The 72,089-nt window shown below is 38.7% G+C and overlaps 1 protein-coding gene across 1 annotated transcript; it reads right to left on the bottom strand.

Moving 5' to 3' along the window:
• Window positions 1–31,696: 31,696 nt before the first annotated feature.
• On the bottom strand, window positions 31,697–68,878 carry LOC103696385 (protein STRICTOSIDINE SYNTHASE-LIKE 3-like). Its single transcript, XM_026800871.2, has 4 exons — window positions 68,405–68,878; window positions 54,938–55,213; window positions 32,339–32,506; window positions 31,697–32,266 (listed from the first exon to the last, which is right to left on the bottom strand). The coding sequence occupies exons 1-4, from the start codon at window positions 68,734–68,736 to the stop codon at window positions 31,873–31,875; spliced, it is 1,170 nt and encodes a 389-aa protein (XP_026656672.1). The 5' UTR covers window positions 68,737–68,878; the 3' UTR covers window positions 31,697–31,872.
• Window positions 68,879–72,089: the final 3,211 nt, after the last annotated feature.

Raw genomic sequence — 72,089 nt, 5'->3', positions numbered from 1 at the left:
ATAGGATATTGCGGTATACTATGTACCTAAGGTCTTCCAGGTTGCTCCCCTTATTTGGAAAAGTAAGTTTGTCATTATCTGGGCCAATGTGGTATGCAATGATGGCTAGACCATGTCTAGTGGTATGGTTGTGGCATGGGTGCTAGTCCACATGGGTAGCAGAGTGCGCTAGTAGGGCGCAGGATGTGATGTCGCCGCGACTATGGACTACTATGGCCGTCAATTGTTGGGACTATCAACCCTTGTCGACGCATGCTGATTGTTCCCCATGGCTGGTGACTCCTCAATCAGAGGCGAAGTCATTCACCAAACCAAAGCTATTTGCCTCGATTTACATCAGGGTGTCCAGTATTTTCCTTATTAGACCCCAAAAGAGGGGCTCTCATAAGCTGAAGCTATCATAGCTAGGGGCTCTCGCAGCATAAATGTCTTATGGTAGGAGGCTCTCAACCTCTTGTCTTTCATTCTACCCTCTTCCCTTTTGGCAGGTTAGCAAGTCCATGAGCTATCCAAGGCTGAGGTGAAGTTCAAGGCCGAGGTAAAGCCAAGGCCCAGGTAAAGCCCAAGGCCGAGGTGAAGCCCAAGGCCGAGGTGAAGCCCAAGGGTGAGGTGAAGTCCATGGCCAAGGTGAAACCCAAGTCTGAGGAGAAGTCCACAACCAAGGCTAAGCCCATGACGCAAATGAGGATGGGTGTTTGCTAAAACTTGGAAGATGGCGGCTGATCTCTCTCTCTTTTTTTCTTTCAATGGCGGCTAGGGTTTCTTGTGGAAGGAAAAAGAAAGATGGAGATGAAGAGGATGACCAATTAGATCAATTGAGTTCAATGGTTGACGACTGAAATTGGAGATTGTGCTTAATTGGGTTAGGGGTGGATGGAGTTGGGTTGGGACCCTAACTTGATTGGGTTTGGGCTTAATTTGTTTGGAACCCAAAGAGTGATTGGGTTGGGGCGTGGGATATGGATGCCATCAGATAGGGATGAGGACTTTCAATGGGATTAGGACTCTAGGTTGGTGGCGAGATAAGAATTGGTTATTGCCATGGGAAGGGGAGGAGTTGTTGATGTGAGAACAAGGATAGGGCTAGGAAGGCATGAGAATGAAAGGAGGAGTCCTTCTTACTACGACTCTTAATTAAGAAGAGAATATGGCATGAGAAATCGGTTGTGGCATGAGAAAAAGAAGGGATATTGCTGAAAACGTGGGGGAAGGAAAGATAAATATAGATTTGGATGAGGGAGTCTCAACCTCACACAAATCCAAGGGATAATGTGAAGAAGGAGGAGTGTCACCTTCACTAATTCCTACCAAGGTTTGGCATCTCACCAAGAAAAGAAAAGGAAAGCGTCTCACTTCCTTCATGAGAGAGGCTCTCAATGCAAATTCTATTCTTTGTATTTTATTCTTCAACCTCTCCTTTATATAGAGCAAGAGGTTAGGATAAGTTGGACTCTAACAATCTGAAATTGTGGGCACTCCTTCTTTAACAAGGACTCCTAGTTGACATGGACTCTTTTAATTTAAATAATTGACTAAATCAACTAACAAGATAGGACTCCCACTCGACTTGGACTCTTCATGGCGTATGGAATGAGAGTCCAAGTCGGCCAGGACTCTTTCCAAACGTCATGAGGACTAAATGACTAGACTCGACACACATAAGGACTCTTCAATGCTTGGACTCAATATGATTTAGGTGTTGGACACTAACTCAAGGGGACTTGACATGCCCCAAAGAAAAGGACTTAATGTAACATTGGACACACCCATTATTAGACCCAAACTCCTTAACTCAAGACTCCTAATTAACTTAGACTTTTTAATTGACACATGACTAAGAGTCCAAATTAGCTAGGATTCTTTCACACGACATATGGACTTATTACAAAGACTCCAAATAAATTAGGACTCTTCAATGCCACTAGGACTCAATGTAATTGGGCGTTGAAACACTAGAACCTAATGTAACTAGGTGCTGAAAATCTCGGACCGAATGTGTTCTAGTGCTGAAACTCTTGGAACCCAATGTGATTTGGTGCATATCCAAGGAGGGAACTCAAATCTCCACACACGCCCCATGCTTGGGCTCATGTTCCTGCATCAGCCCAAGTCTGAGGAGAAGTTCAAGACTGAGGTGAAGCCTAAGGCCAAGGTGAAGTTGCAGGTTGAGATGAAGATCGAGGCCGAGTAAAAATGCCAAAGTTAGAAGGCCGACCAGAGGACTTTGATTAGAACAAGACAATATTCCACACTAATATTTTCCTTCATATTTTCTATTTTCTATTGCTATTCTAAATCCCTCTTTGACTTAGGCATCAGAGGGCCTGACCGGAGGCGACCTGATGATCCTTTCTCTTCTTCCTTTGGGTACAAATTGGCATCTCTCTATAGATTGATGGGCACCCTTCGAGCCTCCACAACCAGAACGGATATTGATGGCAATAGATTGGTGCTAGAAGGAGGGCCCAACACCTAGTTACATCAACATCGATTGAAGGAAGGACCAACTAGCATGAGATCATGAGGATCCCATGGTGCGCTGCATGCCAACGTCGTGCTCCAGCCTTGTACGAATCTCCATAAAGCACCTCGACAGCACTCCGATCCTGCAGACTCAGAACTCGGACAACCTCCGCATCTACTCTTAGTGAGATCCATTATAGCCTGAAGATATCTCTAATAAAAATTCTTCTCGTCATGTTTTTGTCTTCATATTGGACAATTACGACAAACATATTCGACTTGGGACACCTCGATGATGCCTGGGCCCCAATAAAAGAGACACCTCGAAGATGCCTGGGGCCTCCCTAAATTGATCTTGCGTGGGATCCCTCCGAGACCATTCTCCGAAAATGAAAGGAGGCACTGGCCTCCTCAACATCGAGCCCACTTAGATTTTCTTTTGGAGCCAACCCCAAGGTCAACCAAGAAGCCCAAGATAAGCCAAAGGCCCCTAAGGGGAAGAGCTCGGTGTGACAAACCAAGCTCAAATCGAGAAGTGGTCGAACACAAGTAAAGGCCAAAATCAGGACTTTGGAAATTCTTTTGCTTTCATTATCTTTTAGTATATATATTGAGCCCGAACAAAAGGAACTACCCAAAAGGTCAATGCTTGGGGCGATGACCTGAACTTAAGCAAAAGTAAACAGGAAGCATGAGAATTGAAGTCAGGTACTTCAAAATTTTTTTTTATTTTTATTGTTTTTCTACATATATGTTGATTAATTGTGTTTGATCTCCTATTTGATTTTGATAAGCCCAAAATACTTGAGTATATTTCTTATTGTATTAATGAATTTAAGTAAGTGTTTCAGGAGAAAATACATAAAAACTTAAGAAAAATTTATTAGAAAAAGGTTCAAAGAACCTTAAATTAAAAAGAACCTTAGTTGCAATTAGACAGTCCATGAGACGTCTCCTACTGTGGACGAGATGTCTCTGCCACTTAGAAAATAGACTAGCACATCCTCGAGTCGACTCATGACTAAGGCGAGTCGACTTTCATAGTAAAAACAGAAGACTGTCTCAAACGTGCCAGAACATGCGATGTCTCCAACTGAGCGCGAGCCGTCTCTAAGAACAGCACCTTTCAATGAAGCAGAATGCGAGTCGACTCCAGACTAGCATGAGCAATCTCTCTCAGTAAAGACAAAAGACCGTTTTTAATGAAGTAGAACGAGAGTCGACTCCAGACTAGCAAACGTGAGTCGACTCCAGACTAGCGCGAGCTGTCTCTCTCAATAAAGACAGAAGACTGTTTTCAATGAAGTAGAACGTGAGACATCTTCCACTGTGCGCGAGTCGTCTCTCTCAGAAAAGATAGAAAGTCGTTTTTATAGAGGCAGAATGCGAGCCGACCCTAGAGTTTCACGAGCCGTCTCCGGCAAAAATGACAGAGGGCAATTTTTGAAGAGCCCAATCGCGAGCCGACTCCCAACAGCTGTGAGACATCTCTTACCTCAGGTAAGCGATCTTTCAAATTGCCCGAGTCGACTCCAAATTTGCTGGAACTCAAACGGCTAGTTTGTCAGAAATTCAGAAATGGCAGAACAGCTAGATTTCAGTGTCTAACGGCTATTTCTCTAGAAGAAGGCTATATGAAGGTGTGTTTTATAGTTTTTCAGCAACAACTCAAAGTATTCAAAGGATCCTAAAAGAGTATTCAATACATACACATCATTAAAAGCATTCAAGGGTTATTCAAAGAAAAGAGAGAGAAGAAAAGCAAGTAGTTGAATTCAAAGCTTTCTCTCCAATCAAAGCTACCTCAGTGATCTCGGTAAAACAACGAGTTGGGTTGTGAACTCACAAAACAACCGGGCTATAATCTGAGGATTATAGTGAATTTTCGAGTGAAGCTTGGGGAGTGGACGTAGGAGTAAGAGTTAGCTCCGAACCACTATAAAACCTTATGTGTTTGTGTTATGATTTAATTGTCTTCCTTTCCTTACTGCATTTTCATTATTACTTCAGCTTAAAATCAGGAAAGCTTTCACTAAGTATAAATTGAATAGCATAATTTTTAAAGACCCAATTCATCCCTCCTCTCTTGGGTTGTCTTCTGGGCAACAATATACATTTGACCTCGATAGAAACTGAGCAAAAAGTGCTACAACAAAAGGTCAAAGTTTGGGGGTGACGACCTGAACTGAAACAAAAGGCAGTCAATAAGGACAAAAACTGAAGCAAGGTACTTAGAAAATTCTTTGTTTTCATTATGTTGTGAACCTTTACACTGACCTCCATAGAGGATGGGCAAAACAAATAGTACATTGAGCTTAGTTTACCCAAGCGAGAAGAAAAAGGACTTCATCCTTTGCTGCCATCTCCATCGCCGCCTTCGTCACCAATGCATTCAAGGCTTCCTGACTAAAGCTCCATCCTCGATTGAGATGACAACATGGCTTCTGCCACCCAAATTGAAATGTAGTTCGGCCTTGAAAGTGGGGGGCAAATGTTGCCCAGAGGTGCAGCCCAAGAGGGGGGGTGAATTGGGTCTCTTAAAAAAATTATTAATGTTGAAACGTATGGAGAGTATGAGTTACTAATATCTTATAGATTCAGCAACGAAAATGAGATTGCACAAATATGACAGTAAATAAAAGTTAGGAATGCAGTAAGAAATATGCAGAGGAAAGAAAGCGAAGAACCGCAATCACAAACACCAAGGTTTATGGTGGTTCGGTGCACTCCCAGCACCTACGTCCACTCCTCAAGCCTAGCTTGAGATTTTCACTATAACCCAGCAGATTACAACCTGATTGTTTTTCGGGCTCACAATCAAAAATCCAGTTAGTTTTTTCAGGCAACCAACCGAAAATATTTTGTTTTCCAGGATCACAAACAACCCAGTTGGTTTTCAGACAAACCAACCAAAACTTTACACCGTTTGTTTTTTCGAGCTCACAAACAACCCAGTTGGTTTTCAGATGAACCAACCAAAACTATCACCCTTGCTGAATACACCTGATTTAGCAACTTCCAATCAAGGCTTGGAAAAGCTTTTACAAGTTTCAAATCAATGAAACTGTTACAACAGCAATTAATCCAACTAAAAGAATGCTGTAACTTGAAAACTTAAAGCTTCAGAGCATATAAAAAATAAATCAATGAAAGCAAAAAGCTGAAGCTGATGAAGTAGTTTGCTGTGGAAGGATGTTCCAATGTCTGAACAGCAGTTCTTCACGATGCAGTGAGAAACTTTGACTGATCTCCTCACAAGAGAAAGTTTCTTATTACAGTGCTGGTGAGGAAGATGAACTGTTAAGCTTTTCTTCTCTTTTTCTCAGTGGAAACTTTTTGTTTTCAATGGAATCTTTTCCCTTTACTTGTTGTTTCCATTCTGAGGTTCCCTCGTATTTATAGACAAATTCTTCGGCGGAATTTGAATTCCTTTCTTCCCGTTCTGATGAGAATCTTTTTTTGTTACAGAAGAAGACAACAATCGTTCACAGCTTTCCGTTGTGGTCCCAGCAGTACAAGGGTCGACTCATGTATCTCAGGGGTCCTCATGTTCTTTCTGGATCGACACTTCAAATCGTGGAGAGAGCTTTTGCTGTGTCAACTTCAAAGGGTCGACTCTTAATTCTTAAGGATCGGCTCATCTTCATCAGGAGTCACCTCTTTAAACACAAGGGTCGGCTCACGCTTTAGTTTTTCGGCCGGCGCTGAGACTGAGCAGGGGTCGACTCTTCAAACGCAAGGGTCGACTCTTCAATTTCGGAGGTTGACTCATTTTGAACAAGGGTCGACTCTTCAAGCTTTTCTCAGGCGATAAAAAACTTTCTATTTATTACACAAGGGTCGACTCATGTTTTGCAGGGGTCGACTCTTTAACTGTGTTCCTTGAATAAAACTTATCAGAATCAACTTAAACTTGTCCTTTTTGCTTAGAAGTTGACTCAAGTCTTTCAAACAGAAAACTTTAGACTTCTTCTCTAATCTCCATGGACTAGATTAAGATCAATTCCTTTTAAAACATGTCCAATGAGATATTTGCGAAGAACTTAAGATTTTGCAGTGCTTCAATTCTTCTGATTTTTCTTGACTTATAAAACTTCATAATTAAGCCAATGTCATTAATACACAACATGATCTCAAGTGTTTTGTAATCATCAAAATTCATCCTTTAGGGTTGACAATCTTCCCCTTTTTGATGATGACAAAACCATTGAGTTAAAAAGAATTTTATAATAGCTTTCACAGCAATTATCAAAATTTTATAATGAAGTTTCGAGCAAATATGACATTCAGAAATATATGCATAATTTCATCAAATTAAGAAAAAAAAATCTCCCCCTAACAGTTATAACCATTTGAATTATGCAGAGTTCTTGTTCTTCAAATTTCTTAAGTTTTGTTTACCATCATAATTTAAATCTCCCCCTATATATTATACTTAATGTAGAGATTGCTCAGATTAGAATTCTTTTTCATATAATTCTTCCGATTTGTATTCTAAATTATTTTCACATTTCTTATCTCTATATATTTCTCCCCCTTTTTGTCATCAACAAAAGGAAGAAAATTAAACATAATTTCTGATACTAACATTAAGGATTAAGAGTTGATTCAATATGTATCAGAGCCGCATACAAACCAATAAAGACATTCACTGCATTTCAAGAAAGGTAAGCATTCATTACATTTGATAGATAAAGTATACTTGATAAATCGAAAAGATTACAATTAAGATCAATTTGTATCAGACAGCATACAAGTGTGCGAAAAAAAAAGTCATGAAACTCAGCTTAGTACAAGGTTATGTTTTGAAAACATGGGTTTCAGTCTAAGCTAAGGGTAGTTTCAGTCTAGGGTCAGTCTAGGTTCAATGTTTTGAAGATGAAGGTCCAGGCTGATCTTCCTTTGGCTCTTCCATCAGCTTGTCAATTTTACTGTTTAGTACAGTGATGGAGCTAGTGAGCTGACTGTGTTCTTCTTTCAGTTCTTGTACAGTGCCTTGAACAGAATTTTCTTGTGCTTGCAGCTGTTTTTCAATCTCAGTAATTCTTCTTTGCTGGTTAGCCGCTAATTAACTCAATCCTTGCAGTTCAGATTTTATTTCTTTAACCAAGTCAATGAGGTCAACAACCGAATTCCAGCATACTCCAGAATTGAACATTGCTTTTATAATATGGTCTCCAATAAATTTCAACTGCCATTTCTCAAGTCTGAGTGGAGGATCTGATGGCCTTTGTATTGGAGGAGGCTGACTGACTGGTGGTTCTGTTGGAGGTGCTTGTGTAGGGATTCTTTTGCTTTTTAGTGGTGTAGTAGTGTCTTGACCACTTTCATCTTGAGATCCTTTCCCTTTATGAGTCCATTTTCCCTCAGATTTGACAAATCCCATCCTCTTCAGTGATTTGTCATTGTAAACATCAGAAGATGATAATTCTTTCTTGGTTTTTCCTTCTAGATTTACATTGAAGTTACAGAGGACTTGAGTTAAGACCATACCATAAGGAAGTGAAGCTCCTTTTCTTTGACCTTGAGCTTCCATGTATCTAAGCATCAAGCAGGGTAGGTTCAGTGGGAGTCCTTGGATGATATGGTGCATTACTAGTATATCCCTTTCTGAAACATGATCAAATTTTCCTGTCTTTGGGAAAAACATCTTGTTGATCATGTGATGCAGCAGACGCATCTCTGCATTCAGTTGATTGGCACTGATCTCAGTCCAATCTCCTATGACTTCTCTATTTAAAATGGTACTAATCCCTTCATTCATATTTTCTATATGATCTCTATTTTCTCCATCATTTGGAATCCGAAGGGTATCTCTAAGAATCTCTTCAGTAAACTAAATAGGTACATCTTTTATCTTGGACGAGATCTGTCCTTCTCCATATCTGGCATTGTTGTAGAATTCTCGTACGAGGTCTGGGTAGGTTGGCACATTCAGAGAGCATAGGTATTCCCAACCCATATCCTTAAGATTCTGCCCTAAGAAAAAATTTTCTTTCTCCAGAAATTCAAAATCCACTCTCCTTCCTGTCGATACATTTCTTATGGAGAGAGATCCTTATCTGGATACTGAGGATGGAGGTGATAGAGAAGTCGTAATGGGTTAAGGCGGTGGTGTTACTTCCTTCTATGGATTCTCTGCCCTAGCCTTCGTTCTCCTCTCTGTATGTGGAGTGGTATTCTTTCTTTTTGGTCCAGATGTTACTTGCTTGATTCTCACCATTGGAAGATCAATCAGAACCTCGAAAGAATTTTTTAGGATTTTTGGGTGTTTCTGGTTCGAAGAAGAGTTTGAAGACCAAAAAGGCACTCTAAGGGTTATGAAACATTTCAGGTTCAACGTTTCCGAGAGAGAGAGAAAGCCTTTTAGAATCTGTTTCAAATAGTTTCCTCTTTAGTCGACTCATCTAACTCATGAGTCATCTCCGATGAACTAAGAGTCGACTCTTTTAACTTAAGAGTCGTCCCTTATGAGTTAGGGGTCGACTCTTTTAACTTAAGAGTCGTCCCTTACTTCATGAGTCGACTCCTCATTTACATGAGTCGTCTCCTCAGACTATTCAAGAGACAAAATCTTTTGAATAACATATAAAACTTAATTGCAAACCAAGGATCAAATTAATTAAAATTCAACCAATGATAGTCAATCAAAATACACAATTTATCAGTCATAATCAGTCATCAAAATGGATCACAAATGCATAATTCACCTCTAAATTTACAAAATACTTCTTCATTAAGAGATTTAGTGAAAATGTCTGCAATTTGTTTATCAGTATTTATAAATTCCATTTTTATATCCCCATTTTGAGCATGATCTCTTATGAAATGATGGATGATTTCTATATGTTTAGATATTGAGTGTTGTATGGGATTTTTAGTCAAATTTATGGCACTAGTGTTGTCACACCTTATAAAAATTTTATTTTGTTTTATGCCATAATCCTCAAGCTGTTGCTTGATCCATAGGATTTGGGCACAATAACTTCCTGCAGCAATATATTCAAGCTCAGCTGTAGATAGTGCTACGGAGTTTTATTTCTTGCTAAACCAAGAAATTAAGTTTGTTCCAAGGAATTGACAAGTTCCACTTGTACTTTTTCTGTCTAATCTACAACCAGCAAAATCAGCATCTGAATATCCTATCAAGTCAATTGTAGATGTCTTAGAATACCATAAACCTAGGTGTTGTGTTTCTTTTAAGTATCTTAATATCCTTTTAACAGCAATTAAGTGTGATTCTTTAGGATTTACTTGATATCTTGCACACATACAAACACTATGCATTATCAGGTCTACTTGTTGTAAGATAAAGTAAAGATCCAATCATTCCTCTATACAGCTTTGAATCAAAGGATTTACCATGCTCATCTTTTTCTAATTTACAAGAGAAGCTCATAGGAGTACCTATTGATTTTGAATCTTCCATACCAAACTTCTTTAAGATTTTCTTTGTGTATTTGCTTTGGCAGATGAAGATTCCATCTCTTGTTTGCTTGATTTGGAGTCCAAGAAAAAAGTTGAGTTCACCCATCAAACTCATCTCGAACTCACCTTGCATGAGCTTAGCAAATTCTTCACATAAACTTTCATTAGTAGCTCCAAATATAATATCATCAACATATATTTGAACAATCAATATATTAGAATTTTTCTTTTTAATAAAGAGAGTTTTATCAACATTTTCTCTTGAAAAATTGCTCCTTATTAAAAAGTTACTTAGTCTATCATACCAAGCTCTAGGAGCTTGCTTCAAGCCATAAAGTGTTTTGTTCAATTTAGAAACATGATCTGGAAGTTTATGATTTTTAAATCCAGGTGGCTGTTCTACATAAACTTCTTCAGTTATGAAACTATTTAGAAATGCACTTTTGACATCCATTTGAAATAATTTAAAATTCATGAAGCATGCAAATGCAAGTAATAATCTGATAGCTTCAAGTCTAGCTACAGGTGCAAAAGTTTCATCAAAATCAATTTCTTCTTTTTTATTATATCCTTTAGCAACTAATCTAGCCTTATTTCTAATTACAATTCCATCCTCAATTAATTTATTTCTGAAAACCTATTTTGTTCCAATTATAGAAGTATTTTCAGATCTTCTAACTAAATTCCAAACATTGTTTCTTTCAAATTGATTCAGTTCTTCTTGCATTGCCATTAACCAATTGTTATCTTTTTCAGCTTCTTCAAAAAATTTTGGTTCTATTTGAGAAATAAATGCAAGATGATTACAAATATCTCTAATGGAGGATCTAGTCCTAATTCCTTGTGAAGGATCACCTATTATTAGTTCTCTAGGATGACTATGTGCATACCTCCATTCTTTTGGTAGACTAGTTTTATCATTAAACATTTGATCTTCTTCTTTCTGATTTTGATTATGTTCTGAATTTTCAGATTCAGACACATCCTTTAGGGTCAATTCTTTGGCTTGCTTATTGAATTCTTCTGCATCATCATGGAGATCTAAATTCTTCCTTGATGAAGGGTCATTAGATTCATCAAAGATAACATGTATTGACTCTTCTACAACTAGAGTTCTCTTGTTAAATATTTTATATGCTTTGCTTGATGAAGAATATCCAAGAAAAATAGCTTCATCTGATTTTGAATCAAATTTTTCCAAGTTGTCCTTACCATTATTTAGAACAAAATAGATGCAACTAAAAACATGAAAGTATGAAAGATTTGGTTTCTTATTTTTCAAAAATTCATAAGGAGTTTTATTTAAAATTGACCTAATAGTAACTCTATTAAGAACATGACAAGCTGTATTTATGGATTCAGCCCAAAATTACTTAGGTAAGTCACTCTCACATGACATTGTCCTAGCCATTTCAGTAAATGTTCTATTCTTTCTCTCTATAACACCATTTTGTTGCGGTGTTCTTGGTGCAGAAAAATTATGATCAATACCATTTTCAGTGCAGAAATTTTCAAAATTATGATTCTCAAATTCAGTTCCATGATCACTTCTAATCTTAATAGTTTTCAGTCCATATTCATTTGAAATCTTTTTATACAGTTTAGTGAAAGCTGAAAATGCTTCACTTTTGTGTGCCAAGAATAAAATCCATGTATACCTAGAAAAATCATTCACAATAACAAAGCCATAAAGTTTTCCTCCTAGGCTTGCAGTTCTAGTTAGTTTAAATAAGTCCATATGCAGAAGCTCTAAAGGCCTATTAGTGGAAACAACATTTTTAGACTTGAAGGAGGTTCTGGTCTATTTTTCTAGTTGGCATGCAGAGCAGATTTTATCTTTTTCAAATGACAATTTGGGCAAGCCGAAAACAAGTTCTTTTCGGATAAGTTTTGAAATTAAGTCCATGCTTGCATGAGCTAATTTTCGATGCCATAACTAGCTGGCTTCACTATTTTTGGTCTTCATTGCTACTAGACAGTCCATGTTTTTCATGAGTATTTGATCTAAGTCAACTAAATATATATTTCCATGTCTATGTCCAGTAAATATTATACCACTGTCATTACTACTAGAAACTAAGCATAGTGATGATTCAAAAGTCACAACATATTCTTTATCACAGAATTGACTAATGCTTAGCAAATTATGTTTCAATTCATCTACCAATAAAACATTTTCAATAAAAGTAGTTGGTGAAATCCGAATGTTACCAATACCAATGATTTTGCCTTTTCCATTATCACCAAAGGTAACCATTTCTCCATCTTTCTTTTTGAGGGACATGAATTGGGATTCATCCCCTGTCATGTGTTTAGAGCACCCACTATCTAAGTACCATTTTCTGTTTGATGCTTAGGATGCTAGACACACCTGCAAAACAGAAATTCAATTCTTTATCTTTGGTACCCAAGCTTTCTTGGGTCCTTGAATGTTAGCAATAATGGTTCCCTTTGGAACCCATATCTTTTTAATTGAAACATTGTTCATATGATTCTGACTTATAGGATTGTAAGTGGCATATCTATGTTTCAGTTTGTCCAATTTGAATGGTACAAATTTCGGTTTAACATAAGCGGGTTTCACAAAAATATTTTTCAATGATTTCTGTTTCTTCCAAGAATTATATCCTAAACCAGCTTTATCATAAACAGCTTTCTGACTTTCTAGAATTAAATTCAATTTCTCAGAGCTTAGGATGAATTTATCAACTATAGGTTTCAGTTTTTCAATTTCATTAGCTAACTTCTGATTTTGTTAATGCAGTTTCTTCTTGTTATCCAGAAGCAGTGTATTTTCTTTTTCTAAAGATTGGTTCTTAGTCTTCAGTTCCTTGTTCTTTAAGCTAAGCTTTTTATATTCAATCATAAGCTCAAAAAAAGCATCTTGAAGCTCATCGAAAGTGAAATCATAATCAGTATTCAGATATGCCTCATTTTCGTGTCCCATTAGACACAGGTTTGCAGCTTCCTGTTGCTGTTCTTCTTCTCCAGAGCTGGATTCATCACTGTCACTCCAAGTAGCCATCATAGTTTTCTTCATTAACCTCTTCGGAGCCTTCTTTAATAGAGGACACTCTGTTCGAAAGTGTCCAAGCTTTTTGCATTCATAACAAACATATTGCTCCTTATTTTCTTTGCTTTGCTCCCCCTTGATCACAGGCCTTTTCTTAAAGTTTTCTCTATTTCTTCTAAAGAATTTTCTAAACTTTCTTGTAATCAGGGCCATTTCCTCACTATCATCAGGTTCAGAATCCTCACTTTCATCCTGATGCAGAGTAGATTTAAGAGCGATGGTTCTGCGCTTCTTAGGTTCATTCTCCTCAAGATTTTGTTTCATTGAGAGCTCATAAGTCATTAAGGAACCCAGCAGTTCTTTCAGTGGAAGAGAATTGAGATCTTTGGCTTCTTGAATAGCAGTGACCTTTGCTTCCCATGCTCTAGGAAGAGACCTAAAAATTTTTCGAACAAGATCACTGTTAGAGTAAGATCTACCAAGGCTTTTCAGGTCGTTTATAATATCAGTGAATCTAGTAAACATTTCAGTTATAGATTCACTATTTTCCATTCTAAATAGTTCATACTTATGCACTAGCATACTGATTTTAGATTCTTTGATCTGGTTAGTGCCTTCATATGTAACTTCCAGCCTATCCCAGATTTTTTAGCAGTCATGCAAATAGATATACGATTAAACTCATTTGCATCTAAAGAACAGTAAAGAACATTCATGGCTTTTGCATTTAGCTGAGCCATTCTTTTATCATGGTCATCCCATTCAATCTCAGGTTTGAATAAGGTGATGCCATCAACAATTTTAGTTGGTGTGTGAGGTCCATTAATAATAATAGTCCATAAGTCATAGTCAAGTGCTTGAATAAAAATTCTCATACGAGCTTTCCAATAAGTAAAATTTGTGCCATTGAAAAGAGGTGGTCTATTCGTAGATTGCCCTTCGGCAACAAAGGATCCCATAGTGGCTGCCATGACCTTAACTCTTAATTGTTAGATCAAAAAGTTTCTGGAGTACCAGGCTCTGATACCACTTGTTACCCAGAGGTGCAACCCAAGGAGGGGGGGTGAATTGGGTCTCTTAAAAAAATTATTAACGTTGAAACGTATGGAGAGAATGAGTTACTAATATGTTATAGATTCAGCAGCGGAAATGAGATTGTACAAATATGATAGTAAATAAAAGTTACGAATGCAGTAAGAAATATGCAGAGGAAAGAAAGAGAAGAACCGCAATCACAAATACCAAGGTTTATAGTGGTTCGATATACTCCCAGCACCTACGTCCACTCCTCAAGCCTAGCCTGAGATTTTCACTATAACCCAGCAGATTACAGCCTGATTGTTTTTCAGGCTCACAATCAAAAATCCAGTTGGTTTTCCCAGGCAACCGACCGAAAACCTTTTGTTTTCCGGGATCACAAACAACCCAATTGGTTTTCAGACAAACCAACCAAAAACTTTACACCGTTTGTTTTTCCGGGCCCACAAACAGCCCAGTTGGTTTTCAGATAAACCAACCAAAATTATCACCCTTGCTGAATATACCTGATTCAGCAACTTCCAATCAAGGCTTGGAAAAGCCTTTACAAGTTTCGAATCAATGAAACTGTTACAGCAGCAATTAATCCAACTAAAAGAATGATATAATTTGAAAACTTAAAGCTTCAGAGTATATAAAAATAAATCAATGAAAGCAAAAAGCTGAAGCCGATGAAATAGTTTGCTATGGAAGGATGTTCCAATGTCTGAACAACTGCTCTTCACGATGCAGTGAGAAACTTTGACTGATCTCCTCACAAGAGAAAGTTTCTTATTACAGTGCTGGTGAGGAAGATGAACTGTTAAGCTTTTCTTCTCTTTTTCTCAGTGAAAACTTTTTTGTTTTCAATGGAATCTTTTCCCTTTTCTTGTTGTTTTCCATTCTGAGGTTCCCTCGTATTTATAGACAAAATTCTTCGCAGAATTTGAATTCCTTTCTTTCCATTCTGATGAGAATCTTTTTCTGTTACAGAAGAAGACAAAAATCGTTCACAGCTTCCCGTTGTGGTCCCAGCAGTCACAAGTGTCGACTCATGTATCTCAGGGGTCCTCATGTTCTTTCTGGATCGGCACTTTCAAATCGTGGAGAGAGCTTTTGCTGTGTCAACTTCAAAAGGTCGACTCTTAATTCTTAAGGGTCGGCTCATCTTCATCAGGAGTCGCCACTTTAAACACAAGGGTCGGCTCACGCTTTAGTTTTTTGGCCGGTGCTGAGACTGAGCAGGGGTCCGACTCTTCAAACACAAGGGTCGACTCTTCAATTTCGGAGGTTGACTCATTTTGAACAAGGATCGAGTCTTCAAGCTTTTCTCAGACAATAAAAAACTTTTTGTTTATTACACAAGGGTCGACTCATGTTTTGCGGGGGTCCGACTCTTTTGACTGTGTTCCTTGAATAAAACTTATCAGAATCAATTTAAACTTGTCCTTGTTGCTTAGAAGTTGACTCAAGTCTTTCAAATAGAAAACTTTAGACTTCTTCTATTGATCTCCATAGATTAGATTAAGATCAATTTCTTTTAGAAAACTTAAACTTGTCCTTGTTGCTTAGAAGTTGACTCAAGTCTTTCAAATAGAAAACTTTAGACTTCTTCTATGATCTCCATAGATTAGATTAAGATCAATTCCTTTTAGAACATGTCCAATTGAGATATTTGCGAAGAACTTAAGATTTTGCAGTGCTTCAATTTTTTTGATTTTTCTTGACTTATAAAAACTTCACAATTAAGCCAATGTCATTAGGTACACAACGTGATCTCAAGTATTTTGTAATCATCAAAATTCATCCTTTAGGGTTGACAGAAGTTCAAGTACATAGAGCGGCGCTTTCACCTCATACGCGACTACGTCGAAAAGAAATACATCGAGGTGCAGAGAGTAGACTCCGCGGATATATTGGCGGACCCGTTCACTAAGCAGCTAAGTCAGCAGAAGACTGAAGCCCACCTTAAGAAGATGGGTCTTAGATATATGACTGATTGGCTTTAGTGCAAGTGGGAGATTGTTAGATGTATGCCCTAGAAGCCAATCTAGCTGACACATTATTAATTCTGGAACATAATTTTGTACTTGATTTTATCATTATTAAATAATAAATGACCATATTTTTCATTCATATTGTGTATGTGTCTATGAATCATTCAAGAAATTAATAAGATGATGCATATTCTCAAGTGTTGAGATTTTGAGCCATGTGTCATTGGTGATTTATTCTTAAATACTCCTGATCGATGGGATCATCATGAGAACGGTGATCGATTCAATGAGATCAGTGCACATATCGCTTTCCTTATTGATGGACGAGTCTCGAGTCCACGGTGTGGCGACACTGAAGTGATAGTGTAGGTGCTCGTTAGAGAACAAAGGTACTGAGCGTGACCCAAGACAAAAGTCACTTGAATGTCTATCCACTCATTAGTGACTTGCTTGATATTGCAGTAGTGGTGACTGGTCCTTTGACCTACGGTGTTTTGGCTGCTCACAGTGTGGCTTACTGTAGTTTGATTGCACGTATACATGGTCTCTAGTCAATATGGATCCTTGTGGTATAGATTGGCTGCAGTAGATTCACTGTAGGAGTAGGGTATGTACCTACAAGGAATTTATCAACCTTGGTAAATAAGAAAGAGATCCTATGTGATTTATAAGACTGAGTTCGTAAGACCTCGGCCGGGGCAGTACGTACAGTGGAGAAAGAGTTTTTTACTCTTGAACTTAAGTCGAATTAAATCTTAACATATGACAGATGATGGGGTTTGACGAGTTGTCCATAACCTCCGTCCTGTAGGAATCCATGATAGAAGGACTGTATCATACGATAACTGCACCTAAAAGTTCATCATTCCATTCTGCTGGATAGCTATTACATGCTGCCTAGGTGTCACTAGTGAATGGTGAGACTCACATGGACTATCTCGATAGTCGATAATTCCTAATGAGTTGAGTTGGAATTGTTCCAACCCATTGAAAGAAGTTTTCAATGATATTATGATAAAGATCGCAGTATATCTCGCTACCAGATAGAATAGAACCTATGGAATCACACACATTAGAGGTATTAACTGATCCAATGGTTGAAATGTGATTAGGAATCACAAATAATTTATAATTATCATCTAATTGATAATTGGTCTAACCGACTAAGAGTTAGTGAGTTGAAGAAGAAATAATGGGATTTAATTAATTGGACTTAAAACACGAATCCTACTTGGAGTAGAATTTCTAGAGTTCTAATTAGATTAGGACTTGGAATTCAAATTAGAGTCCTACTTAGAGTAGGATTTCTTGGGTCCTAATTAGATTAAGACTTCGGATTCAAATTAGAGTCCTATTCGAATAGGATTTCTAAAGTCCTAATTGGATTAGAACTAAAATTGAATAAGTCCTAATTAGATTAGAATTTCTTAAATCCTAATTAATTATTAATCTAATGAATTAAGATGGGCTCCTAATTGGATTATGATTGAAGAGTTCAATGAGTCAGATTCATTTGAGTTCTAATTGAATTAGGACTTGCATGGATTAAACCCAAATTGGTTCACCCTTGGTCTAAGCCTAATTAGATTAAGACCTAACCATAAGAGGGCCTCCTAATCCTCCTTAGAGGAGGACTAGGTTAACCAAGAGGGAGGGGCGCACGCCCTCCTCTTTTTCTTCCTTGGTGGCGGCAGAACAAGAGGGGCCGACGCCCCTCTTAGGAAAATAATTTGGAGCTCCTAAAAAGTAGGAGCTCCACATGCCTATAAGAGCATGCATAGGGTGGCACCCTAGGGCATTGAAGCCTTCTCCATCCAGCCGTGATCCCCCTCTCCCCTTCTCTTATTTCAGCCGCAAGGAAGGAAGAAGAAAGAAGAGGCTTGGCGGCATCCGTTTCTTCCCTCTCTTGGGTTCCAAACGCAAGCAAGGAAAAAGGCTACAAGATGCTTGTGGTTCTTCTTCCAAGACTCATCCTTCTTTGTGCCCAGTAGATACAAGCCAAGAGGGGGGGTGAATTGGGTCTTTCAAAACTTTTATGCTACTTCTAAAACTTTTTGATTAACTATGCTAAGTTGTATAGATGCACAGTGAAAGTTAAACTTAGCAAAGGGTTTGATGTATAGACTTCGACTTGATTAAATATGCTTCCAACTAAAAGGATGTGCGGATAAGAATTAAGCAAGCAATTTATCTAAGTAAGTAAGTGTGTTAGTTTAGACAATAACTAGAGGCATTACAAACACAAAGGACATATAGTGGTTCGGTGCACCCCAGCACCTACATCCACTCCCCAAGACCCCTTGGGAATTTTCACTATAAATCCTACCGATTACAGCCGGTTGTTTTACAAGCTCACAACCCAACTTGTTGTTTTACGAGCGCACAACGAACTCGGTCGGTTTTCCCAGGCTCACCGACTAGAACCACTCCGATTGTTTTCCCGGGATCACAATCGAACCCTACTCGTTGGTTTTACCCTCGGCTCACCAACAAACCTAACACAGTTGGTTTTCCCTTTGGCTCACCAACAAACCTTACACAGTTGGTTTTCCCTTTGGCTCACCAACAAACCTTACACAGTTGGTTTTCCCTTTGGCTCACCAACAAACCTTAACCCCTTGATTCAATTCCTTGATTGAATCAAGTTACAAGATATTAAAACAAAGTATAAAACAAAATAAAGCTTCTTAAACAAGCAAATATGACAATATAAACAAATAGAGTAAAGAGAAGCCCTCAAACGAGTTTTGAAGATGGAGGAGCTCGGCTTCTTCTTACTTGACCCTCTTCTGATTTGGCACGAGGTAGAGGATCACTGAGGCAGCACACGGATGGAGAGGAAGCTTTCGGATTCACTTGGATGCTCTTCTTCTCTCTATTTCGTTTTGGATGCCCTTTTGTGCTTATGGGAGATTTCCTTTGTAATCTCTTTGAGATCTCTTTCCTAGATGATCTCTCCCACTTCCATGAGTTCTCCCCTAGCTCTCTTCTTGTTTTTATAGCTTTAGATGGCGTGGAAACAAGAATATAGCCGTTAGAGACAAAAATAGAGCCGTTGGACACAGTCTGCACTTCCTGACAATATTACCGTTGGATCGAGTCGACTCGCACGATCAGGAGTCGACTCGCCTGTTGCAGGAGTCGGCTCGTGCTTTACTGGAGACGACTCGGCCACTGTTCCAAATTGAATTAAAGTGCATGCCTTGACTGGGAGTCGACTCGACTTAACCCGGAGTCGACTCGCCAACATCTGGAGCTGACTTGGCATTTTCGGAGTCGGCTCATCCACCGAAGTCCGTGGATCCAATTTGAATTTGTCCTCTCGAGTCGACTCGACTGTCCTGGGAGTCGACTCGAATCTCAGAGCCCGAACTCCCGATCCTCTGTCTTTGGCTCGTCCAGTCTTGGAGTCGACTCGAACTTCCTTGGAGTCGACTCGGCTCTCAGTTTGCGAAACTTGGTCTTCTGCCTTTTGATGTGAAGCTGTCTTGGAGTCGACTCGAGCTGTCTGGGAGTCGACTCGAATCTCAGAGGCAGTAACTTGGTTTTCTGTCTGTTGATGTCGCGGAGTCTCGGAGTCGACTCGTGCAATGCGGGAGTCGACTCGAATCTCAGAGTCCCAAAAATGCTCTCTGACTTTTTCCTTGTGTTCCGCTGAGAGTCGACTCTTGCTTTCTTTGGAGTCGACCTACCAACCATCGGAGTCGACTCGCGTTCCACTGGAGTCGACTCGAATCTCAGACCCGAAAACTGCTCTCTGACTTTTCTGCCTGTGACTCCTAGGAGTCGACTCATACTTCTCCGGAGTCGACTCCATACTTCTCCGGAGTCGACTCGAATTCCACTGGAGTCGACTCGAAGACTGTTCTTTTGAATTTTTCTTTTGATTTTACTCCTCCAATTTGAATCCTTTGAACTTTAAACTTGGGCCAATAAATTGTAGCTTTCTTCCAACTTGAGAGCTTTGGAGGCCTTCTTGTGTTCTTCCAACTTGCTATGTTCCTTGCAAAATAAATATCTTTCTCCTTGTAACATAAACATTAGTATCTATACTTCAAGGTTTTGTGATCATCAAAATCAATCTATGAATCAATCTTGGGTCATCAATCTCCCCCTTTTTGATGATGACAAAACTTGGAGTATATGCAATATAAAAGATATTATTTTCTAGAAGTAATACATAGCTAAGTTTGCATGAAGTAGAAGACATGTATATTTAAAACATACTTCATGATAATGCTTTTAGATTTAATCAGCTTAACATAATCAACATATTTCAATTTCAGCTGATTGTAATACAATTCAAAACACACAGCGCATTATGAGCATATACTTAAAGATTTCTCCCCCTTTTTGACAACATCAAAAAGATAGTGAAACATTAAGTACAAAGATCAGAGCAGAAACACATCGAGTGTGAATTTCAAGAGGTTTTTTTTAATTTGATACCACAGATAGTTTCTAACCTCTATCTTCAAAGGTGGAATCTACCTTAGGGTAATTCAAGAAGTACCACAAATGATATTCAAGAAAAAAACATGAGTGAAAATCTAACGTCTCTTCACTAAGTAATGAAAGCTTGTTCATTTAAGACTTTTTGCCCAATCTATTAAGTATTTTATCAACAATGAGAGCAATTTAATTAATTTTCAGAGTATAAGATCAAAACTTATATACTTGAAAAACATATCATCATGTTGGATCATTAATTCTTAATGACCTTCAAAGTTCTTTTATGATAATAAGAGCATTGGGGCACAAATACCAAAACATGCAATTTTTGATACATCTTAGAGCTTATTTAAAGACCTTTCTTTTATTTCTTTAGAAAATAAGCACAATTTGATACATAAAAATGGGAATTGGCACAAAATTGAGTTCTAAGGAGCAAGCCAATTAGGACTCATTAGTGAATTTTCAAAATAGATTTTCTAAAGAGATACTCAAGAAAATTTAATACATTGTTCTCCCCCTGTTTCATTAAATTAGAGGCTCTCAAGATTTGTAATTTGGTTCATGAGTGATGCATAAGATATACTAACCAAATAACACGCCTCAAAGGTGTATCATAAAGATTTTCAGATTTAAGTTTCAGATGATACATATTGGAGAGTATTAGGATTACTTTTCATTTAGTATTCTTTCTCTCTCCTTTAGCTATAGATTTATGCATTAAGGCCAATAAGACCTCTCCTTCTGAAATTTTCTTTTCTCCCCCTCAATTGATCATTCCATTTAAGAGTTTAGAATCCTAAGATTATGTTCAATAAGATTGTCAATCTCAAAAATATATTTCAGCTTATTTTCATAAGACTCAAGGTTTGAGACAAGACAACCTTTATAGAACTCATCTCAAGGTATAAACTTATAATTAAAGCAAGTATTGTAATATAAGGAGATTCATCAAAATCAATCCATAAAAATCAAGGTATGCATCAAAATAAAGTGTCTTTGGGATAGGATACTGAATATCTAAATCTCCCCCTCAAAAGATGCATTCTTCTTTAATCATTTTAAATTGTGAATTTCAGATTTTAGTGATAAACTGAATAACACTGAAATTCTGTATATCAAGATGTAGAGTGATCTAGAATTATTCAGAATTTATAGTAATCACTCTTTCTAATTCCTTAAGAACAATTATGCTTTCCTAATCTTAGAGAAATTGTATAAAAGTATTAATCAGAAAATGATTCAATTGAAGCTCAATTTCTTTCAAGCATTTACATTTTCTTTCTTTTAGAGTCATTTGAGTGAACTGAAATATTTCTAGTTTAAGATCATTCACTCTATTGATATTCTGATGGAAATCTTTAAGAATGTAGGGAGAGAAAAACATATAGATGATCATTGAGGTATATATATATTTATAGAACTCAATTTCTTAATCATAGTTTTTCACCAATGTATTCATGAAACACAATAAATCTTTTTAATACAAAATAAGATCATATATTTAGAATTTTTGTTTGCAATCAAGATCATCGAAGACACATCATTTGGACCAATATTAGTACATTTTAACGATAAGAAAAGATATGTTTCGGATGCGTATCGGAGCAATCAACCAAGGCATCAAAATTAATTCTGTTTTTCTTAAATTAAGATTTTATTTTAGAAATCATATTGAGTTTAAGCTTTTATACGAAATCAGATTCTGAATTTCATAAAGATTTTCAAAAGAGGCTTTCAAAGTCATAATTTGAGATATGGATTTTCCACATTGTAGCTTATCTAATCATTACGATTGAAAACACATATTTCAAGCATATTCAGAATATTTGTATTTATGTTGAATTTTGGTATGAGTTAGCACATTATATACCAAAGTTAAGCAAGTTGATGGATAAGACAAACTCAATTCATTTTGCCTAAATAGAGATATCCTTCTCTTCTCCCTTTTTTTTACAAATTTAATTTAACTTTCAGATTTTAACGATGATTGTGAATAACAAATCTGAATTTTCTTTTCAATAAACCAAACAAAAGTGTTATGTAGCATTTCAAACATTCAATCAAATTGTCCAAGTATGGGGGTACTACAAAAGATATTGAGAACCCATAATTTAAAATATCATGCCACATGCAAAATAATAGTTGTGTTAAGTCATACAGTAAAATATTAAGAACAGCATGTCAAGTATCAAAATCAATTCTTTTCAAATAAACTCCCCCTATTTAAATATAATTTTGCACTGATTTCATCCTTAAAGTGTGTTTCCATGTGACTAAAAATTTGAATTGATCTTTCTTGTATACTTCATTTACTTTGTCTTTCTTTTAACTTTCTTAAGCTCTATACTCTATTTGTCCCTATCCGGTGGAGTTGGAAAGGGGCACGAGGTACTACCACTAGCCTCCCTCTTGTGCCGTCCCTAATATGCCCTACACCGAATAGTTGGGTCAAATAGTGCCGGGTACTACCACTAGCCTCCCCATTGACCATCCCTATGATAAGCAATATAGAAAGGTTAAAATGTTCACTCCAAACTCTCCATGTTTAAGTGTAATTAATTATGGATTTTAATTTGATACCAAGAATGCTCACCCAAGTCTCATAAGTGTGCCGAATATATTATGCTTTTCCTTAAGATTGGAGTACTTGCCTTGCTTAGATTTTTCATCTCTTGGAATAATGTCCATTTTCTTTCTTTATCTCTCTCTCTTTTTGTTATTCTCAAGTAATTTACATGAAAGAGTAGAATAAAGAGATAATCTTATGTATCATATAGATGTATATTATGCAAACAACATTTTCATTGTGCTCAAGGATTCATAACTTCTCACAAGTTATTTTACATCAAATTTAAGCATATACTTGTGTATTTCATGGTTATGACATAGGCAAAGATATATTTTAGTTTGGACAAACCATGAAATAATTTCTAAAAGTATAAGTCAGTCAATACACATATAGACATGATATCAAAATTAATAATTAAAGAATTTAATCATGCCATAATAAGATTTAAGTTACTGACTTTGCTCAACTAATTGTGAGAAAGGTATCTAAATTACCTATTCATTATATGTTCTTCAAGCCAAACTAGATTTCTTATGTGTGAACTTTTGGCTGAAGAAGATCCTCTCTCTTGTTTGCATGTGAATGTTTAGTGTATCTTACATGAAGATATCCTTTCAGTTGAATTTCTCATTTTTCTTTCTTGAAGGAAGTCATTAGTTTCTTTGAGATACAAAGCATTCATCCACATATATATTTTTTAACTAGATGACTCAATATAAGATATGACAATAGTTGCATGTTGAGTCACTTTACTCAAGAGATTGCCTAAATATAAGCAAGCACTATCATTTGAACTAAAGAGATAGATTCATTAACCAAGATAGTTCAAGTCAATTTAGTTTAGATTCTATTTGCTTAAGATAATTATCAAAAGATATGTTAGCTAGGTTCTAATCAGCTTATCTTAAACGGTTGTTTCTTTAAAGTTGGATTCAAGTCTTGCATAAGGTCACATAATAAGCATACATTCAGGTCTACTAGCTGTATGATAAAATAATTATTCTATCATGCTTCAATACAGCTTTAAAACAATAGATCTACTTTGCTCATCCTTTTCAAATTCTACAAGATGGGTCATAGATATACCTTCTTCATGCCAATCTTCTATAGGAGTTTTCTTGTGGACTAACATTGGTCAATGAAGATCCCCTTTCCTGTTTGTCTTAATTTGGATTTGAGAGAAGATGTTAATTCATTCATCATACGTATTTCAAACTCTCTTGCAATATAACTCTTCATTAGTAGAACCAAAATGATGTCATCAATGCATACTTTGAGCAAATAAGATATCACAAATTCATAGATTTATCACTATTATTTCTATCAAAAAAGGTTGTTTAAGCTTTTATATATCATGCTTTTGATGCTTGTGCTAAATCACATATTGCTTTATCATATATGTAATGTGTATTTTTAAATATGGTGGTTATTTTTCATAGATCTCCTTTTAATGAAGTAACCACATAGGATGAATTCTACACATTCATTTGACAGAATATAAAGCTCATGAAGCAAGCACATGATAATGATGATCTTTACTTCTAATCATGCAAGAATCTTTATCAAGATCTATTTTCTTTTTCTTGATTTAGTCTTTTAGTAGTCATCAATTTTTCTTCATTAAGTGCATATGTAAAAGATTAACCATATAATTTAATTTTAGTATTTTGATAATAAATCATTAGTCTCATAAAGAATAAAATGAATTGATACTTCTACAACTAGAATTTTTCATGAATGTTCTATATGCATTGCTTGATGAATGATATCCAAGGATAGAAGTATCTTTATCAGATTTGGCATTATTTCATAAGATCATATCAAGCATAACGTGTATGACTGAAAAATATGAAAGATATGCAATGGTTCATTTCCAATTTTTCTGAAGATCAAAAGGAGTTTTCATCAAAAATAGATCTAATAGAAATCATATGTATGACAAACAGTGATGATAGCTTTTAAGGATGACTATCATACACAATTGTCTTTTTCATTTCTTCAAGAATTCTATTAACCCTATTTTACTTAAGGGTGTTCTTGGTGCTGAAAATAATCGAATTTAATATTATTTTCTGTATAACTTTTATCAGGATTTTGGTTTTCAACACTGTTGCCATGATACTCTTTATCTTCACAGTTTGGAAACCTTTTTCATTTGAAACACTTTTACAAGATTTAGCAAATACAGAAAAATACTTCAGTTTTATTTGCCAAGAACAAATCCAATGTAAGCTTTTGAAAACTTAGAGATGGAAACAACATCTTTAGATTTAGAAATGATTTTTGGTTGTTTCCTTAGTTAGCATGCATAGCAAAACTTTGACCTTTAAGAAGATAATTTAAGTAAGCCAATGGCAAGGTCTATTGAGATTAAGTACATACTAGCATGAGTTGATTTTGTATGCTAAAGATGGTTTCTTTAATCTTGGTATTCATAGTGCATATATTCAAAAACATACCAAGTATCCATTATCATATTGATGATCAATAAAATAATGCCATGGATAAAAATTCTTAATCAAGCATATAGAGGATTCATAGAGTTATTTTTAATGAATTAATTAATCATTTAGCAACTTATCCAATAGTGAGTGGAGCATACAAAAAAAATGAAGTGATTGAATATATTTTCTTTTCATACCCAAAAAGAATATCACTTATATCACAAAAATGATTAACACTTTCAAGTTATGTTTTAATCAACTAATAAAGTAATTTCAATACGAGAAGATGTAAGAATTACTTATTTCATTCTTTCTTTCATTTAAATCATTCTTTTTAATTACATTTTAAATTTAATTCTTTAACACATGTTAGAGCACCCATTGTTTAGATAACATCTTTCATTAGAACTTGGATAGCTAGACATGCTTGCTGAAAGAATAATCATATTTTCAACTTAGGAACCCAAGCTCTTTTGGGTCCTTGTAGGTTAGCTATAATTGTTCCTTTTGGAACCCATATTCTCTTAATAGCTATTTTGTCCATGAATTTACAGATTTTAGGATTACAAGGGATGTATTTCTGTATCCTCTTGTTGAATTTAACACACTTAGATCGAACATGAGTAGTAGGAAAACTTTAATTTTCTGTTCTCCCTTTTTGGTTCATCAAATTTGTAATGTATAGATTTAGGAACAACAGAAGAGATTTTACTTAGCTTTTGTTTATAAGAATCTGTTTTAGAGTAATTAAAAACTGTTTTAACAACATATTCTTAAAAGGTTTTTGGGTGTACCAAGGTTGATATCCTAATGTAACTTTATCAAATTCAGCTCTTTGATTATTTATCATTAGGTTCAATTTTTCAGAGCTGAGGGTAAATCTTTCAACAACAGGTTTTAATCTGTCAACTTCTTTAGTTAATCTTCTGTTATCTTCTGAAAGTAACTCGTTGTTTTTCTTAGTTTATCATGACTTTCAGTGAGAAGTTGATCTCTTTGATTTAGTTCTTGATTTTCTTTAATTAAGATTTCAGTTTTACTGGTTAGTTTCAGTTTTTCATCTATTAGAATTTGATTTTCAATCTTCAAGTTTTTGTTCTTACAAATAGTTTCTTATATTCTAAATACAAATCAGAAAAGGCATCATGGAGTTCATCAAATGTAAAATTGCTTTCAGTTTCAGCATGTACCTCTTGTGCCACCAAGCATGGATTTTCAATGTGATACTGCTCTCCTTCTACACATGATGTTTCAGATTTGTTAGTGCATTCATATTTGTCTTCAAGCATATTCCATATTTCTTTAGCAGTCATGCAAGAAGATATGCAATTAAACTCATTCCTATCTAGTGCACAATATAGTAGGTTCATGGCTTTTGAATTTTGTTGAGCCATTTTCTCATTATGACTAGTGTTTGTGTGTGTTCCATTGACTATAACGCTCCATAAATTAAAATCAACTGATTGGTATAAAAATGTGCATGCGTATTTTCCAATGTGTATAGTTTATGCCATTAAATAGTGGAGGTGTATTAATTGATTGTCCTTCTCCTAGAAAACTATCTATTTGAGTTGTCATGATCTTTGGCTCTGGCGGTTAAGACTACAAATAATATTGAGCACCTGCTCTGATACCACTTGGGTGCCCAGTAGATACAAGCCAAGAGGGGGGGTGAATTGGGTCTTTCAAAACTTTTATGCTACTTCTAAAACTTTTTGATTAACTATGCTAAGTTGTATAGATGCACAGTGAAAGTTAAACTTAGCAAGGGTTTGATGTATAGACTTCGACTTGATTAAATATGCTTGCAACTAAAGGATGTGCGGATAAGAATTAAGCAAGCATTTATCTAAGTAAGTAAGTGTGTTAGTTAGACAATAACTAGAGGCATTACAAACACAAAGGACATATAGTGGTTCGGTGCACCCCAGCACCTACATCCACTCCCCAAGACCCCTTGGGAATTTCACTATAATCCTACCGATTACAGCGGTTGTTTTACAAGCTCACAACCCAACTTGTTGTTTTACGAGCGCACAACGAACTCGGTCGGTTTTTCCAGGCTCACCGACTAGAACCACTCCGATTGTTTTCCCGGGATCACAATCGAACCCTACTCGTTGGTTTACCCTCGGCTCACCAACAAACCTAACACAGTGGTTTTCCCTTTGGCTCACCAACAAACCTTACACAGTTGGTTTCCCTTTGGCTCACCAACAAACCTTACACAGTTGGTTTTCCCTTTGGCTCACCAACAAACCTTAACCCCTTGATTCAATCCCTTGATTGAATCAAGTTACAAGATATTAAAACAAAGTATAAAACAAAATAAAGCTTCTTAAACAAGCAAATATGACAATATAAACAAATAGGAGTAAAGAGAAGCCCTCAAACGAGTTTTGAAGATGGAGGAGCTCGGCTTCTTCTTTACTTGACCCTCTTTTGATTTGGCACGAGGTAGAGGATCACTGAGGCAGCACACGGATGGAGAGGAAGCTTTCGGATTCACTTGGATGCTCTTCTTCTCTCTATTCGTTTTGGATGGCCCTTTTGTGCTTATGGGAGATTTCCTTTGTAATCTCTTTGAGATCTCTTTCCTAGATGATCTCTCCCACTTCCATGAGTTCTCCCCTAGCTCTCTTCTTGTTTTTATAGCTTTAGATGGCGTGGAAACAAGAATATAGCCGTTAGAGACAAAAATAGAGCCGTTGGACACAGTCTGCACTTCCTGACAATATTACCGTTGGGATCGGAGTCGACTCGCGCGATCAGGAGTCGACTCGCCTGTTGCAGGAGTCGGCTCGTGCTTTACTGGAGACGACTCGGCCACTGTTCCAAATTTGAATTAAAGTGGCATGCCTTGACTGGGAGTCGACTCGACTTAACCCGGAGTCGACTCGCCAACATCTGGAGCTGACTTGGCATTTTCGGAGTCGGCTCATCCACCGAAGTCCGTGATGCCAATTTTGAATTTTGTCCTCTCGAGTCGACTCGACTGTCCTGGGAGTCGACTCGAATCTCAGGAGCCCGAACTCCCGATCCTCTGTCTTTTGGCTCGTCCAGTCTTGGAGTCGACTCGAACTTCCTTGGAGTCGACTCGGCTCTCAGTTTGCGAAACTTGGTCTTCTGCCTTTTGATGTGAAGCTGTCTTGGAGTCGACTCGAGCTGTCTGGGAGTCGACTCGAATCTCAGAGGCAGTAACTTGGTTTTCTGTCTGTTGATGGTCGCGGAGTCTCGGAGTCGACTCGTGCAATGCGGGAGTCGACTCGAATCTCAGAGTCCCAAAAATGCTCTCTGACTTTTTCCTTGTGTTCCGCTGAGAGTCGACTCTTGCTTTCTTTGGAGTCGACCTACCAACCATCGGAGTCGACTCGCGTTCCACTGGAGTCGACTCGAATCTCAGACCCGAAAACTGCTCTCTGACTTTTCTGCCTGTGACTCCTAGGAGTCGACTCATACTTCTCCGGAGTCGACTCGAATTCCACTGGAGTCGACTCGAAGACTGTTCTTTTGAATTTTTCTTTGATTTTACTCCTCCAATTTGAATCCTTTGAACTTTAAACTTGGGCCAATAAATTGTAGCTTTCTTCCAACTTGAGAGCTTTGGAGGCCTTCTTGTGTTCTTCCAACTTGCTATGTTCCTTGCAAAATAAATATCTTTCTCCTTGCAACATAAACATTAGTATCTATACTTCAAGGTTTTGTGATCATCAAAATCAATCTATGAATCAATCTTTGGTCATCATTCTTCTTCCTCTTCCCAAGCACAATCAAAGGTTGATTCAAAGGGAGGATATCAGCCATCCAAAGTTGTCTCTACAAGGGAGCTAGCATTCCGGGGAGACAAGAAAGCTTCGATCGGTCCTCTACCTCATATGGATATCTATAGAGGCCGGATGCGTATGCAGCTTTAAGCGAACCTTCGTCCAAAACCACGAACATCAGTTTGCGGTGATCATCTACCCGCACAAGGTGAAGATCTGATCTTCCTAATGGTTTAAAAATTTAATCCAATCATACTCATGAACGACGTGTATGAAATACGTTCATGCGATGAACGCTGATCCCGCGCATGCCCCTTCCGCTGCGCTTCTGATCTGATTTTTCTGCGGCATGGCGGTTTCCAACAGAAGAATCCCTAAATTTTAGGACCCTAGCTTCTTTCTTGGAGAAGAAAGATACTTCATCCTTATCCTAAAATTAGTGGCACCTATCCTCTCTATTTTTGGCCAATTTTTGGCATGAGGAAAGAGGAGGCGTGGGCTATTTTTGAGAAAAATATGGCGCCTCAAATCTTCCTAAAAGATTGGAATTAAATCCCTAATTTATAGGGACTGCATGGCGCATGAAGTAGGATGGTGTGCAGCTGAAGTTTGGGGTGCAGAACCTCCTGATTTCTAGGGATTCATGGTGCAAAATTACAAGAGGATTTGTTTAACTCTGAGATGCCAGTTTATCAGAATTTTTTGAGAATTTTATCAGCCAAATTCGTTGGCTAAAATGGGTGTGAGGCATGGGGATCTTTTGGCTATAAAAAGACCCCCACGCCTAGGGTTTGAAAAATATGGTCTTTAGAAAAAGTTCTAAATTCTGAAAAAATTCTGCAATAAGTTAATTGATTCAAATCTTTTTATGTAAGCTTCCCATTATAGACAGCTTTTTCGAAAAAATGGAAAAAAAAAAAAAGATCATTAATAGCTCCCTTTTGCAGTCTCTTATTTAAAACTACTTCAGATTATCAAGCATGAAATATGTTGGTTTAGATATCATGAGGTGCATGTGGATTTTCATTTTGATATATGCTGATAGAATTCAGAGAATGCAATGATAGCATATGATCTATAATTACAATGAGTGGAAATTAAAGAAACACCCTTTAACTTTGTGTGATTTGCAGTTGCACCCCCTTGGTACAAAAATTTTTAATTAGATCCCTTGAATTACCGTACTGCAGATCATTTACCATCCAAACCCTCCCTACCGTCTCTCGTCGAACTAATTTCTCTATCTTCGATGCCAAAACACCGGAGTCCAGTTCACTGATCACACAGTCTCTTTCAATTTATTTCTGCATCGGGCCGTGAGGAACCAGATGCAAGAATGCCTAGGGAAACCTTTAACAGTAGTATTTACGGAATGTATGGGGCCCACAGTCCCATGCATCTCTTTTTGCACAAAGTAACATAGTCATAGAGCACCTGCGAAAGACCATGATATCATGACACCACAAACAGGAAGGTCTATTGAGCCATTAAGCCTCCATCATATCATCAAATGATGTAAGATTGCTCCATCCTGATGGATTCAAAATATGAAAACAATCTACATGTATGTAGAAGTAACATTACCTAAATTCGAGAAGCCTGAGACACTCCTCCCTCATATAGCTAGGAGCTTATTGGTTCAGCCGTTAGGTTTTGCTGTCTATATTCAAACCTACATAATCAGTTTTGGTATAAACCTTTTTTTTTTTTCACTCTCTCTCTCTCTCTAATGAGAACAGGAGCAATTAATTCTCGCCTTTTTTTCAATCCTATAGCTACCTGATTTCTCAAGATCTAACTCCAGATAGGAATAGAAACCTCCAACCTTTTGCTCAAGCAGCAAGAGATGATACCATCCTAGCACTTTTCTGAATAGGTGGTGGTGGAAGAGAATTGAAAGAAAAACAAAATTCCTGCCAAACCACCCATGCCCACCGCACTATATGGTTTTCTACCTATTCCAACCTAGACAAAACCAACTCACACCAACCCAATTACATGGAGCCCATTGCTGCTATAGCGCAATGAATTTTGACATTCAATAAAACATCCACTCTCCCTCAATGGATTCAAAATGCCTAATTTAAATGAAAAACGACTGCCATAAAATGTAGAAAACAAATTAGCCAGCGAAGAAACCTATCTCATTGGTTACACACTCTAAGATTGTGAAATTAAAGAGAAACCTTTCAAGGTTCTCGTACATTAAGAATAAAATCTTGATGAATGGAAACTAAGGATGGCTAGTTCTAATGTTGAGAACTACACATTTCTATGAAGCATCAATACTGAGACGAACTGCTAACCAAATGCAATCCTTGAATCATGGGACAACTATTTACCCAAACCAAAAATTGCCTTTCAAGTCCAAATTTTTAAATATGCACAATTAAGGCCCAATCGGAAATAATTATGCTGCTGATTAAAGAACATAAAAAACAAAACGAAGATGTAATAACTACCCAATCCACAAAAGTTGATAACTGTTGTGTCTTTGTGATAAGTGGAGGCTTTTACTTTGCAGCAGGACGCAAAAGCACAAAAAAGATGGGAAAACAATTACCAAATGAAATATCAATATCCTCCCATCTGTAACATATCTATCTATATATATATATATATATATGACATGCTGCATGAGTCCGATCAAGTAGATTAAACAGCATATTACCATGTGATGCTGTATACACAACAACAGGAAAAAAATATTAACTGGACATGATCAGTACACAGCAATAAATGGCATAAGAACAGATCCAATCCAAAGCTTCCCATCCTTCTCCTCCACTTCGCTCACTGCTCTCACCACCTTCCCTTTCCTGTCCTCCAGAATTTCCAGCAACTTCCCATCTGGACTGTACTTGATGATCAATGCATGAAGTCTGCCTCCAATTTGCATCAGATACTGATACTTCGCTGGGATGGGAAGCTTTAGCAAAAACTTCCTCAATCGGGTATACCGACCCATAAGATGTGCATAGACTGTGCGGCGGCAATGAATTGCCACCCAGAATTCACCCTTCTCATTAGTTCTCACATTATCCGGGAATCCAGGTAAGATAGCAAAAATGTCCGAAGTTCCAGCTTTTTCTCCCTTCAACCAGTATCTACTCAACCTACATTGGGAACCAATTGTGAGAATCATTCAACCATGCATATAAAAATGTTTAGAAGAAATGGAAGCCAACCTGCCCCGCGATCCTTCACAGAAGACAAAAAATGATCCATCCTTGCTAAGAGAAACCCCATTAGGAAATTGGAGGTTTCGAAGGAGGACTGTTGTTTCATTTGTAACTGGGTTATATTTTAAAAGCCTCCCTGAAGGCTCGCCAGAGAACACAAGTTGCATGAAATTCCTGGTTACAAAAATGAAGTATAACAGTTGTTACAATTAAGCCTATAGATGAACCATAAGTTACCATCATAACCTAATTGAGACAATGTGCAGCTTGGCATGTATGCTAACATCCAAACATGTATTTTCACTTGATCACAACTCTATATATATAATTTACATTATATTATTTTAATTACTGTTATTTAATACAAAGTTTTATGTTTATTTATTGTACATTGACATAGTTATGTAGAATACTATATATTTCATGTATAATATTAAAATATAGTCAAGATTATTAGCTTAAGCTATATACATGAAAGCTTTGAAAGACCTTAAGCTCTCATTAGGTCTCTTAAATGAGTTGTTTGTGGAAAGCTAGAGTCTGGCTCAAACTAAATGAGACAGCTTGAGCTCCACTCAATTACAAAATGAACCGAGCTTAAGCTAGAGTTTGGATCCTTTTCACCCTTAGAACGATTGCAAAAGACAAGATGAGAGTAGTATGTACCTCAATTGACTAATTTTTTAGCAACAAAAGATGCTTGGTCGAGGGGGTTGAAAGTGTGTTGGGTGAGCGAGGTGTAGCTAGCTAGGTTTGAGCTTCCAAATTTAGGATCTTTCTAGGAGTAGAATCCAAGGTCTACAATCTTGGTACCAGATACTGCACTGGCATATTACTAGTTCGATACAACAAAGGTCAATATGGTACGGTCCGCATCCCATACCAAGACAGCTCTCGAGCCCATTTTTCTCACTTTTTTATTACGATACCAATTGAAATAAGATAGTACATGTTGGTAACATTCTGGTTTACCTCAGTATATCTTGGTAGGGGTTGGTACGTATTGGTATGGGGCCTATACCAACCCAAATGTTTTCGTACTAATTCGGCATGGTATAGTATGGTACATACTCCGAATCGGATGATTCAAGGCAGTACAGCCGAATGTTGGCGAAAAGGTTAGCAGCCTGAGGCTAGAAACTCATACAGGCTGTTTAACTCAGTTTTCAATTACCCATGGAAAAAAGAGATGAAACTTAATAACATAATTTATTGGGTTGAATGCAATCTAGAAAAACATTAGGTGAAATAAGGAATTTTTTGATGACAAATTAGCCATATGATTATAATGATCATATACATTTTGACAATACTTAAGTGACACCAGAGTTTACATGAATATATAACAATAATTAAACTGAAGAAAAATAACCTAAGAAAAATAAAAGAAACACAGACAACAGTGAAGAAATGGAACTGTAAGCTGCACCAAGTACATCTATTAGTAAGCAATATGCCATATTTTCATGATGCCTGCTTCTAATATTTAAATGCACAAGAACAACGATAGCTGACAATTCTGCTGGTTTAGCTACCAGGAGATGAAGTTAAAATAGATTGTAAACTAGCCAATTCCCTCCATTTTTACGTGTGGGATGTTGTAAATTTTTATACTTACAATGGAAGAGTGGTTGTGTACTTTGCTACAATGAGAAATTATATCTAAACAGTTATTAAGAGTTAACAATATGAGTACTAACTACAATTTACAATATAACTTCTAATCTAGAACAGTTAAACTACCATAAGTACTAGCACATGCAATTAATTTTTAAATACAGCTAAATCAAAGCAAGCTAATGAACAACTGCAGCTAATGTGCATGGAGCAATTAATTTACAAAAGCAGCTGCTATGTTCAGTTAACTACATAAAATGGTTATATTTCAAATTGCCGTTTACAACAAACAGAGTTAACAGAAGAAATTTTTTATATGGCAAACAAAAGTAAGTTCTATTTTACATCCAAGCAGAAGCATGATGGCAATTTAAGTCATGCAGGTCCATTATATAGTTATCCATGTATACACTTACAAATAGAACATAAAGAGTGTATCCAGCAAAAATTCATTACAGAAGTGCTATAGGAATTGATGTCTGTTGTTTCTCTTCATCGTAACAAAAGAACACAAAAAAGGTTGGCAAAATGCCTAGCTGCTAGTTAGATGCAATTCATCTTCAGCGGCGCTAACACTTTCATCACTACCTCAGGAGTCCAAGGGCAAATTCATAACAACTAATTGAGCAAAGCCAAACTGTTTCCATGCCACACAAATAAACACATAAATAGTAAGTCAATCAAATGAAGGCCCAAGAAAAAGCACCAACCGTCCAATACACTGCAGTGCTACCAGCAAAGAATCAAAGGACAATCTGTTCAGCAGCATAAATCAGCTGATATGAACCCCTGTCTAAAGAAGGAAACCCAACACACCGAGCTAATTAAGCAGTCTCATATATTTTAAACCTAATTGTTCTCTATTTATCTTATATTTCTTGGTATTCCTAGTAAGTCTAGTTTGGGGTTATTTCTTGTTAGTCAAGGCATCTTATTCTATAAAAACATAAGCCATGTGAGCTAAGAAAAAAACAGAACAGTTTAATGAAATCAGCCTAAAGTCTTTTGGGAGGTTTTAATCCCCTCGAAGTGACTGAATATCCTTTTTTCCACTATTATCTTCTCTTTTTTAAACTTGAACCGTCGATAGAGAACCAGATTCCTATAATCAGTGACAATTGAAGCACCAAACACCATCAAGTCATCCGATGCACGATATGACTATAAACCAACATCAAAGAATTTGAAGATAATAGTGACTTGATGTATGATACCTAGGCCCATGGCCTAGGCCCAGCTTGGACCGGGACCACCTAAAAGGTGGTGCCCCCTGCTCGCCTAGATAACAGAGGGTGCATCCCTATTAAAATAGAGGTTGCGCCCCTATTTCTTCTGTTTCCCCCACACGACCGCGCCCCAGCCCCTCTCTGCCGCCTCTCTCTCTCTCTCTCTCCCTTCTCACACGCTCCCCAGTCCCGCCGCTTCTCACACAACTCTCTCTTCCACCTGACACCACAGCCAAGATAGCCTGCCACCACTGCTCTCACGCCCCTCTTCCTCCACTCTCTCCTCTCTCATTCCCCTCCTCCCACCACCTTGTCCTCTCATCTCCCTCTCCCTTCTTTCTCTCACCTATCGTTCCCGACCCCTTCAGTTGTGTATCTGTGCATGTGTTAGAGGGTGAAGGGCTACCATGCCCTCTTCCACCCCTCTAGTATTTTCTCTCTTTCCCTCTATCAATCTCTCTCCTCTCCCTCTCTCTCTCTGAGCTAGCCCCAGTGGGGCCTCCACTACACCACCTCCCACTCCTGCCATGTGATAGGAGACAGGGTAAGGTTTGGGGCCCATTTCCCCTATTATAATAGTCATTAGTGTAGCAAATGGAAGTAACATTTTATATTTTATAGTATTTATCTAAGATTAATTGTGCAAATTGTTACTATGATTTCCAAAATAAATTGCATATGAAATTTCGTTATCATATGAAATTTGATTTATCATTGCTTTTTTGTTAATTAACTCCACGATTTGAATCATCATAACAAGATCAAGCATCTAAAATTTGATTAGTTTCATGTTCACTTATAAAATTCGAAGTGGTATTGAAAAAGAAAAGAAGGCTTGATTTATATATGTACATAATACATATATATGTATTCCGACTCTCAATATGACTATGAGATGAGTCCGGACATGATTATGTTGTGGCCCTACCATGGGGATAGTCGTGGTGATACCATGCCACAAAGGTATAAACATGGAGACCTTGCCACGAAGGTAATCATGGTGATACCCTTACACAGGGGTCTTAATCTAGCGACCCTGCCACAAAGGAAATCGTGGTGATACCCTTACACAGGGATGTAAATGGGGCAACCCCAACATAAGGATAATCATGGTGATACCTGGGTCGAAGGGGTGTGAATACGGCCATAGTCAGGGCTGTAGAGCTAAGATGGATTGGAACTTGTTATCCGAGTATGAGTATATGAATGTAAGTATAGTTGATTATAAAATTTGGATAGTCTACCTTATTTTGGTTACATGTATTGATTCATTATGTGGACGTTATTGAAAAGATAAAATGCATTGTTTCAGTATGTGAATACTATTGAAAGTAAATGTTATAAACTTTGCTTATACAGATGTATCATATTTCATATAATTTAAATGACCTAATTACTAGATATGACCTGATCCAATTTTATAAATTAGATTTGTTACTTACTGAGTTGTGAAGCTCATAATCTTCATCTAATTTTTTCAGATCCAGGGACCAAAGACTAGGCCAGTATTAGCTTTTGGGGAGAGTATTTAGAGGCAAAGCCATCTTCATAGTAAAAGTACATCTAGTTCTAAATTAGTTTGTGTATATTAAAGAGTTGTCTGGGGATTATGTATAAATAACTTAAATACTAGAAGTTTTGAGTTGTAAATTTGGATAAAGAATCCTATTTATAACATTTGGTGGTGTGTAGGATATATGTAATAGTTTGTTTTGATAGTTTTAGTTGTTTTGATAATTACTACTGCTTGTATATAAATTATATAATTTTCAGATTTTGTTGAACTCATTGATAAGTGGGATATGTTGCATGCTTATAAGGCCAATCCCTGTGAGTATGCGGCGATTGTCATACTCTCGAATTATGATTCTAGTGTCGTGGGTGTGACATGATGACTCCCAAGTCATATCATTTTTGTATATTTATATTACTGACCGATATTTTGGCTACTTCATAACTTCAAAGGTTAGAGAGATAGAGTTGCATATTTACCTTTTCCCCTCTCTTCATATTTTTATTTAGTCCTTCTCATTTAATCTGCCAACAAGGACCAATTTTATCAATCTGAAGAATATTTGATTTCCTTTTATAATGATACACTTGGCACAAATATTGAACTTAGACGTAACGTATATTGGACAATATTGCCTATAGGTCAAATTGTTGTATGATCACTCTAGAGATGATTGAATATATAACCTTTTCTCCATGAGAACAAGGGTTCAATGTGTCCTATGCCTTTTCAATTGAAATTAGGGTTGAGCACACAAATTTTTTATATTCTTAGACCAAGACAATGATATTTTCTGCTTCAACAGGAGAGGAGGCTGCAAGATGACCTCGAAAGCCCACTCTATGACTCTAGATAATAGACACATGGACAACATTTTCACACCCAAAGATGTAGAAGAATCTTGTTTTATGTTTTATAAAGTAAAAAAGGACAAGAAGAGATTAATAGGAGGCTTTCAATGCTTTGGCGATTCATGTTCTAGGTGGTGATGGAGAAAAAGGACAATATATGATAAATTCTCTATAAATTTTCTGACACCATCTAATGTGTTTCAAATCCAGATGGTATATATTGATTTTAATACTTAACTTCTTGCACTATTTAATGTATTTGTTCTCATACTAGTTAGTGGCTTGCCCTTTTTCGCATGGAAAAACTAGAACAATCCATGAATTCTTTTATTAGCATCTCCTTTACTCTATGATGATATACTAAGAGTGCTAAATCCAGATTTTTGAGAACATGATTACATCTCAGTATGATCAGAGATTGCCTCATTCTCTTCTTGTTCTATAATTTGTCCCCCTAATGATATGGGTCTATGCGGCACGCATACTTGAGATCTTGATCATTTCCATCTAAAAGACAATCCAGCAATGGCTCTTGTGGATACTTACTTCTATATCATTATACATTCACAAACAAGTTGATGGGGCAAAATGATTCATGTACCATTCATTGTAGCATTTCAATACAAGATTTCATGGACTATTCAAGTTTTCCATTCAAAAAAGGAAAAGACACAATGTACCCATATCTACCATGAGAAGAAATATACTAGAGAAGGCAAGAACTAAATATAAAATCAGTATATGCTAATTAGGCTAAAACTTGAAATCAAGGTTCGCTGAACCGATACCGAGACTCGTATCGGTTGGCACCCGGTACGGTTCGGTACTGGTCGTATCGAATCGAACTTGTGACCGAACCGAGAGTGCTAGTTCACAGACTGACACGCCCTAATTTATATTTCTTTTTTGTAGTTCTAATCTCTTTTCAAACTTTTCTATAAATTTATGCCAAATTTAATATTATTTTGTTATTTTCTTGATGTCTTTTTGATGTTTTTTGATGTTTCTATGATTCCAATATAAGCTAGATGATGCATCTTATTGCTTCAAAATGATAATGATAAAATCATATAAAATCAAGATACAATCAATTACATACTTTTAAAGTCTAACAACCATATATAATGATATCTAAAATCAGATCGAGTGGCGATGCCTCTCATAGTTATGCAGATCATCAGCATAATCTGGAAGCACATCAACCCACCCCTTTAACCAAGCGGCGTTGTAGTCTTGTATGCTCATCCCCTAAGAAACGCACGTCGGATTATAAGCACTCTCGGATCTCTTGTTGAAGCTCTGACTCTGAGAGGTATCTTCTGACTGATAATACGGCTGTAAAAGCGCTCATCCGAATATGCCAACAGCAAAATTCGACCCATAAGATGCTTCGAACTACATAAAGTAGTAGCCACCGGAAGATGCAACGCACCATATCCGTATCCATATGGGTGAAAAGGCTGCCTGTGATTGTAGATAATAAGATCCAATATAAGACTCGAAATCTAATGTCTATGGATCCTACTTTACGTGCGAGGTCATTTACAGCTACATCGTGTTCCCTTGAACGACCTCGAGAAGCCCCTCCCTTGAACCTGCTTATCCCTCCTCTCTTGAACTCTATTTTGCACCAGTTGCACTGCCACTGATGTCTGCCCTCAAGCTGTGTAGCATGCTCTCAGCTAATATCATGCTCTGGATCCTTTTTTCTTAATGGCTTCATTTTCACACCGGATCGATCAAGTACACCAGTTTATTAATTATGTAAAATTAGCAAAATATTCATATGCAGATGATAATTTTTTACCTCAAAAAATACATCTAATTTATCTAATATATAACCCTAATTTTATTTTTTTTATTTATTTTTATATTTTTTATTTTAAAAAATATTTATATATTATAAATTCAGAAAAATATGATTTCTACCTCAAAATTTACTTCTGAATTATGTAATACATACTACTAATTTTTCATAATTTTTTATATTAATAATATATTTTAAATTATTTTTTACATTTAAAATTAATTTCTAAATATTATTAATTCAAAAAATTAATTTCAGCTCAGAGTCTCAGACCCATGTAGAACTCAATAATGGATGCTACCACGGATTGCCGAACTGAGCCGTACCGGCCGGTTCAGTCCGAATTGAGCCGACCTGGTCGGGTTCTTCAATAAAAAACGGTTCCAGCCCCTCTCCAATAAAAAATGGTTTCGGCCTCCTAGGGACCGAAATCTGAGGATGTGGCTGGAACTGACCGGAATGCATAAAAAGAATCATATATTTTTCTAGGCCCTCGGGCATGCATATAAGGTTACTTATATCACAATTTTTTTAAAATTTAAACCTAGGTTACTGATGCATTATCGCATCAAAACATGAATGAATGGACACCAAATTTTTATTAGAGTAGCTTGCATGGACCTAAATACGTTTCTGATTTTACAATTTTATTAATTTTTATTTTTTAAAAAAATATCTTTTTTAATCTAAAAATATATTTATAATTTTTAAATATTATATATAATCCAAAAATTAAAACTTTTTATTTCAGTATATACTTAGTCCATAGATCTACAACATATAAAAAACTCAAGCTCAAAGCGAAAAATTTGGCATGATCACTTATTTTTGCAATTTTTGAGCTATTTTTTCAAAGTCCTAAAAAAAGAAAAGAAGATAGAAAAAGGAAAGCACACCATATTTATTCTTATTTTTTCTTTCTGATAACCTGAATCAATGTTGTAGATTTTTTTAAAAAAAATTCTGAATCCACTCGTGTGGCATTGAGAAGGCCTTTTTGGGCCTTCCCTTCAAGGACGTTCAGCATTTAAAGCCGATGCCACGCCACAGCGAGCTGCCATAGCCCCCACAGGAGCCTCCGTATCTGAGTCGAACCGGATGGAACTGTCTAGTTTCATCTGGCCGGTTCTAGCCAGATCCTATCAGGTTCCGACCCTTAGATGGCCAGAACCATTTTCCAATGGCGAACCAACGGTTTGGGCTGAACTGGCAGGTTCGGCTCGGTTCAACAATCCCTGCTTGAAATACATTGGATGGGCATTAAAAAAAATTTAAATAGAATTTTGAAGTTTTATGTAGCATGCATTGTCCTTTTTCTCCATCACCAACTAAGGCATGAATTTCCCTACCACTAAAAGTTGCCGATAAATCAATTGTTATACTTTTTATCGCATAAAGCCCAAAAACTTGATTCTTTATAATCGTTAAATTGTCACCCATGTATTGTTATCTATTGCAATAACTGGTCTTTTAAAAAGGTCATACAACAAGGTCCACAATCTCAATACTCGGTGTTGTATCGGTACTTTACCAATTTGGTACAATACGGCTGGAATGGTATGGTACGCACCCCATACCAAAATAGCCTTCTAATCATTTTTCTCAATTTTTATCCTGGTACAAGATAATACAGCCTTCGGTACATCTCGAAACAAGGTGGTATATCACGGTACGGCGTAGTACACCTCGATACTTGATGGTATGGGATTTGACAGAGCATGTACGGACCCAAACTTGAGTTTCATATCAGTTCCTTCCCATTACGATGGGCCCCGTAGCAGGCAGTATCGGGAAACCATGTCCTGCAGTCTCCTCTGTATTGAGGTAGGCATTTTAGTCTATCTAAAAATAGATGGAACAGATGCACCCACATGTAGCACACATAGAACATGATTCCTGTAGGGCAAATATTATATTCTCCATCTTTATGCGATAGTACAACGATTGGACCACTAGATAATACAAAGATTTAAGTACCAGCGGGACGGGCGCCATCCCGGCCATCCCGTCCTGCTCCAATGAGATCACGATAAGTGGGATGGGTGCGAGACCCCGAACTCTCTTCCATCCCCCATCCCAGCCGCCCCACCTTCATCCTACCCGATTCACGTGTTCATATAGCCATCCATTTGGGATGTGCCCTTTTCTCACGATAATGCTTCGGCCTTCGGTTCGTCACCAGGAGGGGGAGCTTTACCTTTTTTTATCATTGATGCATTGGCTTCATCATCGGGAGGGGGAGGGAGGAGGGAGGAAGCTAGGTTCGTAGGCTCTTCTTTCTGTATTTTACCATGATGAGCAGGGCAAGGCTCGGATTGCTCGAAAGACAGAGAGGAAGCTTCCTTGTTTTTTTCGATAAGCAAGGAGGATGAAGGGAGGGGGCAGCATGGAATGGAGTCTCAGCCTAGAGATAGCAGGGAGGACAGAGTCACGAGCACTTAGCAAAACATTTTGATGCATTTTTTTTCCCTTCCCAATGTGCATGCGGAGTGGATAGGTCACACTCACGCGGATTCGCACGAAAGAAAATTTCTCTTCCTTCCCGCCATTCGATCAACAATTCCATAGATCTCAAAGCCAATACTCCCAATTTATCTATCTGCACATATCTCGAAGCGAGCTGTTTATATGCTCCCCTCCCTCTTTCCCCTCCCCTCCCCCATGGTCTCTTTAACATCCTTTATTATTTTTTTTTTTTTTGGTTCATTTCCTTTCCTCTACCTCATTTTTTTCACCTCCTCTTCCATCTCCCTTCTATTAGCATGCTTGCCGCCTACTTTGTTTGACAGCTGATATGATTGAAATTTGAAGTAAAAGGATCATTTGGTTGGAATGTTCCGCTGCAAAATACCTCTTGTTCAGGGAAAAAAAATACACATGATGGAGTTTGATCCCACATATCCAGACACTAAGAATCTGATATGTTATAAGCATCGACTCATTGCTATTGCAGCCAAAATACAAGAGAAAGAGGAGAAGAAAGGAAGGGAGCAGAAGGGAGAGGAAGGGAAGAAAGGTTGCTCCATCTTCCATATCAAAACATCTTTCTTAGTTAAGGTAAGCTCTTTTTCTATCATTAATTTAGCCAACATAAAGTAAAATGAGGTAATTATGATAATTTTTTGTACATAATATTGCAACCTTTCATCAAACTACATCATTTTTGCTTTATCAAGGATTCGTTCAGCATCAATTACAACTGATCATTGCTTGGTAATCAAAGGAAGATCTCCAATAACCTAGATGATCATAACGCATTATAGTGTTAGTTTTAAATAGGACCAATTTATCATAAATATATTATTTTTGAAGTTTAAATATGTTTAAACAATAAATAGAGCAGTAAAACTTTGAGATAAATTTAAAAAATAATATATATATATATATAATAGCATCTCAGGCACATACCAGGATGCTCGATTGATAAACATATTTGAACTTCAAAAATCGAAACAATGCGGGGCGTCCCATTCTGTGGGAAAATCAAGACGCCCCCGTACCACGGGTTTTAAACCTTGGACAATACCATAACATGTATGTCCCATGTTGAGACCAAGTACATCATTTTTAAAGCAAGCCAATTTTTCTTCAGATAGGTCGAATTGATCATTGGTGGCAACTTGAATAAGAAAGATTAAAGAGAAGAGAAGAGGAAGATGGTAAATATGCAACCCTTTGTTTTAAACCTCTAGATGGTCAGGCAGCTAGAAATAGTAGTCAACAGCTAGTAGCTCAATTGGTAAGCACCCTCTTCTTTAAGTGATGAGTCTCAAGTTCAATCCTGAGTAGTGGTGAATAACCACCATGTTCTCAAAAAAAAAAAAAAAAAAAAAAAAAAAGGAGAGTAGCTAGAATAAGTAGGGTAATATATATATATATATAATGAAGGGGAGTGGAAACAAGTAGTTTAGGTTTGGCTACCGTTAGTCTAGTAGACCATTAACAAAGTATTCTAAGCTTCAAGGTGAATGAGCTATGCATAGTGACATAAATAACTTGAGCGGTAAATACTAGCTAACCTACATGTGTGAGGATGATAATGTTATTTTGATGATTAACATCACCATTGAGGCCATATCAAATGGAAATGCAAATAACTCGATACATCATTAACAAATGGCACATCCTCGATATATTCACGATACATTATGAATATACGGTCAAAACAACTCTCAAGAATTAATAACGAGATAAAATTTGTAATAGAGAATGGTAGAAAGCTTAGAAATTCAGTTTGACAAAGTTTCAAGTTAAGAATACCTAAAAGGGCAATTCTGTAATTTTCATTATTAAGAATACGAAACATTATTGTGCCATGCATTCTATTTTACTTGAAATTATTTCTCTGTGGATCCCTTGTGCATGTCTAACTTTTAGATGCAGAGAATCATAGCTAGAGTCGACCCCAAGAGGAGTGGAGTCGACCCCGAAACATTCAGAGAATCTTGACACTCAAATGGTACATTTTGAGTCATTGGCACAGGTTTGGGTCGACCCCAAGAATATTGGAGCCGACCCCAATGGAGCCGACGCTAGAAAAGTCAGAGCCGACCCCAAGCTTGCAATGCAGAAAATGTATTCCCTTAAAACACTGTAGCGGGGGTCGACCCAAGCAAATGCTAGGTCGACTCGAGACACTGTAGCTGCAATGCAAAAAAAACATACTCTCCTGGATTTTCTGTCAAGGCCGACCCTCAGAAGTATTGGGGTCGACCCCAGCACTGTTGAGCCGACCCCAGAAGAGTATGCGAGCAACCCCAGTGAAGGTGGGTCGTCCGAGCAACCAGAGCACGACTGACAGCTCAACGGCTAGTTGTGCAGAATTATTTTTTAAGCTCCCAACGGCATAAAACGGCTAGTTTTCTTCAATCCAACGGTCAGGAAGGTTCTATTTGGAGGTTGGAGAAGTATTTAAGAGGGAGTATTCATCAGAGGAAGCAACCTTTTGAAAATCATTCAAGTCCATTCAAGAGAAAAACCCTAGCAAGGCAAGCTTCATCAATTGTTTCATTCAAGAGCCAAAAGAAAGTGGTTGAGCAGATTCCAAGGATATTAAGAGCTCCACCAATCCTTGAAGAGTGAAGCAATCTTGACAAGAAGAGAGCCTTATTAAAGCGATAACTATATTCTAAACTTTTCTTTGTAGCTTATATTATTTTATTTGCTCATTTAGGAGCTTTAGATCCTTGTCTTTATTCTTGTTATCAGGTTTATTCGTAAGCCCCGTAAAACCAACACTGTAGGTTGTTGGTAGCCCGAAACCAACGTAGGTTGTGTGTCAGCCCGTAAAACCAACAGGTTAGGTTTATTGGTGATCCCGGAAAATCAATTGTAAAGGTTTTGGATTGTGAGCCCGGAAAACAATCCTACTGTAATCCGGGGGTTATAATAAAATTCCAAGAGAACGCTTGGGGAGTGGACGTAGGTGCCTTGGGTGCACCGAACCACTATATATCGTTGTATTTATGTGTGCTTGTTCTTATGCTTATTCTTGCATTATCTTTCATCTTTGCTCTAGTTTAATTCATTCAAATAATTTAAGAAAGCATCCACCGCACTTAACTAAGAAAACTTTTAAAGCATCAAAAATTTAGAAAAACCCAATTCACCCCCCCTCTTGGGTTGTCACCTTGGGCAACAAGTGGTATCAGAGCAGGTGTTCTCTTGTCATTTATAGTCTTAACCGACTAAAGCTAAAGATCATGGCAACCCCGCATAATGTGTTATTTACCGAGGGACTTTCCATAAACAGACCTCCACTGTTTGATGAAAATAACTATATCCAATGGAAAGCTAGAATGAAAATCTTTGTTCAATCACAAAACTATGAGTTATGGAATATCATAACAAATGGCCCTCACTCACTCTCTCACACTATTAATGAAAAAGACTTAGCACAATTGAATGCTAATGCTATGAACATACTATATTGTGCTATCCATGAAACTGAATTTAATGAAATCTCTGCATGCTTATCTGCTAAGAAGATCTGGGATACTTTAGAAAATATTTATGACAAAATTCAGATTAGCTCACATGTGCTTCAATTACATACTAACAGTGAGCCTGCAGAAAAAGATGTTGAATCTCCCAATCAGGAAGAAAGAACAACAAATGAAGAATTCGGTGATAAAAACAAAGATCCATACCCAAACACCGAAAAATTCAAAAGCTTCCTAAAGACAAAGAAGAAGAGGAAGCAAGAAGAAAGGAAGAAAGAGATAAAAAGCAAGAAAGCCTTGACCAAGGAAGAGTCAAGCAAGAAAATGAAAGTTAGGAGCAACAATGATAATACTAGCTCCAAAAAACTACAAGAGATAACTAACTTATGCTTTATGGCACAAGAAGATAAGATAAAATCTGAATCTGATTTTGCACCTAATGAATTTCAAGAAGAATTCTCTTATGATGAACTATTAAATGTTTTTCATGATTTGTATGGTGAATGTAGAAATTAGCTATAAAAAATAAAAATCTTAAAAAGCTAAATCTGGAAATGTCAGAAGAAAGAAATTCTTCTGCTGAAATGAAAGACAAATTAATTCTGAGAATGAATGCTTAAGGTTAAATTCAGAAGAATTGATTCAGAAAAATCAGAATTTAATTAAAAAAATCAAAACTTAAGTAAAGAAGTTAACCAACTGAAATCCTTTATTAATAAATCACTGTAAGTTCAGAAAGATTAAAAACGATGTTGAAAGCCAACATGTTGTTTTTGATAAATCAAGACTTGGCTGGATTCTTTTGCTTAACAATAAACCCCTAAAGAAAAAGGTTATCAATTCACCAAGCAAACCATCAAATAAGATAACTTATTTCAAACATAAAAAGATTAGGTATAAAAACTTTACCTATGGTTCTAATACGAATAAATCAAATGGTAAAGTTATTACTATTAAACAGATTTGGGTTCCAAAAGGAACCATATGCACTAACCCTCAAGGACCCAAGCAAGCTTGGGTACCCAAAATGAAAATATAAGGGTGTAGATGTAGGTGTGCCAAGCTACCCATGGAACAAATGAAACTTTCATACAAATGGGTGCGTTGACACATAATAAAAGAAAAATTTCAATTTATTCATTAAATCTAGTATAAGGTTTAATATTCACATCATGTATCGAAATTATCTTTTTATGAAATTACGATACTCTCTGCATCAAAGTTTTTAAATGCCTCATATGTTAAATCTTATCTCAACGATTTAGCATCAAACTTTCTAGTGCTTGCATCATGATAAGAAAACAATGAATGGATATATATATAACCTTCTTCTTCAAGTTTACAAATCTAAATTCCCTCTCTAGTATAAATGTTTGATGCTGATTTCATGCCTTCATGTTAAAACTTTATTGAGCATAATACTTATGAAATCTTATTTCATCTTTTGTGAAGGTATAAATATAATCTATCATTATATCATTCATTCCTTATATGATTATTCGAAATATACTATAAGTCGCATGTGTGCATCATATGTTAAATCATCATCATCTCAAATTGGTTCAAACATAAATGATTAATGTGTTATGATCATAACGAAAACTCACTTAAAAGTCTTACAATAACGAATTATTTTTCCTCTTACAACTAATTTTCAAGACTATTCTAAAACTAAAGTCAATAAATCTGATCTTTAAAGTGTTTCATTGAGCATAATCATTGTATCCTTGATTGAATGATATATACCCTCCTAAAATGATCTCAAATTCCACTGATTAATTTTAACTCATCATGTTTAATCTGAGCATAAAAATCTGTTAAAGCATGAATATTAATTTTCTTGAACTTTCTCTCGTAAGTCAAAAATATTTCTTATTTGCTCTTAAAAGAAGATTGCCTGTCTTCCTGAAACAAGAATATTTGTGTTCAAAGCTAAATCATAATCAGAATTTTGATAGAAACAACTATTTAAGATAATCTGATTAAAATTCAACTTGGTATATTTTATTGATAATATCTTAAGCAAATAAAATCTAAGTTAAATTGATTCTGAAACAAAAATTGATTTAACTTTAATGAATCTTTCTATTACCTCACATGCTTGTCCTTGAACCATTTTACTTAATGAAGTTATCTTTTAGTTCAAGTGACTTGTGCTTGCTTATATTTAGGCAATCTCTTGAGTATAGTGACTCAAATTTAATTATTGTCACGTCTCATGTTAAGTCATCTAGTGAAGAAATATGTTGTATGAATGTTTTTGTATCCTAGAGAACCTAATGAATTGCCTTCAAGAAAAGAAAAAGATTTTGCTAATTATACAGGATTTATGAGCAAGAAATTTCAACTTGAAGGACACCTCGATGAAAGATACAATAAACATTCCCTTGCAAACAAAAAAAAGAGAGATTTTCTTCAGCCAAGGGTGTAAAGAATCTAAAAGGTATTTGACTTGAAGAATGCTAAATGCACTGGTAATCTAAACCTTTCTCTTGTGAGTTAGTTGAGCAAAATCAATAGTCTGAAATTATATAGTAGCATGATTAAACCTTTAATTGCTGATCATCTTGATATCATGCTTCATTCTCATGCTAATGATAATTATTTCATGGTATGATTAAATTGAAGTTTACTTTTGCCTGTATAATGCATAACCATGAAATACACAAGTTTATGCCTCAAATCTCTAATTCAAAATAACTTGTGATAAGCTATGAATCATTGAGCATAATGAAAATGCTGTTTGCATGATATATATTTATATGCAGCATATTAGATTAATTCTTTATTCTGCTCTTTCATGTAATTACTTGAAAATAACAAAAATAGAGAGAGATAAAGAAAAAGAAAATGAACATTGTTCGGAGAAAGTAAAGCTAAGTAAATACTCCAATCTTAAGTAAAAGCAGAGCAAGCATAATATATTCAGCACATTTGTGAGACTTGTGGTGAGCATTCTTTTGGAAGGGATAAAATCCGTAATAATTATACTTTAATAGGAGAGTTTGGAGTGAATATCTTGTTGTTGAAGAGAACAGTTTAACCTTTTATATATTGCTCATCATAGGATGCGTGCCAATGGGGAGGCTAGTGGTAGTATCTGGCACCATGATCTGCCGTACCGATCGTACCGACCTCACGAGCATACGTACCGATTCGGCCTGGGCCTGGTACGTACCGATCTCAGGCCTGGGCCAGCCCGGGTACGGATCAGCGCTGAATCCGGTATCAGCCTTGGCTCCCGTAGTTTATTTTCTAAGAACCGGTACGAACCGGTTACGAGACCGGTACAGACCGGTACGCCACCGGTACGGACCGGTACGGGATCGATTTCGGACTGGTCCGGGCGCGGTACTGATAGGCGGACCTTGTCCGGCACTATTTGACCCAACTATTCGGTGTAGGGTATATTAAGGACGGCACAAGAGAGAGGCTAGTGATAGTACCTCGTGCCCCTTCCAACTCCACCGAATAGGGAGCAAATAGAATATAGAGCATAGAAAGTAAAACCAAAAAACAAATGAAGATAATCAAAATGTTCATTGAGTGGTTAAAGAAAGAAATTAAAAAAAAAGGAAGGGAATAAATGACAAATAAATGAAAATATATAAGGTTGTGAAAAACCAAATGAAGTTTAAATCACTTGAAAACACACCTTAAGGATAAAATCGGTGCTAAATTGTATTTAAATAAGAAAATTTTATTTGAAAGAATTGATTTTGATCCTTGACATACTTGTTCTTAATACTTTAATGGTATGCATACTATGTTTCGCATGTGGCATGATGTTTTGAATTGTGAGTTTTCAATATTCAGATAAATTGAGGATCTTATTCAAATATAATTTGTAATGCTCTATGCCTAGATAATTTAATTGAAACATGTTTCTACCAACAACAACATCATTTTGTTTTAGTAAATATCTTCTGAAAAATAAAAGAAAAGAACAATCTGAATTTACAAATTAGGCAGAATGAATTAATTCTGATTTATCTTTCATCTTGCCTAACATTGGCACATAATGTTCTGATACATGTTAAATGTCCTCCAATTTGTACCAAAAACTCAATATTAAAATAAAGATTATGAATGTGCTCTGATGTGCTTGAAATATGTATTTTCAATCTTATGACTTAAGATGAGCTACAATGTAGAAGATACATATCTCAAATTATAAATTTTGAAAGCCTCCTTGAAAATTCTTATGAAATTCAAAATATGACCTAGTATAAAAGTTTAAACTCCATATAAAATGCTTATATCTTTGCATTTTTGTAATTTTCATTATATGCTTCAAAGATTGCATCATGCTGAGAGAATAATTTACTATGATTCTTAGATAAAACTGCAGCTTAAAAAAATAGAATTAATTTTGATACCTTGATTGTTTGCTCGATACGCATCTGAACATATCATTTTTTATCTTATAAGTGTACTGAAATTGGTCTAATGATGTGTTTTTCAATGATCTTGATTGCGAACAAATGTTTCTAAACATATGATGTTATTTTGATATTAAAAAGATTTATCGTGCTTCATATATACATTGCTGAAAACTATGACTAAGAAATTAATATTTTGAATACACTCCTGCATAATTAAATGCTTCTATCATTAAAAGAAAGCTATTCTTAAGAAGAGAGTTAATGATCCTAAAGCTTAAAATATTTCAACTCACTCCAATAATTCTTATAGGAAAGAAAATGTAATTACTTTTGAAGAATTTGAGCTTCAAAAGGAATTATTTTCTGATTTATTTCCATACATATTCAAAAAAAAAGAGGAAACATAATTTACTTTTGAAAGATAAAAAGAGTGATTTTATAAATTTTGAAAAATTTTGGATCACTCTACATTCTTGATATTATAGAATTTCAGTTTTATTCACGCTTCTCATTAAAATCTGAAATTCATAAAAGAAAAGAGAGTTTGAAGAAAATACATCTTTTAAGGGGGAGCTTTAAATACTCAATCTTTTTATTGAAAATTATCTTCAAACTCTAAACTCTCAAATGGAATGATTAATTAAGGGGGAGAAAGAAAATTTCAGAGAAAGAGATCATATAGAACTTAATCGTGTAAATTCACAACTAAAGATGAGAGAAAGAATGCTAAATGTAAAGTGGTATTAAACTTTGTGCTTCATTGAATATCTTTTGAAAGTTGTATTTCCATCTATATTCATCGGTAAATCATTTGTTTCTGAAAATTAATTGAAAGGACTCCATTTGTCTTAGTATCGAAATTTATCTTGGAATCTACTTATGAGTTCTTATTGGGTTGCACTTTAGTATTTCAATACTGAACCATTTATTTTAATTGATTTTGATGCTGTCTTTAAAGAAGTAAAAGAAAGTCTTTAAAAGAGCTCTAAAAGAACTTTCAAAGATTTGAATTTTATATATGCTCTAAGATGTATCATAATTGCATGAAATTCATGTTTTGATATCTGTGCCCCAATTGTTTTTCGAAGTTATTAAAAATTAATGATTTAACATGATCTTATGTTTTTCGAGTATATAAAATTTGATCTTTATCTGCTCTTATACTATACTCTGAAAATTAATAGATTGCTCTCATGTTGCTATATACTTAGTATATTGGGAAAAAGATTTTAAATGAAAAAGCTTTCATATGCTATTAAAAGATTCTTTTAAAAAAAAAGAAAAGAGGTATGGATTTTCATTCGTGCTTTCAGTTGAATATCATTCTCGATACTCCTTGAAAATAACTTAAAAAAAGATTCTATTTACACTTAATTAAAAAACATCTTTGGAATATATATTTAAAAATTTCTTCCAGCTCGTATCTCAAATGTCTCATTCTTAAAGCCAAACTTTTCATCCTTTAATTTTGATGATATTTGTTACCCCCGAAATTATTTCAGGTTTACTCTATTTGAAAGAGAGGTAAAAGAACTTTAAAAGAATGTTAAAATTCATCAAATTTGTTTTGATCTCATCATAATTTGAAACTATCTAATTAGGCTCTGATCTATACTCATTATCTGAGTATATGCTCATAATGCTTTATGTTTTGAATTGAATATAAATCAGCTTAGATTGAAATATATTGATTATGTTAAAGCTGATTAACTCTAAAGCATTATCATGAAGTATGTTATTAAAGTATCTCTTAGATTTTGTATTTATTTTGACTAGCGTTTACTCTGTGTTATTGTTTGTATTTCTTCTCTAAAACATTGTACTTTTGGTTTGGATGAAATCAATATTTTTCCTTGAGTTATGATCTTTGTGATTGTCACTGTTATATTACTCATTTCATTGATATTCATTCTTTTTGATGATGACAAAAAGGGGGAGATATAAATCTTATAAGCAAAGTTAAATGAAAAAAAAAATAAAAAAGAGGAATTGTTTACTTAAAGGGGAGACATGTGCTACAAAGAAAATCTGCACTTTGATAAATGAAACTTTAAATTTTGACATATGAAAATCTAAATTTTGATTAATAAAAATCTGAATTTGGCATATACTCTTTCTATGCCGTCGAATACATAACTTGAAACACTGTGCGTTGGCAAAACTTTGGAATCTCATCTTAATAAAGCCACAAGAGTAAGGAGGGAGCAAAACTAAAGTTCAAATTGGCATCCATATTTGGGATGAGATAAGGGGGAGCTTTCACTCTCAAATTTAGAAAATACTGAAATTTCAGCACCTAAAGCATTTTCATAAACTTTAAACCTCAATTCTCATATAAACATCAATTTGCTTATACTCAATGTTTTGTAATCATCGAAAAGGGGAAGATTGAGGATGATAATGTTATTTTGATAATTAACATAACCATTGAGGCCAATATCAAATTAGAAATGCAAATTAACTCGATACATCATTAATAAATGGGCCACACCCTCAATATATTCACGATACATTATGAATATACAGTCAAAACAACTCTCAAGAATTAATAACGAGATAAAATTTATAATAGAGAATGGTAGAAAGCTTAGAAATTCATTTTGACAAAGTTTCAAGTTAAGAATACCTAAAAAGGGGCATTCTATAATTTTTACTATTAAAAATACGAAACATTATTGTGCTATGCATTCTATTTTACTTAAAATTATTTCTCTGTGGATCCCTTGTGCATGTCTAACTTTTAGATGCAGAGAATCATAGCTAGAGTCGACCCCAGGAGGAGTGGAGTCGACTCCGAAACATTCAGAGAATCTTGACACTCCAAATGGTACATTTTGAGTCATTGGCACAGGTTTATGGGTCGAACCCCAAGAATATTGGAGCCGACCCCAAGCTTGCAATGCAGAAAATGTATTCCCTGAAAACACTGTAGCGGGGTCAACCCGAGACACTGGTAGCGCAATGCAAAAAAAAACATACTCTCTAGATTTTCTGTCAGGGCCCGACCCTAGTTCACTGGGGTCGACCCGAGCACAACTAACAGCTTAACGGCTAGTTGTGCAGAATTATTATTTTAAGCTCCCAACAGCTAATAAACGGCTAGTTTCTTCAATCCAACGGTCAGAAAGTCTATTTGGAGGTTGGAGAAGTATTTAAGAGAGGAGTATTCCATCAGAGGAAGCAACCTTTTGAAAATCAAGTCCATTCAAGAGAAAACCCTAGCAAGGCAAGCTTCATTCAATTGTTTCATTCAAGAGCCAAAAGAAAGTGGTTGAGCAGATTTCCAAGAGATATTAAGAGCTCTAACCAATCCTTAAAGAGTGAAGCGATAAACTATATTCTAAACTCTTCTTTGTAGCTTATAATTGTTTTATTTGCTCATTTAGGAGCTTTAGATCTTTGTTCTTTATTCTTGTTATAAGGTTTGTTGGTAAGCCCGTAAAACCAACATTGTAGGTTGTTGGTAAGCCCGTAAAACCAACGTAGGTTGTTGGTAAGCCGTAAAACCAACGTAGGTGTTGGTCAACCCGTAAAACCAACAGTTAGGTTTATTGGTGATCCCGGAAAACCAAATTGTAAATGTTTTGGATTGATGAGCCCGGAAAACAATCCTACTGTAATCCGAGGGTTATAGTAAAATTTCCAAGGGAACGCTTGGGGAGTGGACGTAGGTGCCTTGGGGTGCACCGAACCACTATATATCGTTGTGTTTATGTTGTGCTTATTCTTATGCTTATTCTTGCATTATCTTTCATCTTTGCTCTAGTTTAATTCATTCAAATAATTTAAGAAGCATCCACCGCACTTAACTAAGAAAACTTTTAAAGCACCAAAAATTTAGAAAAACCCAATTCACCCCCCCTCTTGGGTTGTTACCTTGGGTAACAACGTGGCTACCAATTCTAAAAATGGATTTGATCTAGCTAAAAATTCCAAAAAATTAAAAAAAAAATCATTTTGTTGAAAAAAAACATAGACTCAATTTGATAACTGGATTAGATCAGATCAAGATAGATTTGATTCATCCTAGTAACTGAAAAATCCCGATTGGAAATGTAAAATCAAATCCGAAGTTCTTTCATGTTAGTTTTGGGCAAGTGAGAACGGGTGTAGGTATGGGAAAGCAGATATTTTAGAAATATTTGAAGGAAGCACTTAGGAAGTGGATGCAAGTTCAAGGATTTCAGAAAGATTCTAAAGGCAGGTGATTTTCTCTAGACAGAAGATTCTGCCTATTGACAGCAACCCATAGCTCGATCTCGATCAGTTTAGACCAAATACCAAAATAATATCAATATGCAACAACCAAAATTAAATTATATATGTAAATTAACAAAGAATCTAAGGATGATACGGGAGATGATTGAATGGTGGAGAACGATAACTTAGCAGCAGGGAGAAAGTGGCAGAAGTGGCAGACAACAGGGTTCAATGGCCTGGTGTTGCAGCAAGAGCTGTGTAGGGCAAAGATCAATCTTGGAACGAGAGCTGGGAGAGAAGCATGATTTGGCAGATCACTTGCAGAGAAATCAAGTAAAGGTGTCTGGTGAATTTGCCCATGCATTAGTAGCCATGTGCTAAGATAAAGCAAAAAAAGTTTAGCAAAGCAAAGGCAATTCCTTTTAAAGATGTGAGCAAGGTTTCTAATCTATCTTCAGTTCTCACCGGCAAGGTTCGCCATCTTGTTACTGGACCCTATATCGGTGCCACACGTACTTTTTTAGCGTATTGAATATCGGTATGCCACCCGTACCAGGTACCAATACCGAATCAGTATGGTATGGTAACTCCATACCGCCCGATTCGGGTCCGTACGACATACCTTGCTCATGAGTATAAAGTCATAATAGCAACAGCAACATACAACTTGCATTTTCTTATTAGTATATTTTTTGTAATAGCACCTAAATTTATAAGAAGCAAATATAAATTCAGCAAAGGGAACTTTTTAAGAAGCAGTTAGTCCGATGCAGCTAAGAATAAAATAATGCACCTTCCATGAGAAAACTGACATGTAAGGCATGGAGCAACTGAGAAAAGTGAAGGCTCCAAAGACAAGAGGAATGACAAGGATGCAATTGCAAATTTTTATCATAAAGAGACTGTTTACTGGTTAGCCATCTTTCTTTGAGCTAGTCTCTAGACAATACAGAGCCAATAGCATCACTGTTTCAGTGTTCTATTATATGTGCATTATAATGGCATCAGAAAGCATGAAATTATAATATGAAAGGAAATATCAAGGAGTATGGAAGAAGACATACCTCCTCTGGTAATTTGTGCTACTGTCGGTAAAATAAATATTCCCTTCCTCATCTATATCCAAATCATTTGTGAAATTTAACTGGACCCCTTCTGCCTCTGTGGTTAGTGGTGTTGCCAGGCCACCTTCTGGGCCTACCTTCAACAACCCAAAATAGGCATCAGCAATGTATAAATCTCCAGTTTTCTTGTCAAATCGAAGACCCAGTGGTCGCCCGCAGATATGCTCATTTTTCAAGTAACTCAAAGGTGATGGTTTCGGGTCACATAACTCCGATCTATACACAATACATAGCCATGCAAAATTAAGAAGATTGAGGTCAGCACACATTCAACAAGTTTCCTGAGATGAACAAGTACAACCTGGTTATTACAACAATTTACAAGACACATATTTGTTGATGATATAAAAGGGTTGATACATACTATAAATTCATGCTTGAGTGCATGTTTTGTAGCCTGCAGATTTGACTGAAGCTTTCGCCAAAAATGTACAGTTCTTTCGTTCACTAGAATAGGACACTGAAGCAGGTATTTACTAGTTTCATGCCCTTTTTTTCTTTACAAATAAATATTTTTTGAGAAAAAACACTTGGATTCCTCCTGAAATGAATAAAATGTGGAGATTGAATAAATTGTGATTCAACCCTCATTGCATTTCTTTGTGCTTTGTTGTGAAGTTTTTTTTTTTCTTTATATATTTGATTTACTATATTTTTCTATCTTTGCAACCATAAATTTTCATGTTCCAATGTTGCTCTCTTTCTGTTTGACACTGTTCAAAACAAAACAATTTTTCATAACATTTTTTAGCCTGGTTGTGTCAAAATGTGGTTCCAAAACTGAAGTTTAAATTTTGCTCTAATGCAGTACAAGTACACAGAAATCCAATGACACTTAGAAATTTATTATATTAGCATAGCTCTGCATCTTAACCTCAAATCAGAACCACATCCATAAGTAAATAAGCCTTGTCCAAGCTCCTATGGAGCTAATTGCGTCACTAAATTCCATCCAAGGTGATGCTTTAATTTATGGCTGAAGTTTTCTATTGCTATACTGCAAGGTTCGCCGTACCGGTACCGAACCTCGTACCGATGCCGCACTAGCATAGGCGTACCGAGTGTCAGTACGGTACGGTACAGGATACGCCAGACGTACCGATACGCTGCTGCCACACTAGCATAGACATATAGAGTGTTGTACAGTACAGTATGCGGTACATCAGGGCGTACCGACACTGGCGTATCGGTACGGTATGTGTGGTATCGACCGATACAGCATTACTATGCTATGCTGCCTTCCTCAGTCTGCAAAAGCCTTCTATCACCCTTAAACGGCCAATTAGGCTTTTCCTCCCTTCCACACTAGAGGCAGCTTCTAACTCACATCTAACATGTCTGGTGACCAATTTATCCATGTAATAATCCACCATGTCATACATATTGAGGTGATTTCAGGACTTTTTTTTTCAAAATATTCTGAATCTCTATTCTATTCATCCTTTATTTCATGCTATTCATCTCTCAGTTCTGCCACTTGATTCTCAACATCTTCAGCATTGTCCAAAATGTTGGAACAGGGAGAACTTCATTTGTCCATTTGGTATTTCAAAGACATCAAAATATATGTAGGCCCGAGTCGAAACCAAAGGTTTTAACTGTGCAAGTTGTGTAGCTTACAAAGCAAATAACATGTCCTCCCATGATTTACAGAACATGCATAAATGAAGACGAAATTAGTGAAAAAAGACATAACTTTGCATGAGAACAGAGAAATCAAAATGTGCTAGTGAGACTATATTGTTGCATTACTGTACATAAAATTTCTGCATCACCTAAAAGTATGTGGTATTCTCAATTCTTGTGATGTTGGTGAATTATTTGAACATTTGTGCAATGCAGGTACACATAACTTTTATTTTCTAGACATTTTCCAGAAAGATTTGATTTACAGAAACTATTGCAAGCTGTTTGCAACATTTTCCCATCCAAATTTTCAAGTTTAAAATCAGACTCCATATTTAGATATCAGAATTCTCCATTATGCACAATAGTTGAGGCTATAGATCATCTCTAATTGTCCACTAAAGAATGGTGTCTTACAATATTTATGAACTAGGCTATCACATACAGACTTTACCCGTAGCCCAGGTGATTCACTGCCTCCCTCTCGCTAAAATGGGATGAATCTTCTCATGCATTAAAATGTCAGTTGACCGAAGACCCTGAATTATGCATAATTTCAAATGAACTGGAGGATGGGTGAGTTAGAGAACTAAAGAGATCACCTAATCATAGGATTAGAGGTTATCCGGATCATAAAAGTTGCTAAGTTGCTAGAATGTTGCATATTGTCTAGCACTTCTGACCGAAAAACTAACAGTGGATAAGCAAGCAAAATACTTTCAGCAGTAACTGAGAATTTTTTTTTTATATAGTTTTACTTTATTCCAAATTCAGGCTTATGTTCATATTTGAAATGCCAATCTTACAACTAGAATTGACATTTTTCTTTAGTTAAAAAATTATATTGTTGCCACGGAGAATTGGTTCAACTGATGCACCAAGCTGGAAAGGTTGCTAGAGGGCTCGACATTTAGTTGCTTGGGCCGTGCAGAACGACGATGCGGCCAAAGCTGGGCTAGGCGGTTGAGGTCGTGCCTAGGTTCCGGTCTGCCATCGAGCTCGGCCTAAAACAACAAAGACGAAGAAGTTCTCTTGTCGGAGAGTGTCTGGCAGGAGACCCTGCCTAAGTCAAAACGACGCTCAAGAAATAGTACAGGTTTAGAGACTAACAGCACGGTAGGCTGCTAGAGCTCCAGAGCACTTATCTAGAAGGTCCCTCTAAGAATAGATTGTATAGGCGAAGGTCGACGTCTGTCGCCGGAGAATTCGGGCATGTGGGTCGGCCATGTTTAGCAGGCCACCGCACGTTCCTAAGATCACGCGCGATCATTTCGCATGCACATCACACCTCGCACATTTTGCAGGTGCAGTTTGGGAAACCACCTGCGATCGTTGCCGAGCTACTGCCAACTATGGGGGATTTTGAAATTCAAAATTTTGCCAAGGCACTTCTTACGCTTGCCACGTGGCGAACCCTAATCAGCAGATTAGAGGCTTTGCGGAGGGTTTTGATTGGCTAGTCTTCCACATGAATTGTGGTTGGTTCCGAGGCGTATCACTTGCCCCCAACTTCCAAGGCCGAGTTAGACTCGTCAGCTCAAGTGGTGAAAATAATTCTGTCAATAAGGCCGACCAACTAAGGTAAATCATGAAGCCGAGCCAAACGATGCAGTCGTGCCAATATCCGTTGAACCGGTACCAGAACTCGGAGGTAAAGGTATTGCTCCCTTCCCCATTTATTTTCGTCCACCTATCACAGAAGCTGCCTAGGAAGCAATCCTATTTGGTGCCTCCAAGGCTATTCCAGTGGTCACTCCTACGGCTGCTTTGGCATCTACGATTGCTCTGCAAGCCACTTCTATTCCTTTGGCTACGTCTGATGTGGCTAAGGCTGTAACTGAGTCGGGTTGACCCATGACCCGACCTGCTTAGACCCGACCCGAATTTTAAGACCTGTGGGGCCGAATCAGATCCTAAAATTGGACCTGTTCTATTTTTCAGGTCGGATCTGGGTTTACTGAATCTCGACCCAATCCGGACCCGACCCAATCTTTTTGGAGTCAATTTTGGATCGCTTACCCAACGACCCGACCCGACCCAAACTCGAATTACCCGTTTAGGCCTGCAGGCCTACACAGTCTACGAAGTTTCTAAAAAAAAAGACAAAAGGAAGGAAAGCAGCAAAAGGAGGTGAGGAAGTGGTACAACAATACTTGCTCGAGCCCAAGAGCATGCCACCCCACTCTCCAAGGCAACAGCCAATCGTCAGGTGGCGGAATGTCATGTCGCCCTTAATGATGATGGGACGGCTATAGATACGAGCGGCCCCTCTCCCCCGTCCCATGCGAAATTGGATGGCATTCCCTGTTCTCACCACTACGCCATGGAAATGGACGAAGCCGCAATGGCTGCTGCTGCTGTTGTTTTGATCATTTATTATTTTTATTATTTATTCTCCGCTCCCCGTCCTCCCTCTGCCTCCCCTTCTCCTTCCCCCTCTCTCTGCAGTCCTCCTTGTCGTCGCTCAATCCCTCCCTCCCTCTCTCTCTCCAACCACCCCGTAACCCCCTCCCCCTTCACCTCTCCTCCAAATCCACCCTCAGACAGCTCTCCCCTTCCATTTCTCTGCATAAAGTTCCCATCTTTATCTATCCTCATCATCAGATCCCCCTCGTTCCCTCATTCCCGACGTTATTTGTCAATCAATGCGGGCTCCTGAGCTGTAGGGATGGGCGAGGACAGTCGGCTGTGGCGCTCCGAGCTAGCATGCAGGAGGCATCATAAGTGATGCGGGGACCACAGGCTGGCGGTGTTGAGATGGCCGCGGACGAGTCGGGGCGACGGCAGGGCCGCCGCTAGTGGTGATGGTCAAGGGGGAGCTTCTAATGCCATCATACGTGTGAGCCACCCTCTTCTCTGCTAACTCCATACCTTGCCTTCATTCATAAATTAAAGTAGTATGTCCCGACTCGACCAGGACCTAGACCCAACCCAAACTCTGTGAATTTTTTGGGTAGGGTCTAGGTTATACATGGATCCGACCCGACCCGAATAACCCATTAGATCAAAAATTATATCCGTAGACCCAACCCGACCCAACCTTCAATCAGGTTGGGTTTGGGTCCAAAATTAGGACCCAAACAAGAAACAGAGTTGGGTCAGCGTCACTCAAGATCCAACCTAACCCGACCCATTTGCACCCCTAGATTCAGCCCCATCTTCAGTGGCCCACCCAAGGGCCCATACAATTCAGTGTCTGTCTTGAAAACTATCGTGACTCCAGCGGTGGTGCTGAGCCAGCATTTACCCTGGCCATTGTTGTTGGGGTTTCTCACGCATTCGCTTCTTCATTCTAGCCTGTCCAGCAGGGTACTGTGTCAGAGGCCTTTTGACCGAATTAGTTGGTGAGGACATTCGATTCAATGCTTCACTAAGGCGACATGATTTGAAGATTCATGCTCCCCGAGGATAAAAGGAGCTTGCTCACCTCCACGTGCCATACTATCATTGAGGTAAGGCGCTGGCTTCATTCATTTTGAGTTTTCTTCTTCACCAAGGGAAGTGACTACCTCCTTTTTGTTTGCAGGGGATGCACACTGCTAGAGTGCTCATTGCGATCATCCGCTCCTACCAGCAGATGTCGAAAAGCACCGATCGTAGCATCCAGGAGGCCGAGCGAGGAAGGGCTCACGCCGAGTAGAGGCAGGCCATGGACGAGAGGGCGAGAGAGGAGCCGGAAGCACAAGTCCGCCTTTCAGAAATAAGAGCGGAGGCTGGCCAGGCTTAGCTGAGCCTGGTGGCGACAAAGCTTCAAGGAATCCAGCGGGCCCAATGAAGAAAGGGACTGGGTGAGAAGAGAGGACGAGGAGATCGCTCGTCTGAAGGACATGGTGGCTCAGGTTGAGTAGAGGGCTTCTCAAACCAAGCAAAGGTTCGCCTGGGAAAAGGCAAAGTTACCCAATCCAAGGAGAGAGCTGCGCCCGCACCAAGAAGAGAATCGGCCATGCTGAGGAATGGGCCTAGCATGCTATTGCGGAGTACAAGGCTTCGTAGGAGATTCCTTCAAGAAAGGCTTCACTATCTGCCGAGGGAGAGTCAACAAGTTGCTCCCTAAGGGTGAACTCAGCTCGGTCACTTTCTCAGGAGAGTGTTTCAATGAAGGGACCTTCTTTCAAGGAACTGATAGCAAGGATGAAGAGGAAGAAGAAGAATAGAGAGAAAAGGAGTAGGGTTGTTTTCCAACTTGGGTATTCACATGCTGTGATTTTGCACCTTCCTTTCCTTCTTTGGCAATTTCTGTAATCCCCCTTTTTCTTGAATGAATTAAGTTATCTCCTGATCTTCCCCTTGTTTGTTCTATTTTCATCATGTGTTTTTCTCAAAGCCACTTGATCCGTAAATTTCCATTTAGCTACTTACATTGAGCAAGTCGGTGTCTTGACCCTCACGTGATTCGTGATAACTGATGCGCGAGCCGAGGTAGGCTTGCTCGGGACAGATGACGAGGGCACCATGGTAGAGTGGCCTGCCCCGAGTCACTGCATGGCTAGGCCCTATCTGCTTTCTCTTGAAGGTGTTGAGGTCACCATGCTGATTTGTTTTCAAGGTTTCAATAGACTTTCCTCGAACAAAGGTCCATTAAGCTTTGCATCATCTTTACGTGGATGATAATTCTAGTGACATTATCCCCAAAAGTTGGATAGCAGGGAATGTTTCCCGAAATGAATGCATACTGCCAGGGCTTGGGAGTTTGGCACATGGCGTGTGATCAAATGGGAGGCCTTGATCTCAGTTATCCGTGTTGCAGGAAACCAACCTTTGGTAAAGGGTCAATCTTCGCCGTTCTTTGTTGCTTCCTTTGTCCTTTGCTTGGGCTTGATGAGCCGCTCACCAGCAAAACGGTTGCCCGATTACTCCGAGTCTCTCCGGTGGAGCTTTCAATAGGCCATGGAGCAATTGGCGGAAGTCGATGGCAAACTCGGACTTCTCCAAGGCAGGCTGGTTGCCAAGTGGGCGGCATCAACCCATCATAAGGTGGAGGAAGCAGAGGCAGAGCGAAGGACAATCCAAGTAGAGGAAGTAGATCTCAAGGTTTTCGGACTCGTCATGGAGTTGCGAGTCACACTCCAATGTGTCGTAAACCACGAAAAGAAGGCTGGCATGATAATGGAGTGCTAACCTTCGATCGCAACTAGATGTAATGTTGTTGAGTCTTCATTGAGGACCACTCGGTTGAAGCCTCCTTTGCGACCCCACAAGGGGGACGTAGCATGAGGTAAGAGCCAGACTCCTTTTGGATGTTGTAGTCGACAGAGATTTGGCCACATTTGAACTGCCCTAACAGACTATTGCTTCATCTGAATGGTAGCATCTCATGTCCCCTCTTTTTGTGAATGTAGCCTATCAATGAACCGATACCACTATAACTAAAGAAATGGATGAATAAAGGTTTCTCTTTGCCCTCCTTTTTTTCCTTTCTTGCTCTGCGCAACGTTGTGTGCATAAACTCATGGAGTCGAGCCAGCCGCCGCAGAGTGCTGCTACCTCGCAAGCGGTTAGGCTTTGCCCTTTTCAGGGACCGAGTCTTAGACACAGACCAAAATTTGAACTCGCCATCAGAGAACACTAGGGCCTTGCCTCCCCAGTCCCCGTTATGACTTGCAGTATACACAGGCAGGGTTCATCAAGAAGAGCTACTGCCATCTTGATGAAATATTATTAACTAGTCAAGTCGTCATTGCCTCCACTTGGGTTGTCCCGATCTGAGAAGGTTCGTTAGCTCGCCAAATCCTCGGTTCAAGAACTGGTATCTCCACTTGGGCTATCCCGACGTGGAGAAGTCGGTTAGCTCGCTAAGTCTTTGGCTGGGCCGGTATCTCCACTTGGGCTATCCCGACCTAGAGAGATCGGTTAACTTACCGAGTCTTCGGCTCAAGAGCTTGTATCTCTACTTGGGTTGTCCCGACCCAGGAAGATCGGTTAGCTCACCAAGTCTTTGGTTCAAGGGCCAATAAAATGGAGGTGTAGACCCTCACGGAAGCTTCTGTGGAAACCTTTTAGGGGCAAAGCCATGGAAGTCAAGGTTGTTGAATAGCTCATCCGACAAACAGAGGTGTAGGCCTTCAGGAAGCTCCCTTGGGAACTTCCTAGCCACAAAGGCATAAAGGTTGGAGCTATTGAATAGCTTATCGGACGAGCCACAAAGGCTTGTAGGTCGAAGCTGTTAGATAGCTCGTTCGATGTGTTGTGTCTGAAGACATCTTCATCAGTGGTCATTATAGGACACGCCCAACTTCGTGCTTAGAGTCCGACCTAAAACACTCACAGAGTTTCTTGCCAAAGGAAATAGTTTCATTGATAAGTCAAACTTACAGAGTATACTGATATACCTTGCTGATAATACATTCGGAGATTGGTGGAATTCCATGTTCGAGGTATGGGTGTTCCATCCAGATGCTTAAATTGGTAGATTCTGGGGCATACAACTTCGGACACCTTATATGGACCTTCCTAGTTTGTTGCAAGCTTGTCTCGTTTGACTGGTTGCGCCACTTCAACTCTCCTGAGCATCTCTGGAACAAAAAAATGAATTTCACTTGAGAGTTGTAATATCGGGCTACTCGTCATTGGTACGTGGCCATGAGAATCCAAGCACTCTCGCTAGTTTCTACAAAGAGGTCAAGGCTAACTCAGAGGTCTTCCAGATTCCTCTGCTCGTCCAAGGAGTCCACCCACTGTGAAGGTAAACCAATCTCCATGGGAATCACTGCTTTGACGCCCAAGGTAAGGTTGAAAGGAGTTTCTCCCATTGGAGTCCAGTGTGTGGTCCTGTATGCCCAAAGAATGCTGTAGAGCTCGTCCAACCAGTCCCTTTGTTCTGTCCAACCGCATCTTCGGACCTTACAGGATGGTTCTATTGGTCACTTCATTGTTCAACCTCTCCATTCGACTGGGGGGTGCCCGACTGAGGTGAGTCGATGGTCTATATGCAGGTCAGTATAGAATCCTCTAGAGCAATCATTGTCGAACTGCCTCCTGTTGTCGATAATAATGGATTGGAGAAGTCCAATGCAGCATATAATGCACCTCCACACAAAGTCTTGGGCATTTTTCTCGGTGATCCGAGCTAAAAACTCAACCTCGACCCACTTAGTGAAGTTGTTGATGGTAACCATTAAAGTTTTTTTTTGTCTGGTCGCCTGAGAGAACGACCCAAGTACATTCATTCCCCACTAGGCAAAGACCAAGGAGTGCTGATCGGCATGAGCGGAGCTGTAGACCGCCACTGGACATACGCATGTCTTTGGCACTGGTCGCACTTCTTTACGAAGTCAACAGCGTCTCTCTGAATACTCGGCCAGAAGTAGCCTTATCGTAGGACCTTGTAGGCTAATGCCTTACCACCTAGATGATTTTTACAAATTCCTTCATGGACTTCCCATAGTGCATATTCAGCTTTGGATGGTTGAATTCACCAAAGGAGAGGTAAAGTAAGCGATCTCATGTAGAGCTTTTCCTTAAGCACGACGTAAAGTGCGGATTGGTTCCTCAACCTTCGAGCTTCTCTCCTGTCTGCGGGGAGTTTCCCATCTTGAAAGTACCTCACAAGCGGGTCCATCTAGCTCGGTTCAAGATCAGTCTGTAATATAGGGGCTAGTTCCTCTTCTATGCTCGACCAATCGAGCACTTCCAGATAGGTCTTGTGCAGATCAAAGCAATCCGAGGTGGCAAGCTTCGATAGTAGGTCAGCCCTAACATTTTTCGACATTACGATTTGCAGAATTTCGAACTCCTCGAAGGTCGAAGAAATATCCCTAACCCTTTGATGGTACTGCGCCATTGCGGGGGACCTAGCCTCTAAATCTCTTCGAACATGTCAAGCGACCAATTGGGAGTTGGTGAGAGCTTTTAAGCTCCGAATTCCAAGCTCCTGAGCAAGTTTTAGCCTGGTGAGGAGAGCGTCATACTCTGCTTTGTTGTTTGAGGCCTTGAAGCAAAAAGGCAATGCATACTCTGCAATGACTCCATTCGAAGTAGTAAAATTCATTCTGGTTCCACTCTTGTTCGGGTTAGATGACCCGTCGACATGGAGTGTCCAGGAATCCTTTGGCTCGTGCTCCACTAGTGGTGTACCGGCCTCATTATCATCAGATTGTACATTCCATGATGAAGTATGCCAATCGGTACAGGCTGAACCGACCGGTTCCGGTCGGTACAGGCTGAACCGACCGGAACCGACCGGTTCCGGTCGGTTCAGCATACCCTGTTTGGGATTGATAGTAAATGTCAAATTCTCCAAGCTCCACTACCCATTTGACTAACCTCTTCAATGAATTCAACTTCTGCAAGACTGGCTTTAATGGTTGGTCAATCAACACGGCTCATCTCCTTTATCTTCGGAGTCAACTCAAGCACGGCTCATTTTTTTTGGGATTAGCCTCAATCTCGTGCTGAGTCACCATGAATCCTAGAAAGTTTCTCGAGGAAACCCTGAATGCGCATTTGGACTGAGTTTCATGCGGTATTTTTTTTCGAGTTTGGAAAGAGGTCTCGCCCGATCGGCTACATGGTGCTTGGCTTGTTGACTTTTTACTAGCATGTCATCAACATAAACGTCTATGTTCTGACTTATCTGATTTTTGAATATTTTGTTGACCAAGTGCTGGTAAGTGACTCCCGCATTCTTCAAATCAAAGAACATAACTTTGTAGTAGTAGAGCCCTTTGTCTATGATGAAGAGATCTTCTCCTCATCTTCCGGTGCCATTCAGATCTGGTTATAGCCCGAAAACACATCTATGAAGCACAACATTTGATGTCTTGATGTGGCATCGACCAATTGGTCGGCAATTGGAAGTTGTCCTTCGAATAGGCTTTGTTGAGGTTGATTAAATCGATGCAAACCCGCCACTTTCCGTTGGCCTTCTTAACCGGGACAATGTTGGCCAACCAGTTGGAACAGTCAACCTCACAGATAAGATCCGTGCTGAGGAGCTTGTTCACCTCTTCATCAATGGCCTTCTGCCTTTCTAAGGCAAAGCATCCTTTCTTCTATCGAACAAGCTAGTGGGCTAGATCTACACTCAATATGTGACGTCCAAACTTATGTTTGGCATGTCGGAGGCCGACCAAGTGAAGACATCAACGTTGGCTTGAAGGAATTCCATGAGTCGGGTCCTAACAACGTTGCCGAGGTGGGCACTAACCTACACTATGCGGTTCGGCTCTGCTTTACTTAAGGAAACTGAAAGGACTTCTTCAGCCGGATCTCCATCTTACTACCTTTATTCATCTTGAGTGTCAAAGCCCTTGATAGGCAACATCTCCATCGGCTTCTTTCCTCAGAGCGCGGCGACATAGCACCGCCGAGCAAGCGCTTGGTCGCCTCAAACTTCTTCAACACCATTCCTAGTCGAGAATTTCATCGGTAGGTGGTAACTGGAGACTACGGCATGCAGAGTGTTCAGGCCTAGCCACCCTAGGATGGCGTTATAAATCAACGGGACCTTAATAGCTAGGAAGTCGAGCATTATCATGGTCTGCTTCAGGGCTTGCCCTGCAATAACTAGAAGGGTGATGATGTCTTCCATTGGGACCAGATCTCCGAAAAATCCAACCAGAGGAAAGTCAATCTACCTGAGCTACCATGGCCTCTTCAGCGTTAACATACATATCAGCTTGGGCTAGAAGCTTGGTGTAGTCCTTCAGGAACCTCTCCCCTAGAGAGAAGAGGAATTGAAATTTCTTCAATCTACTCCTCATGGCAGATATAGCAATCGAGTGGTTCAAGTGGCAGATCTCTAACATGGTCACATTGAAGCGGCTAACATAGTCCCGCAGGGACTCCTCCCTCTGCTTGATGGCAAAGAGGGTACCGGAACCCTTCATTTGCCTCCTATTGCTCATGAAATAGGCAGCAAATATCCTGTCGAACTGTTCAAAAGAATGGATGGAGCTCGGTTATAGCCCAATGTACCACAATCGGGCTGCCTTCCACGTGGAAGGCTCTACATGGTACTGCATCGGTGGCTTCCTAGAAAATCATGAGAGCTTTGAAGCGAGGAGGAACGATTTCTTCTATTATCTTCGCCAAGAACGAGGGTTCAGTGGCGAACTCCACTTTCCTCCCTTGCTCGTTTTGGTGCTGCCTTAGGACCTCGAGACGGCGATCCATCTTCTAAAACTTGCAATCAAGGTTTGCCCCCCTCCTGGAGGCTCTCTCAGACCAATGGGGAGAGGAGTGGTTGGATGCCAACTCTTCCCAAGATGGGGAATGGCGCCAAGAATCTTGTCCCAAACTCCGCGGATGGGAGTGATGAATGCGAGGGGCCTTCCTCGGGCTTCGAGGACAAGCATGGTGACTTTATTGACCCCATCTCAAGCTCCTAAGAGGGGAGTGACGGCCCCGCTGCCCCGGAATTTTCTGATGACTCGGCTCATAAGCCTACTGCTGTCGTTGTTATTGCTCGGTGCTGACTGCTGCAAGTTCTAAATGGCTATGGTCAGCGCCTGAACCTGTTACATGAGCAAGTGAAACTGGTCGATTGAAACCGCTTATGCCTCTTGCAATTCTGACGGGGTTAGAAACTTTTAAGGGCTCTGCAAAGAGCCATCGAATTCCTCTGGCATGCTTGGTTGAGCATTAGAAAATGTTGGTTGTGCTCTTGAAGATTTCATGGTGGTGAGCTATCTGTCTTCTAAAAAAAATCTCCTACGATGGGATCAAGGACTCTTCCTCTAGCACCAATCTGTCGCCGCTGAGAATCAGTTCGACCGAGGCACCGAGCGAGAAAGGTTGCTGAAGAGCTCGGCGCTCAGCCGCCTGAGCTATGCAGAACTGGAAGGTCATGCCTAAGGTTTCAGTCCGTCGTTGAGCTCGGCCTAAAACAGCAAAGACGAAAAAGTCCTCTTATCGAAGAGTGTCCAGCGAGGAACCCTCTGATACTTAAGTAGAACGACACTCAGAGAGTAGTAGAGGTTTAGAGAACGACAACATGATGGTTTGGCAGAGCTCCAAAACACTTATCTAGAGGTCCCCGTAAGAGTGGATTGTATAGGCGAAGGCCGACGCCTGTCGCTTGAGAATTCGGGTATGTGGGTCGGCCATTTTTGGCCACCCCGCACATTTCGCAAGCATGATTTGGAAAACATAATTGAAGTTGATGTTGGCATTTGAAAGCCATTAAAGGGAGTCAATGCTGGTTCTGGTGCTAAACGTGTAATCGACATTTTTAAATATGGTTTTCGCTATTAAAAAAGATGGTGGCAGTCAAAATGTTCATTTTAACTTTAATTTTTCTCAAAGAACAAGACAATTATATGTCAGAGCTCCACCCCACAAATCAACAAAACAATAAAGAAAAGCATATTGTTGTTTCACTTTTTTTTTAGTTGCGCCCCATGCCCCCATTTACATAGAAATCTGATATCAGTTATGAACATGGCTGCGCAGCAACCACAAATCCACATTAAATGCTAATCTTGATTATAAGAATTGGAAAAAAAAACTTTAAATGCTAATCCAGATTATAAGAATTGGAAAAAAAAGCACTCTCCTTATGAATGCGCAAGTCAAAAATAAACTCTTCTGCAGACACACTACTAACCAATCACCGATCCCATAAAACTGAGGCAATTCTCAAGCTTGCTTCGGATAATCAAAACCACCATTCATCGCAAGCAAACAAAAAGGAAGGGAGATAACTGCAACGGTGTGAGGTGATCGAAAAGTTTTCCTCTTTTTCATTGAACAGAGAACGGAGCGCTAACAAAATAAAAGCCCTTATAACCACTGGCCGGCGGGTGGATAAGAAACAGAGAGAGAGAAAAGCAAGGGAGGGACCTGATGGGCGAGGTGTAGGCGAAGTCGGACCAGGAGTGGCCGTTCCAGAAGAGGACGCGCCCGTCGGCGACTCCCGTATAGGGCCCGCGGCCGAGAGGGTCGAAGGCGACGCTCTCGGGACCCTGGATCTGGCCGACGAAGCGGATCTCCGCCCGCTGGAGCCGGTCCTCAGGGTCCCGCGCAGTAGGGAGCTCCGACCACGGCGGTAGCTCCACCGGGTACGCCTCGAAGCCCGGGTAGTCGGCCATGGAGCTGTGGCCAAGAGGGTCCGTCCCGCAGTAGAGCGCCGCCAGGAGGAACGCTCCGGCCAGGACGATTCCCAGTGGCGCCATCACCAGAGGTTTACGAGGCGGGCAGGAGCGGTGGGGATTACGAGGTATGTCTCCCCGCGTTTGGGGCACCGGATATTATGGACTGCGAGCAGGCGTGGAAGACTGGAGTTAGGCGAGCAGCAGCAGCTGACCGGGGTAGGTAGGGAGTTCGGTTTGGCGTGGGCGGACAAAAATGCCCACTCCAGCACGTCATCGCCCGCCATAATTCGGAGGAAGGGTAGTTGGGGAACAATAACGTGCAACTAAGCTAGCTTCTTGCTGCTATCAGCTAGTTATAATACATTTATTCATATATTTGAATCAAATATAAATAATAATATTATAAATATTTTTAATTTAATTGGTGATCAGTGATGTGCGTTGAAATCGACCACAACTCATCCAAAAAGCCGGCCAACCAAAATTCGTCACGAAGCCAGCGCACCACCAGTCGGAGCCCACCACATAGCATGTTCGGAAGCGCGCGGCCAAGTTCGAATTTCAAAAGCTCCTTACAATTGGCGATATCCCAACCAAGATCCCAAGTGATCTTTAAAGTTATACGAAGCAAACAAGCGGAGCGCAATTCGTGTACAAAATGTTCACATCCAATATTCAGAACATGCGAAGGCTTGCCAATCCTGGCCAACCCACATGCCGAATTCCAAGGCATCAGGCCCTTGCCTTCGTTTATACAACCAACTCTCTTGGGGACCTTCTAGGTAATTGCTCGGACGCCCTAACAAACTACTAAGAATCTCCCTTTGTTCCCTAAGTATCATTCTAACTTAGGCATCAGAGAGCTTCTTGCCGAACACACTCCAACAAAAAGAATTTTTCGTCTTTGCTGTTTCAAGTTAAAGTGCAAGCGTAGACCAGGATCCTACCACCCACCTCGAGCCGAACCCAGCACGATTCAAGCAGCCAATCACCTAGTCGTCCAGTACTATTGCCTCACTCGCTCAACGCCTAGGACAAGTCAGTCCCCAATGGCAACAGATTTGCACTAAAGGAAGGGCAAATCCCATTACAGGAGGTTTCATCTACAAATCACTATGAAGTCTCGAAGGGCACAACCGGCACCTTCCAACGCCCAACCAAATGCACTAGAGGAGTACAGTGGCTCTTTACAGAGCCCACGAAGGGCTCCACCCCTGCCAAAGCTGTAGATGACCCTGGAAGTATCCTCTGATAGTTTAAATTGCTCGTATAGTAGGTCTAGGCACTAACTGTCCCAATCCAACACATGCAACAGTCGGCTGCCCAAACTAGCAGCAGTAAGAGGCCCGTGAATAATGCCAACACAAAGACTCAGTGCACCCAGGCCATCACTCCCTATCTTAGAGTGGGAGGCAAGTATCACCTGGCCAACGTACTCATCATCAAAGACTTAACTAGGGCCCACGCAGTCACCATACTCGGCCGCAAAGCCTATCAAAAGATGACCGACCTTGATTCTCTAATTCTCCCTCCTAGGAAGAGTCAGCATTCAGCAACTCCTCTCCTCACTGACCCAAGAAGGCCTCCAAAAGGGAGGTTGTTCCTCCCCACTTCAAGATGTCGCAACTAGAAATGTATGATGGCACCATGGATCCACTGGATCATCTGGAGAGCTTCAAGGCTCTCATGATGCTCTAGAGGGCCACCGATGAAGTACTATGTAGAGCTTTCCTAGCACCCTTCGAAAGATGTCTCAATTATGGTAAATTGGGCTGTAGTCAAGCTTGATCCATTGGTTCAAGCAGCTCAGCAGGATGCTCAGACACTCTTTTCACCATTTCGGGTCCATTCGTTCGTTGCCCGCTTCATAAGCAGCAAAAGGCAAAGGAAGAGTTCAAACATCCTCTTCACCATTAAACAAAGAGAGGACGAGTCCTTATGGGACTACATCAGTCGCTTTAATGCAGCTATGCTGGAGGTATGCGACCTGAACCGTTTAGTCGTGATGTCTACCATGAGGAGCCAACCAAAGATATCTTGGTTCCTTTTCTCTCCAGAGAAGAAGTTCCCGAGGGATTATGCTGAGCTTTTGGCCAAGGCAAACAAGTACATTGATGCCGAGGAGGCCATGATAGTGTGGCACAAATCAGCTGGGGGTGGGCCCAACAAAAAGAAGAGCAACAAGCGGGCCCAAGATGATCTGGCGGAGCCCAGCAAGAAGCCAAGGAGGAATGATGAAGGTTCTCATCAATCAAGAAGTCCTCCTCGAAGGTTCGAGAGGTACACATGTTTGAATGCCTCGCAAGGGCGGATTCTTATGAAGATTTGCAACCGTAATTATATGAAGTGGCCTTGAAAAATGAAGTCAGTAACTCGCAAGGACATGATGCAATACTGCCAGTTCCACCACGACTACGAATATGACAACGAGGACTATGTTTAGCTAAAAATGAGATTGAGCCCCTAATTCAACAAAGCTACCTCGGTGCCTACATTCGAGACCCTTGCGATCAAGCTAATCCCGATCTAGAGCAGCTAGCTCCTGAGGCACAGGTTGAAAACCGACCGACCAACGGTTGTTATCTACCCAAAGAGCCTATGAGCAAGCTGCCCAAACAAGAAGCTCGTCGAGACCAAGGATGGACGAGGTCATTTTCTTCTCGAATTTTGTTGTGGAAGGGGTACAGACACCCCATGATGATATTGTTGTAGCTTCTCTTACTATTGCAAATTATGATGTAAAAAGTGTTTTAGCAGATAATGAAAACTCGACAAACATCTCGTTTTACAAGACCTTTTCTATAATGAACTTGTTGGCTGATCAGCTCAAAAAGATCAGTTCCCCTTTAGTTAATTTCTCTGATGATCTGGTCCTTGTGGAAGGCATCATCACCCTTCCTGTCATAGTGGGACATGCCCCACAAGAAGCCATCATTATGCTGGACTTCCTAGTAGTCAAGGTCCCATCAACTTACAATGCTATCCTTGGGCAACCTGGCCTAAATGCTTTGTGCACTATAGTTTCTACCTACCATCTGTTGATGAAGTTTCCGACCAAAAATAGTGTGAAAAAAGTTCAGGATGATCAAGGAAAAGAAGTGGAAAGAGGCACTACCTATCGAAAGCTTCGACCCTTACGACGACCAAAGTCAACACGCGGAGAGCCAACTGAGGAATTCTATTCCATACCTTTAGACAAGATGGAGTCGAACCGAATGGTGTAGATCAGAGCGCATCTTGATGACACCGTCAGAACACAACTTGTGAAATTCCTCCATGCAAATGCTAATATTTTCACCTGGTCGGCCTCCGATATGCTAGTAATAGACCCAGGGGTCATCGTCCACAGGTTGCATGTGTACCCGACTCACCAGTTTGTCCAGCAGAAGAAAAGAAGTTTTGCCTTGGAAAGGAAAAAGGCAATTAAGGAGGAG

The sequence above is a fragment of the Phoenix dactylifera genome, chromosome 11 (assembly GCF_009389715.1).
Source record: "Phoenix dactylifera cultivar Barhee BC4 chromosome 11, palm_55x_up_171113_PBpolish2nd_filt_p, whole genome shotgun sequence".
NCBI classification, from domain to species: Eukaryota; Viridiplantae; Streptophyta; class Magnoliopsida; order Arecales; family Arecaceae; genus Phoenix; species Phoenix dactylifera.
The sequence above is the reverse complement of the archived record's forward strand: the minus strand, read 5'-3'. Positions and strand labels throughout refer to the sequence as shown.

What these genes read in the sequence shown, in the direction of transcription:
- LOC103696385 (XM_026800871.2), bottom strand. Translation starts at nt 68,736, where the DNA reads ATGGCGCCACTGGGAATCGTCCTGGCCGGAGCGTTCCTCCTGGCGGCG. An exon ending in GCCTACACCTCGCCCATCAG is followed by an intron (nt 55,214 to 68,404) that starts GTCCCTCCCTTG and finishes TATTGTGTATAG; the next exon opens with ATCGGAGTTATGTGACCCGA. An exon ending in TGTGAAGGATCGCGGGGCAG is followed by an intron (nt 32,267 to 32,338) that starts GTTGGCTTCCAT and finishes TTCCCAATGTAG; the next exon opens with GTTGAGTAGATACTGGTTGA.